We start from the raw sequence: 54,998 nt of genomic DNA, 5'->3' as shown, positions 1-54,998 counted from the left end.
ATGTAACTATATACCACATTTAAAATTCATCTACGACAGCAAGTGTGTCTTAGAGAATGCTGCCTTATAACTAAATGTAATGCTACTTGGATCATTTATACACACACATATACAGCCGCGGAAAAAATTAAGAGACCACTTCAAAATTATCAGTTTCTCTGGTTTTACTATTTATTGGTATGTGTTAAAGTAAAATGTACATTTTAGTTTTATTCTATAACCTACTGGCAACATTCCTACCAAATTTCAAATAAAAATATTGTCATTTAGATCATTTATTTGCAATATTGTCATTTAGATCATTTATTTGCAAAAAAGATGCAGTGTCTTCAGATCTCGAATAATGCAAAGAAAACAAGCTCATATTCATTTTTAAACTACACAATACTAATGCTTTAACTTAGGAAGAGTTCAGAAATCAATATTTGGTGGAATAACCTTGATTTAAAATCACAACTTTCATGTGTCTTGGCATGCTCTCCACCAGTCTTTCACATTGCCGTTGGGTGACTTTATGCTACTCCTGGCGCAAGAATTCAAGCAGCTCGGCTTCTTTTCATGGCTTGTGACCATCCATCTTCCTCTTGATCACATTTCAGAGTTTTTTTTATGGGATTCAGGTCTCAAAATTGGGCTGGCCATGACAGGGTCCTGATCTGGTGATACTCCATCCACACCTTTACTGGCCTGGCTGTGTGGCATGGAGCATTGCCCTGCTGGAAAAAACACTTCTCAGAGTTGGGGAACATTGTCAGAGCAAAAGGAAGCAAGTTTTTCTTCCGGGACAACGTTGTACTTTGCCTGGCTGAGGTTTGTAAAAGACCATAAGGATTGAACCAAAGCGGACTGGAGGGTCTCCTAGTTCGTCTTCTCTGATGAGTCCAATTTTCAGCTTTGCCCAACACATGGTCGTCTGATGGTTAGACGGAGACCTGGAGAGGCCTACAAGCCACAGAGTCTTGCACCTACTGTGAAATTGGACTCATCAGAGAAGACGAACTAGGAGACCCTCCAGTCGGCTTTGGTTCAATCCTTATGGTCTTTTACGACCCTCCTTATGGTCTTTTACAAACCTCAGCCAGGCAAAGACCATAAGGATTGAACCAAAGCCGACTGGAGGCGATGGATGGTCACAAGCCATGAAAAGAAGCCGAGCTGCTTGAATTCTTGCGCCAGGAAAGTCACCCAACGGCAATGTGAAAGACTGGTGGAGAGCATGCCAAGACACATGAAAGTTGTGATTTTAAATCAAGGTTATTCCACCAAATATTGATTTCTGAACTCTTCCTAAGTTAAAGCATTAGTATTGTGTAGTTTAAAAATGAATATGAGCTTGTTTTCTTTGCATTATTCGAGATCTGAAGACACTGCATCTTTTTTGCTATTTTGACCAATTGTCATTTTTCTGCAAATAAATGATCTAAATGACAATATTTTTATTTGAAATTTGGTAGGAATGTTGCCAGTAGGTTATAGAATAAAACTAAAATGTACATTTTACTTTAACACATACCAATAAATAGTAAAACCAGAGAAACTGATAATTTTGAAGTGGTCTCTTAATTTTTTCCGCGGCTGTATATACGTGCATACATACATACGTACATACATACATACATACATACATACATACATACATACATACATACATACATACATACATACATACATACATACATACATACATACATACATACATACATACATACATACATACATACATACATATATATATCCACCATTATATATAAATATATATATATTTATCATGAGGGTTGAAACACCTACAGAGAAATCTGCATGTTCCGCTCGGAGGTGGTCTGCAACGTACTGCACACTATCAATTGCCACCTTCATGGCAGGAGACAAGGTGAGGTCAGGCTCATTTGTAACACTTAGTGACAGAGCTGACTTGGACTTTGGCATCCTCCACTTCCGTGCTGACGGCCTGTTGTTAGTCAGGGATGGGGGTCCCTGGACCAGGGGGGGAGGCTTGGCGCCGTCACCGGATGTGGCCTCCTCATGGATACAGCCGTACTGGATGCTTCTGGAGCGGAGCCGAGTGCTGGCACGTGCCGACTCATGATCCCCTCCCCGCAGCCCGTATTGCACGCTGAGAGAGCGCATTTTGGCTCGGCCGTATGGTTTCCACTCTCCTCCTGGCTGCTGTACCAGGTTAATGGGTGATGAGGCCAGCGAGCCAGCTTGAGACCCAGACTCCTCCAGAAGGGTCAGGTTCTGGCCGGAGGTGGGCCGGAGGGATAGGTGCCTCTGTGGCTGTGGACGCAGAGGGGATGAGCTGCAGCTGGGGACGAGGCTGGCTTTGGGGGAGAGAAATCTAGCCAGATCCAATTCTGCCTCCTCCCGTGTGGAGATGGTACTACTCATCCTTTTTCTCGGTGGGGCGTCAGCAGATATTTTAGTTGGCCGCCGTAGGAAGAGGAAGTGGGGAACCACATCCAGGAAGAGCCATCGCACCCACGGCGGCATCAAGTGGGTGTGCGAGCCGCGGTGGTGCACGTTCAGCACAAAGACCGTGATGCTGATGGAGAGCGTGACGAAGATCATGATGAAGAGCAGGTACTCGCCGATGAGCGGGATGACCAGCGAGGTGGAGGGGATGATCTCTGTGATGAGCAGGAGGAAGACTGTGAGGGACAGCAGCACAGACATGCACAGCTGGACCTTCTCACCACTGGCTGAGGGGAGGTAGAAGACCAGCACGGTCAAGCAGGAGATGAGCAGGCACGGAATGATGAGATTTATGGTGTAAAACAGCGGCAGTCTTTTTATCAGGAAGGAATAGGTGATGTCTGAGTAGATCTCAGAACAGCACTTGTACTTCTTGATGTTGTAGGTGGAAATGGCACTCACTATCACCCACTCCCCGCTCTCCCAGTAGTCCTTCTGGTCCACATAGTCGGACATGCTGACAAGGTCAATCTTGCCGCGGTCGTAGGTCCACGAGCCAAACTTCATGGTGCAGTTCTGCTGGTCAAATGGGAAGAAGGTTACATCGATGCTGCAAGAGCTTTTGTAGATAGCAGGCGGCACCCAGGTGATCCTGCCATCGTAGAACAAATGGGCCTTGGTCAAGTGAGTCACAGTAAAATCTCCATCTGCACTGTAAAAAGAAATGACAGAAAGGTTTCATTTGTTTAGAAGCCATTTTTCTAAAAAGGTGTTAAGGGTTATTATCTGTACAGAATTAATTTTGTTTCCACTAAGAAAATTGTTAGGGAGACTCAGGTAACACTTTACTTAAACCCAGTATCAAAGTAGAAACACATTTATAAATATTCATGTTGTATCATAGCGACTGATATAAGGCTCCATACAGTGCATTTGGTGAATAAACAGTATTTAACACTAGGCAAAAATCTCATCAGTGCCATTATCAAGGGTTAAAAGAAGCATTATTACACATTCTGATACTTCAAACTGCTTATACTGTAACAACGTAATGCTTAATAAGTGCACCTATTACTATGTTGAAATAGTTATGGAGTTATTTAAATCATTATGAGACATGAATACTTTATAACCCTTTATTAATGTGTTTATAATGCTTAATGGATACTGGGTTTAAGTTAAGTGTTACAGAGATACATTTAGGTTGCACTATTTGTCAGTGTTTTGCTTTCACACATGCAAAGAAGAGTAAATAGGCTGTATGTGACCAAATAGCAATAAAATCCTCCATATCAAAACAGCAATACAATACTTCAGTCGCAACAACTACTATTAATACTTATACTGATGACAATGATATAGTTTTAATATTAACATACTTATTGTAGAGAACTATATCTGGCCTCCATATCAACTGAGATGGTATTCTCATGGAAGTAACATTCTCATAATCCGCAGGGTTCCATCGCAGCTTGTAATCATACCATTCCTGGTGAAAAAAATCACAAGTCAAACCAATCTTACTCTTGTCAGATTTAACCCTTCCAGCAATCCAGTTGTGTTTGTTTGTTTTCTATTTCTTTTGATAGACACACACTGTCACACTCACTCGTCTACTCTGTGTGGAAAAGCTCTGGTGGTTAATTGATGACAGTTTGACAATGGACAGTCAATAAGCATGGCCTGACAGCATGACGACCCTTTACCCTCAATTTCCCTTATTTGCTATGCCTCAGATGACAATGTCAAACAGCCAGGGAAACAGAATGAAATGAAGGGTAAAGTCTCTCTGATGGCTGCTCGCAGTATGTCATCAGTTGGATCAGTTAGATCTATTGTGTAAATCAAGTGATCAGGCTGTTCAAAACAGCCACTTTAAGGTCAGGTAACAATGGCAGAGTAGTGGGAGGTTGCCGTGATGAAAATGAAAGAAATTCTACTACAAATGGATGAATCAACATTCAAGAGCCACTCACTTGTTTCAGCCAGACATTAGTAGTCATCATTTGATTTTTCTCATCCTGTTTTTGAAACAAAAAGTAAACGCGTTACTCAACGGTGTTATGACAGCACCATACTATAAAAAGTCATAAAATCCCCCCCCCCCCCCACACACACACACACACACACACACTGTCCATGAAGGAGAAATGCATCATGCAAAAGGAAAGGCAACATGTTGACTTTTACCACATCAATGAGCTGAGCGATAGACAGGCCAAAGCGAACATGCACGGCATCTGAAATGTTGGCCACGGGGCGAGCCAGTTTATTATAGCCAGTGAACAATGTCTCTAGCAGTCTCCCCTCAGCCTGAGCCCTGGATCTGCTCAAGGTAGGAGCTAGAGAGAGACAGAAAGAGACAAGACCGCAGAGAGAGGGAGAGAGAGAGATGGGGAGAGGAGGAGGGGATGAATGATGTGAAGTAAGAAGAAGACACAAGGAGGGGAAATTAAGACAGAAATTAAAGTGTGTGGGCGAACATAAAGTCACACTTTCTTTTTTGGGATAACAATCAAATTGAGTTTGTAAATCGTTGTAAATTGTTACCTGTAATGCTTCTTTCCATTCCTTCTTTGTTTTTTTGTTTTTTAACATTTTGAATGTTTCTGCCATTTGTATATATTATTACATTTGGACAAAATGACGAAGAACAAATGACAGCAGGAGCATGATAATGTTCTAAATGTTATGACACGATGTAGAATATAATACATGCACCAAAAACCAAACCAAACCAAAATGAATGGAACAAGAAACAGCGAAGAAATCCTTGCATATGCTACATTACCTGTAGGTTGAAGGAGACAGATGAGAATGAGTGTAAGACAGAAACATTTGGCATTTGGCGTTTTTCTCCAACACTTCAGGCTTGTAATCATCCTGATTGATCTTGGCTCTTCCACCGTCAATTACGATGATCTTTACCTTGAATTGTGTTGTTGAGATTGTTCAGGTTTTAATCCTTTTAAGCAAACTTCAGTGCCCAAGTCTCTGTCACCAACACTCACTGGCTCACCCGACAGCTTATTGTGTCAGCCCAAGTCAGAAAAGTCTTGACATCTAGACATCCCATAACGTTGCTGTGTATTCCTTCAAATCCCTTGTAGTTTGAAACATCCACCAATGTTTCACATGAATGGCACAGAATGTCTTTCTCGTGCTCTTTGCACTCCCCACTACCACCCACCTCCCATCCTGAAAAGCTAACTGAAGCGCAGTGATAGCCCCCGACCCTTCTGTCTCTCTCTGTCTCCATCTCTTACGCTCTCACTCATTCTCTGAATGAGGATGACTTTCGCCTGGGGGAAAGGGGGCTGCTGTCTTTTCACTCAGACACATAATGAAAAACACTCATCCATTCAATCCATTAGGGGACATTTTGAGCCTTCGGCCCTCCAATACAAATCTCTCTGACATTCGTGCCTTGTTGCAGTTTCCCTCATCAGGGGCAAAGAATCTCTCGGGTTCTGTACTACTGTTATGACTTGTGTGGAGGTGTGTTGTCTTGAGCGGTGTCTTGTTTATGTATCTCCAAAAATGTAATCATGGCCACAGTCATCCATCTTGATGATCACCTGTCAGAAAATCTTGGAATGTGCCCAGATATGTAGCCCGATCAGAGCTTGTATCAAAATAATCATAGACACCTCATGCCTGCATGCGGGATTGGACTCTCAGAAGATGAAGAGGCACACATTCATTGAAGTTTGCTCACACACATACAGACACGCGCACACATATATGTCTTCAAATTCCACCACACATGAGATGAAATCAGGCAACAACTAATTATTGATATAATGATCAATTATCTTTTTGTCCACTCATCAATTCTCATTTAGATGTTTTTGAATCAGTTTTCAGTAAGCGTTTAGTATAGTCGAAATCATTCTCAGTAACGCAATCCAGCTTGGACATGCACATTTAAATCACTCAACTAAGGAACATTTGGCTTCTTTTGGCACTCACCAGTAGATGTGAAATTACGCCATTAAATCAAGATGCTTAACTCTGCCAGGACCGATATGATACACCGCCAGTGCTGCTGCTTTGAAGCCCCGACCGAATGTTACCTGTGGGACCACGGCTCATTCAAGCGGAAAACTGAACATCAATAATACCACTTATGTCTTCCGCAGCATGGACAACGTGTCTGTGTGGCCATGCGAAGACACACTTGAAGTGTCTTGTTCAAGGAGACTAAGGATTAATCTGCTGAATTTATGTATTTGAGAATGCCATTAATACAAAATATGACCCCCAAAGTTTCTATCACTCTGAAACAGGTAATGCCACAGTACATAATGTCTGTCTGAAATGTGTTGCTTTCTGGTAGAAATCATATTATTCCTCCCGCGCTCTCCAGAAACACAGTACCAATAAGAATATGATGGCCATGAGTGAACGCACTATGATGTGCAAATTGTATTCTTCTTTGCTATCCAAGAAACAAACACATTAAAAACAGCACTGAAATAAACTACCATTCATGTCAACTATGCTTCAATGCATCAAAATTAATGGATCAGGAGAAAGCAGGACATCAAGTGCATTGTCATTGTCTCTGTCTGTTTTCGTGTCACGGTTGATGGGCCCTTCAGAGGGAGAGAGAGAGATGAGTTTATAGTAAGCTGACCAGCTGATTGGCACAATTATTAAAAATGAATTTCAAAGTAATCTCAAAAAACCTTCTCCCCCAACTCCCTTGTCTTTCTGCCGTTTTTCTTTTTTTTCTCATGAAAGAGAAGTCTAGGTAAAGAGCCACTAATGACTTGCCGACTAGACAGAATGGCCCATTTACACAGCAGTTGTTCGCCCCCTAGTGAACAAGTTCTGTACTGATTAGAGGTGCACTGAGACGTCATTATCTGAATCTGTTAAAAAAAAAAAAAATAGCCTCTGTATCAGTATTTGGATAGAAAACCGGAAGTGGACATGGGTTCTATAACTATATAAGTCACAATAAATGTGGCAAATGTTTCATTTTCTAACATAATCCATTCATTCATTGCCAATGCCATTTTCGTCATAAAGCAGATCAGATTGATTTAATACTGGCATATAATTAATTTTGAAATATATTTCCACATCCTCAAATCTCTATCTATTTTTGTATGTGTATTTTTAACTAAACTAAGTCTTATGACCTGTCTGGACCCCGCCACCACCCTTTACAATTGGGGGGGGGGGGGGGGGGGGGGGGACTAAACAATCACAAACTGAAATGTTTTATAAATAAATGTAATTTTTTTGAATAGTGCCGTCCCGCCTCTGTACAGTGATAGACATTGAGGACTGATTTGATTAACCACAGCAAGATTTGTATTGAGAGCCCCTGTGCATTGACTCCGTCCTCAGAGTTAAATCAGGCAGATCTGTTCAATCAAGAAATGAAGGTAAAATGAGTGCATGGAAACATGCAGACTACCTAGAGAATGCAGTGAGCGCCACTCTATAATGGGACATCCTGGAAAAGCTCCTTTCCGTGCCCCTTCAGGCTCGTAATCCTGCTTGTTGGTGGAGTGGCAGTAATTAATCACCTAAGGATGTGGCTGCTAATTACCCTCTCCCGTTCTGACGAAAGCGCCAGAGCGACTCGGCCGACAGCAGCAGAGGGCACTGCCGCACCTTCTGGGCTGCGGTTCTGATTTAGCTCCCTTGGCAGATGAGAGCTTTGCAGAGCACCATGCGCTGTTTGATTAACAACTACAAGCATTGGTTTAAGCTGTCGCCTTTTAGAGGAGGCAAGACGTCTGCTGTTAGTCATCATACATTTTAATGGCCGTTTTAATGAGAGCGCGAATCTTGTGTTACGAGAGACTATCAGGAGAATTGTCTGTGGTAATTTGCACTTAACACATATAGACACAAACACCACAACATTCTGATATACAAAGTTTATTATACAGTTCCCATGGTGTCATGGATTTGAGTGTCTTAGTACACAACAGATATGCTACATAATAGGTAAAAGCTATATCATGGCATTCAGCTGTTTAAAACATGCTGGCAAGCAGTGGTTTAAAAAAGTGGTGTTTTGTTTGTTTCAAATAAATCATGGAAAACACAAGATAACGTTAAGGTAAACAATATAATAACATTGCCATGGCAGCATTGGAGCACTCAGAGTTTTAATCTACAGTGGAAGTTCCGTTTTTCCTTTGTTTGTTTGTTTCTTCCTTCTCTTGTTTGCTAATGCAAGCATTGCTGTTGACCAAAACATATTGGCTGTAAACATAAATCACAATTAGTGCCACTCTACATAGGGAAACTTAAGGCTTGGAGTGCTTCCACGTCATGCATGTGAACTGTGTGGTATTGCTCTCTGTCTGACTCGCCTTCTCACTCATTCACTTGTTGGCCATGAAGCCGAGGATGGGGGAGAAAAGCCATGTTCCTGGAGTTCCTTAATCTCTACAGCATCAGTCTGATGTATAGCACACAAAGAAGGCTATTCAATGATGCAGACATGATAAGCCTAAGAGAATGATCCAGTCTTTAGCTTTAGTTGAGCAATTAAAAGTCTGATTTGCACAAAAGCGAGCAAATCAATTTAAAACAAAACCACCGTGAGACACAGTTGGGACTCGAGAAACTCGGCTGCCTGTGGGTGACTGCTCTCCTTCTGGCCATGGTGAAAGTCTACAGTGTACATGCGGTGTGGTGGGTATTGGTAGGGGACATGGAGGCCCACACATGATAACAGAACAGCTAGAGTGAGACAGCATTCAAGAGTATGGTACATTCACAAGCACAAGGTGTATTCAAGAGGAGGGCTTAGTACCATGATGGACAGCAAAGAACAAAACAAACACATGGATGAAGCAGAGCATCCGAGAGACAGCACTAACATCCAAGGCAATTTGTTTTCTTTCTTTTTTTTTTTTTTAGCAAAATACAGTATCATCTTTGGAAAAATGAAGTCAGTCCTTATAAGCAAGCAAAGGCAGCTGTGATGAACAATATACATGAAATTGAAAGACTGAGAAAACAACAACAACAACAGAAACACAAGTTACTCAACCTAACAAGCATTCTTCATTGTGCACTTTTCCAGGATTCATTCAAAAAACATTATGTTCCCTGATCGTACAGGTTGCACCAAAGGTTTCCTTCCCATTCTGAAATGAAAATACTTTGCCAATCCACTGACACAATCGGTGCCACTTTAAAAGTCTGCGAAAGGCATGCCACTGGTATACCGACAGAATCAGTGGTCATTTGAGTGTTACAGACCATATGTTCCTGCCCCAAAGTAAATTTCTCTCATCCACAAGTACACTTGGTGAATGGCACATTTGATTCTGCCATTATTATGCCGGGGCTTGTGTAGCTTACAGAGTGATTTGCTTTCAAAGGTGATACTGATCAGCATTAGAGTGTGTGACTCCACCCTGATCAGTTTGTGGTCCCATTTGGCCTGTTTGGCATTCCCTAAGGGTGGCGGTCCTTCGAGGCGTGGTGTGAAATTAATCCAAAGAAAGGTGGGAAGTCATTTGAAAATCAGAGGGTGTGACGCAACTCTGAAGAGATAGAAGGAAGACTGAAAATAATCTTTGTAGCAAAACGAATCTATGAGTGTCTAAAGTCATGGCATATGTGCGTCTGAACTTCGGCTGGGTGAAGCCCATTTTGTTCCATCGTATAATGTTTAAGACCATGGTTTAAAAAACCATGGGGCAATTTTTCGTAAGATGTAGTGCAAACGGAAGTAGCCAAATAAAGTATTATGTGACAGAGAATCACACAGCTGGACTAAGGAAGCAATGGTGAGTTGAGCACTAGATTTAAATCTTCATTGGTAGCATTCATCTTTGAATCTTAATCAGCTAAAACTGAACATAAACTGTTCTGAAGATAATGGAATATTGCCATTTGTGCTCTCTTTTTTCGTAAGGACCTCAAAGGATTTGTTTATAGCAGGTTTCCAGGAACCTTCTACATTTTGATGATCAAATACAGGTTCATTTGACTAAAGAACAACTAAGAAGTCAGATAAATATGAACTTTGGTGCAATATAACTGAAAAACTGTAAATGTATCAGTGCCAGATATGATCTCAAAGAACAATTTTCACCGTCACGATCCCTGCGGTCCCTAGTTTCCTTCCACTCTTGTATGCTTTAGACCAAGATAACATAATTATTTAATATCACATATAATATGTAAAGCATGCAGTTACATTGTTCTTTTTTATAATTATTATTGTCATGTGAAAGCAAATAGACAATTTTTGCTTTGAACATTGTCAGTGAAGAGTGTCAAATGGTGTAAGACTGTGAGACTGGAGTTTGATGGCATTGTAAAATGCACGTCTATGTGGCTTACAGTGACTTCAGCCGTGAAGCAAATTGATAAATACCAGCACAGTGTTTGAAAAGGCAAACAAATAAAGTAGCTTTAATACAACGGTATTTCACAAATATGGTCAATCAGACAATTAACTTGCCCTAGTGAAGACTTACCATAAAATGACCTATGTTAACTTGCATGTTTGATCTTTGTATTTGCTGCTGCTATGAATGTAGCTATTTTGTGTTCATCCATGGGCTTTAATTTGGCCCCTAATCTCGCTCCCCTGAATGTGGCACTGAACAGATTGTCCCTCTGTTGACTAATGACTGATTTGTACGTGAGGAGTACCTGGGCAAAAAGAGACTTGTTTAAAAACACCATGCCAGCCATTAGCAGCTGAGGAGAGAGGCTTCTAATTAGGCACAATGCTCTGTTCCTCTACCTCCCTGCCAGTGATGATTTTCATTATCTTGGCTGTTGAGTTTTTTATTATGTAATTGTGTTGTTGTCATTGTTTCACATCATGTTTGGTTTCTTGGCACCATAGGTTACCATTGGCCTGGGTGTTCTTAAGGCTAAAAGCGTACTTAGACATTTGGGGCTTATAGTTTGCCCTACAGGACCACTTAAAGGGCAGGGTATGAGAACGTTTCTCACCTGATGAGCCATAAATAAAATACCCCTCCGATTGTATTATAGGGAATTTCAACTGACAGTAACAAATAATGGTAACAAATATCCACCACTTCCTGCTCATGTTTTAGAATTGATTGATTAGTGGCAATGAAACTGGTAAATGCATAATATGCTGTTGATGTTATGGATGATGTATATTCATACAGTTATGTGTATGTGTATGTTATGCGTTTATGTTTATGCACCTGCGTGTATGTGTGTGTGCAAGCATACAGGTGCATGGTGTTGTATGACAAAGGTGTATTCATTCTGAGCAATTACCATATAGTTTGAGTATACACTAAAAAAGAGATAGACCAATTTGCCTTCAAAAGTTAGTCAACAAAATATTATGCTTCTTAACCTTTCCCAATATTCTTAATTGTAAATATACATTCTATTTGAAATATTTGTTCTAATCAACATGCACATTTTAGAAAATTGTGTTAGCTTGAGGATAGTTTGCATTTGAAGTGCATCAAAGTGAATTTCCTGTGTTTTAGAAAATGAGAAGAGCATGGACATCATCAACACCTGGCCAATCAGAGAGGAGATACATTAACTCCTTAGCCACGGGTGGCATTCTCTTAAGCCGTCACATGATGTACCGATACATTCACATGGAGAAGAAGGTGAGGAGTTTGCGTTGGGATGGTTTAAAAAACAATCAATTGTGATTATTTTTTTTAGATGTGTGTGTGTGTGTAAAAGCAGACAGACAAACAAACGTTTTGTGTCAAGTGAATGAAGACATTCCCAGTATGATAAGCAGACAGACTCCTCCTGTCCGTAAAAAAAACAGCCTCTTTATCTCTCCTTGTCCCTCAGAGTCAAGGGCAGAAGCCAGTACATTTTTGTTGGGCACAGAAACTGCATACTGGCATCCGTCGTTTGAACACATCCTGACCCTTGACCCAGTAGTATCACAGAGGAGCCAGAGCAGGCAGTGTCCGTGGCTAGGGCACTGATGTCCGACTAGGACAGTTTACAGGCATTGGTAATGTACAGATCAGTGTACCAACCGCTCACATTTGACCAGGTGGCTCTCTACGTTGTTCTTCCATCAAAGGCATCACTCCTGCTGGCTTACTTGGGCGCGGTCCAGCCTGTGTCCCCGTACGCTCCTTCCCCGGTGGCAGAGTGTGGCGAGGGGGCACAGAGGTCGGAGTCGGTGTCTGACTCCCCCTCTGCGATGTAGGACCGCGCCTTGGAGCAGTGGGCCACGTTGCTGAAGTAGTCGTTGTTGAGGAATTCTCCCAGGTTCTCCTTGGACTGGGAGATGCTGAAGCCACTGAAGGAGCGCTCCAGCTCCTCGTGGTCCACGGAGGGGATGGAGATGGAGGTGTCACTCTCCCCCTCTGCCTGCGCCAAGCCCTGGGCCTCCCTGGCTTTGGCTTCACCCCTCCGTCTGGCACCCCGAGAGTGGCGGCCGTCTTTGTGAACGTTGTGGCCCCCGGATGAGCGCTCGTTGGCAGGGGGAGGTGGAATGCGCACCAGGGAGGGGTCTCCCACAGGCGATGCTCCCCGGCTGTGCTGGGGGCCGTCCGGGTGGGGGTGCGGGTGCCAGGACGTGGAGGGGGGGCACTGGGACTGGTTGAGACTAGTGGTGGGAGGGGGATCAAAATTCTTCTGCCCGGCCGAGCTGCTGGAGCGGATGATTTTGGTGATGGAGCCATTCTTGTCCAGGTGGTCCACTGGACTATGGTACGGAGGGGCAGGATCAGGCTCTTTAGAGCCAAAGTAAGCATCAGTCTCTGACTGCGGTATGTTCATTCTCTGGATGTAGATATTCACCAGGAAGTCGAGCTTTCTTTCCATCGACATGATCTGTCATGAAGAAAACCAACCATACCATCAAGCAATCCCTAAACCATTAAGGCATGAGCTCAGATTCAAGTGAGGCCAAAGGCAAGTGCTTTGTCAATAAAGCATGATCACCATACATTTTCAGCATGTTCTACAGACATTCAGTTCAGTGCACCATACCTGCTTCTCCACTTTCAGCAGTCTTCCCATCATACTGGGATCTTCTGCACTCTCCACCTCAGTGGTCTCAGTGGTCCCTTTTGGACGATCCTTGTCTGTGGCTGGAGGACCTCTACCAACAATCTGGTCAACTCTACCAAGCAGAGCAAAGAGATACAACATCTAGAATAAAGAAAACACTCAAGCAAAAACACCTTTTGTCAGGCCAGTGTTTGTAGGTCACTATTTCTAATGTTTTTGCATCCAACATAGAGTTTTCTTTATTGGAAATGTGTACAGCAAAGGTGACAAAAGCTTGCAGTAATTAATGTGTTCTATTATGGAGTCATTAGGTATGTGTAATGGCTGTGACGCCTAAGTTATTTACTGTCTTCTGTAGAGTGATTACAGAGGTTATATGTGATGAAAGGAATGTGACTGTCATTATGTATAATACATCTTCCATTTAATGTAGTGTTCGAATTAAAAACTTGTGGCGGCCCTGCAGCATACCAACCCCTTCAGGTAATTTACAGGGAGGGATGAGGCCCATCTGTCTCCAAGCTAGTCTGTTATGTGCTGTATGAAAAACACTGATAGGTGTGATCTCAAGATGAGGACAGACCTACAGTTGGCATATACTGGTCACAGGTAGTATTCTCATTCTTGTACTCATCAGCCCATTGTAATGGCAGTGTCCTTGTGTGTGTCCTGTGTCATGATGTTTAGAGTCTAGTGTGACATTATGGAGAAGACAGCTCCTCACACTCAGGCACACTTTTCACCTTTACCAGCACAGTGCAAAAGGTATGGCAGTGGGTATGGGTGCATGCATTGTGTTGACAATGGGATGAGTAAGTTCACTGAGAAAGAGAGAGGAGATCAGGAGACAGAAGAGAGAAAGAGAGATGGATGGATAGAAGTAGAAAAAGAGGTCATGGCCATATAACATATGTTTTTATTTGAACTGCACTGATGTACTGGACACGCGTGTCACTGAAGACACATCATGTTAACATTAGCATACAATGGTGCTTGTTATAACCACTCCCATGACAACTTCTGACAAATGACAGTCCACCAAATTGGCCTTTACCTGCTAGAGTGTTTTCTGCAGCTCCAGCCGATAACATTTAGTCATCAGTCCCTCTCATGCTATGAATGGTTATAAGCAGTTCCATTTTCTGGTTATGAAAACATTATGATCGCTCAGTAACACGTTATTATCGTGGTGTTGGTCTCAATCAAAGCCAGTGATTCTCTCTGATGGAAAATATACCCTTGACAAGACTAATGGATGCACATGTACTATTAATAGCAAGCTAATGAAGTAATGATAGCACAACTTCAAATTCAGATTTACTCCTAATTGATGTGTGCTATAATGGGGTATTGCAATTGACGTATGCTAGATGGAGCATGTATTAACAGACAATATCTTTTAGTTAGATTTTATGAATTTTAAATGAATTGTCTGAAAATGGACTCTTCATAAGGACAATGCCCAGTGCTTTGTAATAAACTGGCCAAAGAAATAACTATTTGAAATGTGCAGACAGCATTTAGGTAAGGATATAAAACATGGCTGGAATCTAAAAAAGAAGAGACAATGATTGCAGAAAGGCCTCAAGATCTAATGGGCATAGTGCACCAGGTGGCATGCATCTCTTTCATGCCAGCGTGCAGAAGAGACGTGGTGAAATGCGACAGTTATATTTCCGTCATAGGAACCTCCTTTGCTCTACAACTGCAGATGCATTTTGGCACCTTGTTGATAGATAATATTTTTTTCTGAGGTTGTCTTTTGGAAGCATTGCAAGCAGTCGAGCACAACCTTTTTTTGTTCAGCTATATGACTGGCTACCTGCCTGTTGCTTGTATGCACCTTGCAAACATAATTCACCCAATGTATTAGTTTATTATCTTACGGGTTACATTGTTTGCTCACAGCTCACAAAGGTTTACATGGAGACAGATTGGCAGCTAGACCAAATATCAAATATCATATATTTACTACATTAGCTGTAGTATCGAAAAATGTACACAGTGGCACAGATTTCATTTCATGTGCATTTCATGTGAAGTTCTTCATCCAATATTAAACGATGATCTAATCTGGGTGATCAATGCATATCCAGTTATTGAATCCAGAGCTACATCTCTCCATTTCTGAGGCCCTATAAAAACAGATTTAGAGCTCCTGCAGGCTTGGCTGCATTCGACCCAATTCAGGGAGTAAATTAAAGGCCTATTAGACAGATTTGGCTTTGTTACTTTGGACCCTAAGATGAAGCTATCCGCATTGATGAAATAATGGTTGTTTTGTTATGGAGGGTATATGTCTCCAACTCCCGATTTAGGGATACGGTATGCCCCCTAATGAGAAGTGGAAAAGGGCTTGTCTGCTCCGCTATAGATAAGAAGAGATGTCTGCTCCGCTATAGATAATTTGATTTACCGATGAGGTAGGTTCTGATTTGTTCAATTCACAACCATTAGACAAGCTCTGTTGTTTTGCAGCTGAGCTGCAGATTGAGTCAAAACGACAGCTGTCCCACTCATCAGTCACATAGCTTGAATCAAAAAAAGGTTGCAGGCAAATTTTCTTTTAGCCTCCCCATTAGCAGTAGAGGGAGAGAGAGAGATGCTCCAATGCGAGGGCGAGGGATGCAGTCTAGGGGGTCCTAACCTAGGAGAGAACTGAGGTGACTCTTTGGTTCCTTTGGTTGTAACCTTCTTATGGCGGGGGGTGGAGGGTCCAGGGGGACCCAATATCATATCTATCCTGGCAAAGCAAATAGAGAAGACACCGGCACAGGGCAGGGTGACCCAACACAGACCAGACTAGTCGTCAGGGTCAGATGCACATTGAATAATGACGGAGAACATAAGGAGTAGGTATACAAGGGAAAGGGTTCCATAAAGGGAAGAGAGACACAGGACAAGTAGGTTTAAATATATTCCAGACACGTCAATTTGAACAGCAGAATCACTGTTTTCCTGTTACATTTCTTTTATCTACATTATCATCAATCAATTATTAAAAGTTTGACATTATTTCATGCGGTACTGTAATTGGTTGTTCCATGAAGAGAATCTGTCTCATTTCTGCATATGACTTGGAAAAGTAGGAATATATTTGCATATATATGGAACCATCTACAGTATATGCAAAAGGGATGGGTTTTACCAGTAACATTACTGATTATTCAATTATGATGGTAAAACATCTAAATGCCTACGTGTCTTCATAAGATGCCGTCATAAGATTATCTCTGCTAAACACACTACCCTTTTCTAGTATTAATGGGCTTATGTCATTCCCAAGGTCTTTAATATCTTTCTGTCTGTGAAAACAGGCGGGATCTAGTGTCAATAAACATCTGAATGAGTTCTGCACAGTATGTGTCAAGAATGAACTTTGGCACAAGATGTTTAGGACAATAAAACCACCACAAAATGACAGTGACCACAGTACTTCACAATATGAGCTTTGTGGGAGATGTAGTTTGTGCCACCAGTGGTTAAGGAGGACGACACATGGGTGGAAAATGTAGGGCATCACTGCTGAGAACAAACATCATGGATACTAGACAAGAGTGTGGGAGCGGTACGTGGCACATGCCATGTGTCAGTATCCTGGTGTCAGACTGAGTGTGATAACCAGTGATTCACAGAGTGAGGGTGAGAATAGAGGAGAAATAGAACAGCAGAAATAGAAATGGGGATAAACAGGAAGTAGGATAAACAGGAAGTAGGCACTGGTAATACAGGGAAGGAGTTGGCCTGTCACGGCTCAGTGTCTTGCCTGGACTGCAGGTTTTTAATCCTGGCCAGCATGTCCAGGTGGCCGGCCGAGTACTGCTCTATGACGTCCATCACGTCGTACGGCCTCAGACTCTCCTTGAACTTTCGCTTTGAGACCATAAACCTCATTATGCTGGAGGGAAAGAGGTTTTACATTCATTAACTCAGTCGCAGACTGGCAATCCTGAATTAAACGTAGCATAATAGAGCATAATGTTACACCGCAATGTGACGTGCAGAGGCAATTACTGGAGGATGCAGAAAATACATTCATGGACGGAAAAAAAATGTGAGCTTGAACATTGGTCGATTTTGCTTACCACACAGCCCTGATGGTGATTTTGAGTCCGGGCGTTAAATCCTGAGACACAAACTCACAATGGCAACTTTTATTGTCATCCACAATATCTTCCCCGGGAAGGCTTGCTTCTAGAAAACACGACACGAACACAACAGGCCTCCAGGGTTAGTGCACACAAGAGCGCCTCTCCCAATTTCTCTCACCCTTACCAACTCAGTCGGGATCAGAAGGGGTGGGGTGTCTGGCATGAAACCAAGCAGAGGCCAGCCACAGCCATTAACTTGCAGAGCCCAGTCCAGTAAAAGAGTGTGCCATTGGACACCGTGTTAGATCAGGGCAGGTTAATGGACAGTGCCGTTTCATCTCATTGGCTAGGTGATGCAACTAGGGTCTGATGCAGGAAGGAAGGGGGGGGGGGGGGTTAAGGGTCAACTGTGTGGTCACTGTGGCCCAAAAGTAGAGTGTCATTCACTTGCGCTGCCCATGTGACCATGGGTGTAGGTGGCCCTAGCTGTCACATCTATTGAAGTCACAGAGACTGTTAAAACTACCAGACAGTAGAACTGATCTCAAGGATTCCACTGTCAGGTTATGGAGGTATAAACGGTAAGAATAATGCTGTTTGATCTATGATACTGCAGAGCAAGGTGTCAGACTATTTCTGCTAGACTATACAAAGTATTTCTATGAATCCAAGCAGAGATCTAAGACCCCAATTTTTTAGTGAATGGGCAGACTCCTGTTTGACATAAATGGTTATTGTTCTCTTTGACCTAAGCTCACTCACTGCAAGTCTTCTCCGAAAAGGGGGAAAATGTATGCCTGTTTCACAATGATGTTTTATAATCAGTTGGATAATGGAATTTGCTGTCTATTCACAGATCTGGAGGGGAGTGGAGAATTCCCCTTGGTACTGTGAGGCTACAGATGTGATTTACCAAATGGGTAGACAGACCCAAATTCATTTAAGAAGTGCTGATATTTCTCAGCAGATGATGTTCCTCTTTCAGTCCTTTGAAATAATTATGGTACAGAAATAAAATAAGTTTGTTATTGAATAAAGGTTTTCAGTCCTGTGCTGTGAAATTCTTTGTGTGACAGACATGTGTGTGTGTTTAGGGGGGATGGCAGATGTTAGTACTGTTTCATGTGAGCCATGCAAACACCTATTGTTAAGGGGGTGTTACCTGGCATGTGTTGACCAGTTTTGGGCCACAGTGTCAACCTGCTGTGCCCAATTTTGTCTCCGGCTGCCAGACCATGTGGCACTGGAGAGTGGCTTTTATCGATCGTGCTCTCAATGACACGAAGAACCGCAGGCCCCTGAAACTGCCAATCAAACTGTACCCACAGGTGTATGGAGTTAGCCCAGACAAATATTTATCCTGTGACGAATGCACAGTTTCAGAGGTCAGCGGTTCCGGCTTAAGGGTTCTACTTTGGATTCAGAGGTTCTTCAGAGAAGAATTAATAGCTTTTCCTAACATGCAAGTTTGAGTGCAAGTCCAGCAGCCATGTTGGTTACAGTGCACAGCTCTTGATTTCAGCCTACTTGCTGAGGTCTTAGATCCAGATTCGTGGAATGATGGTCCCTGCCATGTGCTTATGGAATGGTTTCAGAACTGAAACATGCATTTTTTTATCAGATCTGCGGCTTCTATGGGTTCACATATAGGCTTGCTTAGGTGGCCATAACCCCAGCAGATATGCGATATTCTCTTACTGATCAACCCTTCAATTGCTGCAAAGAGTTGAGGGGAGAGGAGAGATGAAAGTAAAGGCTGGTTAACATAAGCTGGTAGAAATGATAACAATGAATAAAACAGGATCTTTGGGTCACCCAACAGAAGATAAGAACAAAAACAAACAAACAAAAAAAGTGCAGCCTTCCAGCTCATAAGGATATTTCTTTGGAATATTTAAAGCAGTTAAACTCTCTGAAGGCACAGGAGAGCTTTGCCTATGTCTCTGCACCGACTGACGCACAAGCAGATGAGTGCTGGTCCATTAGCAATTATGGGCTTTTTGATGAAATGCATCTCTTTCCAAAGACAGCCATTTGACTTAGTGGAAAGGGCCTTCTGGGGCAGTTAAAAGCTTGGTTGGTAAAAGACGAGAACCTGGTTTGCAAAACGTAGTTTGCATTAGGGTTACACTAATTCATCCTTACAGCATGCAATGCTGCCTTGAAACGGATACGAGATGTACTCCAGCTTATAAGGGTGGATGGGCACAGTTGTACTCTACTTGTTTGTAATGTTTCATTATAAAGCCTGGCTGTACCTTCAGGAGAGGAATATACCATATATTGACATCTGCAAGTAAAACAAACAAACAAACAAAAAACTAAAGACATAAACTATATAAGATAAAGACAACCAGGCATTAAAGTTAATATGCATTTGATGGAGAGAACATTTCCACTATACAGTATCAGGTAATTGCTCAAACGTTTGGTTTTCAAAATCATGATAATTGACCTACCACAGAGAAACACACTAATAAATCCATTAGCCCACACACTAGAAATCAAATTAAATGAATGTCCCGTGGTCTTAAATGCAAGCCAATCACAAGTGTTAACTTCTCTATGCTAAATCATAACATTTGATTGAAAAAAAGCAGCAATTCATGATTTTGAAAACCGCTATGTATGTATGCTATGTATGTAACAGTAATCGTTTTATCACTAAATGTATACAATTAATACAAAATGGCTGACATCAATGAGAGACTGAATGAAACAAGTAAGCATGCCCTATGCATACATCAATAGTGTTAAATAAACCACAACACATAACCACATCTTACTGACTAATCAGTGAGTGAGTATATGAATAACATAATGAATGGCAAAATGTGAGATTTCATGCTTCATGCCTTAAAAGGATACACACAACTCTATTCTAAACATAAGCAACACCTGCTCTGACACAAGACTGCAGTGAACTCTTGTAGTAAACATTTGAAAGACTATGGTGTTGTTTGTCAATAAAGTATAAAGGCAAGACACGGGAGCTGAGGTACATGTGCTTTTCATGATATAATCTATAGTACAGTCCCCCATTCAACTACAGCAAAATAAAATGTTGTCTATCAGTAAAATCATCTGCCTGGGTCAGACATGATTTCCCTGTCTCTAGTCATTCATATCATTCACAAACCCAGAAAACATAGAGGAACCAGATTATTTAGCTGGCAAACGCAGTTTAAAAGTTTCAAAAGTACCAACACTGTTTATTTTAATTTTCCTGTCTTGTGTTGTCAGCACCAAGGTTCGTGGACAGCAGCACATTTCCAAATACTACACACTTACTACTTTGTTCTTAACTGCATGTTTGCTGCAAAAAGGGTTCAGATGACAGCAATATGGGGGTAAAAGCTGTGTTAAGGAGACTGTGATAGACATGCAGCTTATGAGTAAATGTCTTTACAGATGCTGTAAAGAATGTCTGCACAGATGCTGCACAAGTCTCCAGCAGGAGGCCTCTAATTATTCCTGTTCTATAGGACAAGATGGCAAGCAGAGGACTCGGGTCAAAACCCGCAAGCGATCCAGATCAGACCAGGGCCAGAATCTGTGAATGAGGCGACTGCATTCGGACTCAGCAAGATGTCTTAGGCTACCGACAAAAAGACTAGTGCACTAGTGAGTACACACATGAATACATAAATGCATATGAGTGATAATGAGTAGTGAAATAATTACGTTAAAAAATGGTGTTCAGGCATTTCAGAAAAGACAAACAGATGAAAGAAAGCATGCAGAGGTTGGTAATGCTGTGACTACATTTTTATTAGTAAAATAAATATTTTAAAACATAGTAAAAATACAAAAGAATACAAAAACTTGTTAAACATAACATGTAAAGTAACAATACAGAAACAAAACAACTGAATATTACAAATTGTTGTAGGTTTTGTTACTTCAAATAAATAAAGAGTATTTCTGTTTTTTTACAAAATGATGATGTTAACAATAAATCATAAACACACTTAACAAACTCAAGATGATAGCATATCTGTATGTTGTTAGTTATGCTATACTGTTGACATGTTTGGTGGATGCCATTTCTACAGGTTGAGGTTGCATGGGCCAGGCCCGTTGATTTTGCCTGACCTGGTGAGCTCTTCTGCCTTAAATCTTCCGTTTGCAGCTCAATCAGGACTTTAGTCAAACAGAGAAATGAAGAGGAAAATGTCAGAATCCAGTATCACCGTCCTTCCATCATCATATATCAATGTGATACAAATGCACATGACTATATGTTAAACTACTGGACAAGCCTCTACAAATCGGTTGAATTAATAAAGAAAGAAGCAATGACAATTGCCACCACAACACACAATGAGCACACACAATAAGCACAAAGGCAAAGTTCAGAACACAACAAAAAAGCTGAACGCATAGCCGAACATATAGCCTACACCAGCAACCAGATAACTCTGCAGACACCGAAGCTATGTATTTTCATTCCATGGGTTTTCATCAATACACCCTACAATCCTATCTACTCACACAGTCTTCAAATTGTAAAATCGGGCTGGATACAGGATCTATATTTGGAAGTCAGAATTGTGACTACATGAGACACTCAATTCCCTCCACAGCCCGGAGCTGGCAAACCTGAATATTTGACAGCAACAGTTTGTGTTCCAAAATAGCAAGAGATAACAGATATACTAAAGTGATGATTTCCTGAAAAGGTAACTGAAAGGAACACAGGGAAATTATTTAGGATTATACCTTCTCTGAACCTCTAAAACACATCCCAAATCCTCTTAATAATTACTGCCTGAACTCGATTCCAGAGAATCATCCGGAGAATCGATTACACAGAGTCAACATCCAGTAGCTAGTAACTGGTAGCTAGGCAACACTGAGAATACTCAAAATCACAGGTCAAAAGCTGACCCTGCTACATCTACAGTACATCATTCTTAAGGACAATCACAGATACAAACACAAGGGGAACCACTCTTGCTTTTGACCAGACAAGTATCAAAGCAAACGCTACACAGCTAGCGATTAACATTGTGCTGGAGATAGGCCTACCTTCTGAGTTCTGTCGGGAAGCAGCCCCTCTGATACGGAAGGCCTGCCTGGCTCGACTGCGTTCACCGAAGCTCCAGCTCTTGGGCACTTTGGAAGGGCTGTCCTCGATGCTGTTTTGATCCGCACTCGGGGAGCGGCGGAGGGGCTGCTGGCCCTGCGGTGACCCCTTCCCTTTGGTTCCAGAACTCCGGGGGCTGGAGAACACCCTCTCCTTCAGGCTCACCTTATGGCTGTGAGTGGGAGGAAGGACAAGGAGGAGAATTAACAGGTTGCCCTTCGGAGAAGCTCATTAATCTAAAAAAATTGGACCCCAGGTTGATTCTCAGGCTTAACCTACATGCCTATATAATGTGTAGTTGGTGAACGCTTTAGAAACAATGTGTTCTTATGTAGTTGTGGAGCAAGGGGCTAGCAGTGCAAAGGCAAAGGGTTCAGTTCCCAGGCAGCAGACATATCAATACATTGTGTGCTTTCTCTGTGCGCTAGAGCACTTTGAAAGAAAAAGGGTCTGCAGTTGAATTGTAAACTCACTAATGGCCTCCCTTGCCTCAGAATGCAGGCTAATTAGGACAAGCTAATGCAAGCTTTGGGTACTTCTTAAGGAAGTAAATGGTCTTAATAATTCTGTTTCTTGCACAGCAAACATTCTGTTGTGACATAAAAAATACATTTGCCTTTTTCGTTTCAGGTAATTTAAAGCTCCATATGGAATTGAGTTGCTTCAGTTTTGCCCAAGAATGCTTTTTCTAGAGATGCTAAGATTCAATGCAAATGGAAGGTGCATTTACTTTCCAAGTTTTTCATTACCAATGAGATCGGCATCAAATCTCTTTTGAACTCGCTGAAGGCGAAGCCAGAGCCAATCTCAAAGCAGCTCTTGACCCTACATGGTAAGGTGATTGGCTCTTGTTTTTTTTACTGAGATTGGAATCACTCCTGGCATAGTCTTATTCTTCAGATATTTTTCATTGAAGAAAATTAGGTGTACAGTGAGTGGTTCCTTGATGAGATCTAGCAAAACATTGTTTGGGGGGAATTTCACTGAGCATGTCAAGAGCAAATTACTTTGTTATTATTCCATGGTATACTAATAACATCATTATTATTATTCAGTAACAAAAAAATGTCCAACGTCGAGTTGGTGATTTTGTACTCATTAGAACTCAGTAGCCAATTCAGTGTGTGACAGTTTACATAAACACCTCATCTCAATATACTTAATATATGAATAAATTATATATATTTGGTTTAGATGATATTATTAAACAAAACCGAAAAGAGAAAAAGGGTCAGGAAAAAACTCAGGAAAGGAAAATTGTACACACAAATCATCTTTGACAAATGAACCAGAGCGTCTCCGCAGTATAACACATGTTCCTGCCAAGAGTGATGTGGACAGTTGCAGAGTGCCATACGCCAACCAACACATCCATCCACACGCCAGCAAGGTCAGTGCATAGGGCCTGGCGTCACACACATAAATATCTCTTTCACTGACGTCAGGCCATCACACATCGTTAGGTCAAAATTGCACAGGTAAAACGTTTGCAAACGCCACAAGGACTACCCCTTGGCATATCATGTCCTTGTGGACAAGGCTGGAGGGGGAGGGGTTGGGGTATGAACTTAGCTGACAGAAAACTGTAATCATAAAGTTCATGTATACTGTATGTAGACAGTATATGTGCTGTTAAATGGTAAGGCTATTAGGGAGTCTACATGCATATTATAATGTAATTCCATGTAGACAGGGCTGTGAGGAAGCAGCATAGACAAACAAATTACAAATGTGTTCATTCTGACCTGGGAGACGTTTCTGTTTGTTGCTCCTTTCTGCAGAGAAGAAATGTGAGATCAGTTCATCACCGTGACTTACAGTGCAGGGAAAGCATTCACCAAGCTTAACTCCCCCACAGCATGAAACATGGCGTGATAAAGCACCACTCTTCATATTAGACACTACAGCGAGAGGACAAGCATAGCTATCTGTATCCATATTCCAGAGAATATGATTATGTGTTATTGTACCTGAAGGAGAGTCCAGATTTGCTTTTTAGGTTGCGAAGCAAATCCAACTGATTTAGTGGAGGGATGAGCCTACAAAAAAAGAGAAATGATTAAAAAATGAAAAGTAGGTGAAATTAAGGCCACACAGCAGGAACTGCCTTCATCACGTTTACTCTGAAATTGTTAGTTCTGTAGGCTTACATGTTGATTATAAATGCAAAAATGTACTAAATTATCAGACAGAACACTTTTTCAATTTTTGAATTGCACAAATTCAACACAGCAGTGGCATCTGTTTAGATTCGCCACTTGAAACAGCTTCTTGAGGGAGGATTTAATTTTTTTTCTTTTGCAGTGGCACGGATCTGTTCCATCAAAAAAACACCAAGCTACAGTTAGTGCATCCTGCTCGCTCAAGCAAACTGACACTGCTGAAGCTGGCAGGAGCTCGCTGACAGTGCAGGCACATTAAGGCAAGCTCCGGTGGGGATCTTGCATGAGGCTGCCAACCCCTGGTGCTGCACTGGTGCAATGGGGGAACACAACTCACTGCCGCAAACCCGAGAAGGCTGTACGTTCTGTCGTAAACAGCAGAGCCCGAGACACATGACATGCTTTAGGTCTAGGACAAACATTTTTAAATTCCTTGGGTAATTAATCCTTTTGCAAGGCCTGTGGTTTTAAAGTTAGAAAACACTGCCCTAATAAACAACATGCCTAGCATTTGCCTCTGCTGTTACTGGACACCTGATGTAATGCTCCCCCATATTCAATTCTGAGTGGGTTGTTCAGCAGGCTAACAGTTCTCCCTTCATCCCATCTTTTCCCATATTAAATGGATGTGTTTATGCATAATGTTCTCTTCCTATATGTATGTACTTGATTTAAGAATTCATGATTTAAAAAAAAGTCACTAATGGTCCTCTAATACAGTGCATATAAAATATGGATATATGCTATGACCTTTCCTTTACATTGTGTATTTGCACAAGAGAGCATCTTCATTTCAATTCCTGAATCAGTTCTATTCATGATAACCGTCAGGAGATTGATATGTACATGATGATGAGTACGACTGTCTCTCTAAAATACAGATTGCATTGATGTTTTAAAATGAAAAGAGCTAAATATACAAACAAGCTCATTAGCAAGAAGAGAGAGGTTGTGTAGCATTACATTTACAACCTGAAAATGTCTGACACCACATATAAGGTTAGGCTACAGAACACCGGCGTTATAGTCAGCAGCTTTGGTGTAGTTAAGCTTGTCCTATAAACTTTAAAGGTCCTTTCCTGCATAGCCCCAAAAGCAGCAAAGGCCAAACATCAGTCAGCCTCTATCAACGGAGATGAAATGAGCTGTGCTCTCAAAGCTTAAATGATGACAGTCAGAGAGAGTGAGAAAGAGAGAGAGAGAGAGAGAGAGAGAGAGAGAGAGAGAGAGAGAAAAGAAGGACAGACAGAGAGAGATGAGAGGGATAATGGAGTGAGAGAGGAAGAGAGCAAGAGAGAAAGAACTGATACTGTGTCTTTTTCAAAATTAGCTTTCACTAACCGCCAGCAATCTTTCATTCAAAAAAGGAAGTCTGTGCACTTTAAAGCCTTGTACATTAGACAGTGTGTTTGGCAGGGGTACAGAATGTGCACTCCAATTTAGAGGCTCTGTTTAGAAGCTTCATGCACCGGTCCAACCAGGGCATCAACCTTCACAAGCCCCCAAAAAACATTAAAGGTCAATCGATCTGGTGATGTCCTAATTTGCTTCCATCGCCACTTGGGAGAAACAGAGAGATAGTGATGGGATGTGTGAAAGAGATCAAGACAGAGATAGAGAGACAGACAGAGAATGAGAGAGAGAGAGAGGGAGAGAGAGAGAGAGAGAGAGAGAGAGAAAATGAGAGAAAAACAGAGAATGTAAATCTATTATCTGATTTATTCTGGATCAATACCTGTACATTGGGACAGATATATTTCCTTCATAATAGTCCCAGGTTGACTGCATGTCTGTGCGGCTGAGATTGGTGGCGTAAAACCGCCAGGCAGCCTGCGGAAAGAAGAAAAATAAATAAATAAATAAGCCATGAATAATGCATCCACTGCAATGCATACTACTCTGAGCGTGTGTAATTAAGACACAGCAGGTCTGTCGGCGTGTCCAACAGCTTCAAAGCAGCAAACTCAAGAAAACAGCAGCCAATCTGCTCATTTGGCTTTGTTTACTATGCATTACATGACAATACAAGGATAGAGAATGGAGATTTATCCAACTTTTTTCCAGTGCTATCATATATTTTGTTGTCTGCCTACAAACAACACACACGCTTGACCTATATGTTCAGTTTGTTATGGTTTATTTCAATCAATGCAGGTGCTTCTTCAGTTTTTTTTTTGTGGTACATTTAGTAAAAGGACATGTGTGTCAGCATCAACCTGATTCATACAGTATATGACCAGTCAAATGTTTTCTGCAAGCTTCCTAGACAGGACTTTTAAGGGCTTCATTGTGAAGACAAATTAACTATATTTGTGAATCCTACTAACAGATATGAAAGCTAATCGTCAGTGAGGAAGCTTGAATCTTTTTGTTTGCTAATGTACTTTATCTGTTTGGTCATCAGTATGCGTACAGATGTCTAGTAATGTCCTCACCTGGATAAGCCCGGCTGCAGGATTGCGCCGTTTTTCAAAGTGCTTTTGTCGATGTTGCTCCTGGACTTTCAAGGCAAAACCAGAGCCCAAGATTCCCTTTCAGGGAGAAAGATTATTAGATTGCATTCTCTGCTACAACGAGCACAACTGGTGACCCCATTCATCTCCATTGTATACAATCTGCTATTTATTTTTGGACCACATTGCTGAATTTTACTTGGTCTTCCACATATGTATGTGCATTGACCCAAAAAGCAGTCGTTAAGAGAACCTTATCCCTTCAGGAAGGGTAGACTTACTGCTGGAAGTGCAAAGAATGACACACCGATGAGTGTAAATGTTGCAGCCAAAAGACGTCCATTCCATGTTGTCGGGTACTTATCCCCATAACCAATGGTGGTCAGGGTGATCTGAAAATTAAGATTGACATGTCAGTTACACAAAACACTTTAGTTACAAGTTAGAAAAAGGATTCTTCCCTCACCCTTACCAGGGTTCATACTCCTAAGGGGGTAACCTCTACCCCCCAACCCTCCCATCCCTTACCCTGGATAGCCGTTGACATAGTATAGTATAATGAGATTTATAAAACAATTGGGTTCTAGCGCGTAATTTAGCTGTTTCTGATTGGACGAGAGACGTTCTATGCTATAGGTTATTCGTCAACATACCTACAGTTACTGGACTTTTCACAGCTAAAAATAAATCACTCCGCGATGAAACATTCGCATTGATGATAACCGTTAAGTCAAAGTTTTTAAAATTCCAAACCAAGACGTTGACAATGGAACTATTTTTTGTTGCGGAGAAACAATGGCGAAATAAACCATTTTGAATCAATAACTTCGTGTTGAAATGTTAATTTGTTGACAGTAGAATTGTTTTATAAAAGCAATATAGCACTCGTGGGAGTGGGGTAGGTAAGGGATAATCCCACGGGTGTTGTTGCCTACGCCACTCAGCCTTCGGCCTCGATGGCTACGGCCGAACACCACCCGTGGGATTATCCCTTACCTACCCCACTCCCACTCGTGCTATATTGCTTAATTATCTTTAGATAATTAGAATGTTCTGACACTGAGATGTGCATGTGAAATCTTTCAAGGCGTATCTGTTGTTGTCTCTGGTATTCATTATGTGTCCTAAGTTAGGACTCCTAACCCATCATGAGTATGGAGGGCAGGTGGGTCTGTGAGGCCAGACACCACTGTTGAGCCTTCTGGAGGTGTCGTGGGCCTAATTCAACGTAACACTGGTGAAGGAAGGTGCACACTTGACAACCCCAGTGAAATGCTCATTAAGGCATCTTTATTTGTATTGTTGTTGTTGTTGTTAAGTAGATGTATGATGATTGTAGTGCACCCTGTTGTGTTATAATACAGCCGACAGACTGTAAATCATTAGAGCATCATCACCCAGGTGACTGATGAACGAAAGGGAATATTTATTTTAAAGACAATTTAATTAAGGGATCCACATGAGGTGGAGGAGCAAGACTCTCTTTTTGTGTGGATATTCAATATATACTGTCTATAAGACAGTGAGTAATCAAAGATATTATTTGAAGCACCATTATTTACACATCTAATCAACATACACCTGTATCTAATGTACATGTACAGCATTAGTGTAAGTGGATATAACGTTACAGTATTCCATAGCTTCTTTCCAAGCACTCTGCATTGTCTTTTTATCTAATCAGACCCAACAGCTGGGCTGAGAGCCAGATAGCTCTGGCTTATTGGAATAAAAGGTTTACTTCATCCACCATCTGAGGCTATTGCATCCTCCATTCACAGTATAGAGGACACAAGAACAAAAGTACTTTTGAAAAAGGAAGTAAAAAAGGAGGAAAAATGAGAGGATGATACATCAAGGCTTGTTTGTGAGTGTGTGTGTGTGTGTGTGTGTGTGTGTGTGTGTGGTGTGTGTTTGTGTGTGTGTGTGTGTGTGTGTTGGGACTCACCAGGCCCCACCAGAGGGCATCAGCATAGGTCTCGAACATCTCGTTGTCCTCTTTCTCTGCCAGATAGACCAGGAAGGAGGCCAGGATCAGGCACAGGAAGCCAATGTACCAGGCCGTGATTAGTTCCTGTCAAGGTTACAGATTTAGTGCCACATTTTGGTGTTGAGGGTGGAGGAGGGGGGTGACTAAGGGCTGAATGTTCGGGGTGGGGGTTAGGGTGACAGCAGATCCACAGCACATACGCTAAAGATGACAGGCTGCATTCACAGGACACATGACAAACATCTCGCACAGTAAACAAATCAATCCCTGCCAAGGTCTGGCAACTCTATGCATACAGTCTTTTAACCATACAAGGTTTGCATGAGGCATACCATACAACACACAGTGTTAGCACCTGTTGTTTAGCACCTTTCTGTGTTAGTCAGACAAAACCATGAGCTGGTTATTAAAAACACTGAGCACCAGAGACATAACATGTTATTTAAATGGCATGTAGCCACTCCCCACAAACACTGTTAATAAAGTTTCAATGAATCACTCTTGTACTTAAGTAAAGCTGCAATAAGCGAGCCTACATTCTCCAAGTCAATTATTCACAAAGGCATGAACCAACCCTTTAATGTATTCATTCAGTTTGGCTTCTGTTTGTATAAGATTTAGTTTTTCACAGTCTCTGTAGGCCATTTGCTGGCTCTGAGCTGGGAGGCAGCCTGGAGCAGCAGCAGCAACCAGAGCCTCCCTTGAGAGTGGCAGCCGGAGACCTGCAGACCCCACTGACTGACTCACTCCCGTACACAGATCCAGGCAAGAAAAAAAAAACACCCACAAAAATGAGAGGCCTACGGTAAGAGTCTGGCAGGAATCCATTTTGAATCAAGTATTAGTGTCTAATTAGAGGTATCAGACATTTGTACAACCGACAGCTATTAGTGCGAACTGATGGAGCGTTTCGGTCCATATTCCCGCTCCAGAAGACTGCGCTTGGCTGTTCTGTTTATCGAGCCTTTCCTTCAGATAGACTGCTGCCATGTGTCCAGTTTGAGATGAAGCTGTGGAGACTTGGACAGTGAGAGTGAATTTAATCTCTTATTGAGTGATATCACCGCTGAATAAGCAGTATTTCACATGGTAATGTAACTTGATAGAACTGTTTCAATTCACATCCTCTCACCCCCCTGTGCACTGATAACCTCGCCAGCATGCTAATGCAGGGTGTGACAATTGGTTATCCTCCATTCCTAGACACACCGTTTGAGGAGAGAGGACCTGAAGTCTTTATTTTAATCACTTGTGAGAAGGTAGTTTGTGTGACACGCAGATAAAAGTCAATTAAAATGTACATGACTGTTCAGTGGATATGACTATTACCTAAGCAATGCCATTAGATGTGTTATTAGATAATACTCTTTTTTGATTTTGAAGACTGCCAGCTAAATGGACCTGTCATCTTAAAAAAAAAATAAGTATAATTATGAGTCACGCCTTTGTTTCTCTTCATCTAGTTTTTATAAGAGTTCTGCACGATTAATAATTGCTTTCAAATTTTCACCCACCACTAAAAAGTATTTGCATGGATCTACTTGATATTATGGCTAAATTGGTTATCCGGAACGACAGCTTTAACACCTCTAATAACAAAATGAGTAATGAAAACTCTCGCCGAAGCATGACGCATTACTTCGCAACAATAGCTCAGTACATGGCATGGAAACGGTGAAAAATGACTTGATATTGTGCGCTGTCAGCAGGCTGCCTCTATATGCATTTTCTGTAAAACGAGACCTCCCCCCTCTCTTTGAAATGGAACACCCTTGGACTGATGTCGAGTCGACACAAGACAGAACTGGGTCTCTCAAGAACGTTGTGTTGAAGGGGGAAACTAATTCAAAGTCAAAACTGCATTGTCAGATCATTTCCTTCCAGGCCTTTGCCCCAACTTTGTCCTTGAGAGAAGAGGGGGGAGTCTTTTCTGTGGGGCAAATGCTTCTGCCAGAACTTGGGGGGGGGGGGGGGTGGGGGGGGGGGACTCAGCAGGGTGAGGGACGAGCTCTAGATGATGGGAACATACACAAGATCTGCCTTCGCCGCAGACAAACGAACGGATGGACGTGGAGGCTTTTGGCCGAGCCTGGCACAGGCGCGTGGGCATGCCCTGGGTTCTACTGAGCTGGCTAATTTCGGTGCCACGGCTACAGTAGGCACCTGGCACAGGTGAGGGAGACCCACCTTCAGAGGTCAGTGCCTGAGAAGTTGGGAATGCCCGAGACACACCTGCACTTGTGGTCCCGGGGCAATAGAATGCCACGGCGGGCAGACACCTGTGCCCAATAGCAGATGAGAGACAGACAGACAGCAGCGGCAGCATCTCTCTAGCTAAATCAAAGGTGACCTACATCCTGCACTGGCCTATCCCAATCTCCTTCAACCATGCCATGGAGAACGATGTAGGTTTACATTGTGGAAAAATGAGTTTCTGAACTAACTAACGCCTTCAATATTGCTCACCAGTTGCAAATGTTTGAGCACTGAACTTCTTTAATAATATTTGGTCTAATGTATGTATAACACTTCATGTGCAAGACACACTCAGAAGTCCTTTTCAGTGGTATTCTCTGTTAAAGCTATTAGGAGAGATTCTTTGTATGCTTAAATGTATGCAATATTAAGTGCTTTAATTTACATTAAGACATAACTGTCAGTTGACCACTACACTAGACATATGTGTTTAGCTTTAACTCCAACTACTTCCAATTCCTATTCCAGCATATCAGTGCAACCATCATTGAAACTGTGCTGATTTATACTGTGCTCTTTTAGAAGTCATTCAACTTTAACCATGTTTACAGAAGAGTGGTATCCCCTTTTTAATAAGGGATGGTAGTTTGGTATACAGTACATAGTAACAAACAGCATTTTATAACCTAGACAACAGTTTCTTCTATTCCCCCAGCGGCGAGCTCTGGTTCTGAGCGAGGAGGAAAACTGCTGAGACGACGAACAAGAAGCTGAAACCGAAAATGAGTTTAGCTAAAAATAGCTGATAGTTTCTGTGCTGGGGTAAAAGGGGGAAGGTATTTTGCAAGCGCTGTTCCAGCAAAAAAAATTGGAGATGCATGTGAGTAGAAGGTGTATATAATAAGGAATATAAATATAAATATACAGTATATATATATATATATATATATATATATATATAGTGTGCTTTCTATCTATCTATCTATCTATCTATCTATCTATCTATCTACCTATTTGTCTGTCTATCTGTCTGAGTCTAATCCTCAACATAAAATATATATTATTATCATCATAATATAATATATCATTAGCATCATGTAAGCTTTATACACATTGAATTGAATTTGTAAAGTAATTTAATTTAATTAAATGAAATTGAATTACATGTTTCTACCTTTATTAAGTAGCACAAACACAACCAATTCAGTTCATTCAGATCAGACGAAGCAAAGACCATTCAGACCGAGACTGTACAGAGTCATTATAGTGCTGGATGTGACTCTGTCCAGACACATTTTTGAGTAACGCCCCAACTATTACGGGAAACAGATAATGGTTTCTCAGCAAGCTGACATCTCTCGCTTCAGGGAGAACGGAAGAACTTTTTTGACTTATTGCCGTTGCCAGTGACGTTCCTGCTTTATCTCCAGTGCTTTGGATGACATATTAGCGAAGGCACACAAAAGCAACGATTTTCCACCAATCGAATTGCCCTTGGGGCTGGAACGATTGGACAAATTCAATCAGAGGAAATTAATCATGGCCCTGGCAGTCTCTGTCTTGACCTGGATCCACTCCATCTGATGCTTAAGCAGAATATCTTATTACACCTGCTCTCTGGCTTGCCCTCCTCCTGCTCTCCGAGGCACCCTGCCTGCCCACCCATCCCTCCCTCTGACACTGGCCCATCTATCAGGCCTACTTTGGTGGGGCTGGGTAGTGAGGGTGGCTGGGGATTTGAGTTAGATTTGACCGATGAGATTCAACAGAATGCCTCCTATCGTGAGTGCAGTCTGACTGCTGTGTTTAATCAAAGCCCAACACATTATGCAGGGCAAGGATGCATGAATGCAAGAGAAAATAGATCTATAAACGTCTGCTGTGTTTGGTGAACATTGTTGAGGATATTGACTAGATGCCTGACAACAGCAAGAGCAGAAATGAGAGTCATGTTTTTCTTCTGACTGTGATATTGGAAGGGCACACTGTGGGGGGCATAGCACTAGTGTCTGACATCTCTGCTGAGAGAGAAGATGAAACCTGCTGCAACATGAACACTCTGAAGGTACTGTATTCTGTGAAAACAGTTGATGTGTAAAGATTGCTTCAGAGTGCCTCAAACATGCAGACAGTGAAACAAATATACAACATGACAAACTGGACATTCACGTAGTTCATATACAACATGAATGTGGTACGTACTGTATATTATGTGGTGGAAATAAACATATATGGTTTTGAATACAAAATTCCATCCATCTTATGTGTTGGTTAGACTAACACTTGACATCTCATAAGGACGTTCCTGTGAGTTTTTTTCAATCAAACTAAGGGCAGCTTTGTATGAAAGCGATAAACAGATAAAAAAAAATACTGAAATCATGATTATCACCATCCAGCCTTTACCTTGCTGTGGGCATAGACGACCGAGCCGAGGAGTTTCCAGGTGCCTCCGCGACGGTCCATCCGGATCATCCGCAGGATCTGCAGGAACCGGAGACTCCGGATGGCCGAGGTGGCGAACACGTTCCCCTGTGTGCCGGCGGCCAGCACCGAGATGGAGGCTATCAGCACCATAACGTCTGGAACAGAGACGGCCAGGTCAATCATTTCTAGTCACGGTCTCAGCGCAGGCATTGCTAATGAATAGCCGTAGAAATTGTAATGGCTCGTTAGGGATGCTGAAACCATGGAGCACCAGGGTATGAGGCCCAGATGAATTTCCAGTGCATAATAAACTGAAACGACTGGACACCAGGGTAAAATGATATTATGAATTGATGGGCCTGGTAGTTTAATCACTGGAGACAAGATGGCTATAACTACACTGGATAGGTGTGTGTGTGCCAGAGAAATGTAATTATAGAGTAATTTCACATACAGGAAATACAGTCGAAGGTGATACTTCATCCTAATTGCCATTCCTTTATAATGTTATTGGTGATGTACTGTGAGCTGGTATGACTGCAGGGATATGAAGGCTAAATGGGAACTCAGGATGGAGTTTTGTAATGCACAACGGCAATGACATTTTAGTGCACCATTTTCCACTCACTCACCGATGACGCAGAAAGGCTTGCGGGCAAATTTCAACCGGCCTCTCCATCCCCTGTACCTGCAACAACATCCTGCTGACCAGATTCTGACGATGTACTCCACACCAAAAACCACGATGGTCACAATTTCCTGGAAAGATACAGGCAAACAAATTATAAAACACACAGGCAGGTAACGAACTGTGAAGGCAGCCAATCAAAATATTATAGCTGCTGCAGTGGGATGCCTAAGACTGCAGAGCAAAGATGTCAGAAATCATCAAACCGAAAAGCTTCTGTCAGTGCGTTCAAAGCAGGTGGACCTTTCCTTGACAGTGCTAAACGCATTCACACACGTACCAGTATGTACAAAGCGTCCTCAGAACTCTTCTCATACTCTTTTATGGTGGAGAACACGGAGAGCACCAGACAGGATAACACCAGCAGGAAACTGAAAGGGAATCAGCAGGAAAGAACTTGGTCAAAATTTCACAACCCGAAATTAATGCAATATACATTCAGTGCAACACCATACTCGAAATGAAATCGAAACCGAGTGGGACACTATTTAGGATGTGATTAATGGACATTGCATTACCATGCATTACCATAAAGATGTGTGGTTGGAAACATTATCTCCCTCTAACAGATGTCCCTTCTGGAAGGGTATTCACCGCTTAAGTATATAATGAGCTGTACGGCCATTGTGAAGGACACGCTTTAGTGCCTCCGTCAATATTACGACGATATAAAAGTCTCAACATTTCAAGGTCTCGTCATTATTGAGACGTTGAGATTTGAGTTTGGTTCTCTATAAAGCAAGAGGTCTGTATGGATTTAAATTGGTTTCCTCACAGATTCAATAAGATCCATCCAGAAGTGCTGAGGTGGCCTGAAACCTGGCCGAGGCCAAGCCATATGATCCACAGCAGGATATCAGTCCTCGACTAATGGAGATGGAGCCCTGGGCATGGGAGCCATAGATCAGACACCGAGAGGTGATCAGGACGTATTGACAGAGATATCATCATTTTCGAACCAGCTTCAGGGGGAAACTACAGGATGGGTGTGATACAATGTATAGACAAATGTGTCACTCTGCTGGAAATGCCACACTAGAAATATGATACTGGTACAATAATTGACATTCATTCATACAGTTTGGGTCTTGGGTCATCTATTTCTTCTCTATTTTTAGATTTCTTTTCTTTTTCATGAATCCTTTTGTGATTATGCACATGGTCATAGTGTGTTATCTATATCCGTCTATGGTGCCGAGTACAAAAGTACACAGACGACTGTGACAAGGATGTGGCCAGACATGTCTCAGGGTGAGCTGTTTATTTGGTAGTGCACAGTGGATTTAAAGAAGAGTCTTAAAAAAAAAAAAAAGATTTAAAACAAGTTATTGCTAGAGGATTTACATTTACGGCCAAATGAAACTTCCCTGTCCGAACTGACAGCTACAGCAGACTGAATTAACGTCCTGCAGTGTTGCTCCGCTAATGCGAGGCTTCTGACAGCCTGTGTAGTCAGCAAAAAACACAGCAGCATGCTGACGCAAGTGTGCAATTTCACTTGACACATGCAGGAGAGGCCTTGCGGGGTCCACAAACAAACATCCGCAACACGTGGCTCCCCGGATCCTATTGGCTCTAATCCTATTGTCAGTCCAACAGAGCAGACAGGTGGTGGCCAAACACTCCGGAAGTTTCACAAAGCTTGTGGAACTGATAGATTGACAAAGCCATGTAGAGTCCTCCCCGTTTTTCTGGGATGTGAGTGAGGTAAGAGCCTGTGAGATTGCCATAACAAAGACCACAGTTGACAATGCCTCACTGAGCCCCGCACAAGAAAGCTTACAGCACATTACAAGTAACCAGATACTATGGGAGCATCATAGCCCTTGCAGTGACTCACGCTGATGGCTGGACCATTGGAATGTAACAGTGATATTGTTAATGCGCCGTGGAGAACAAAAATTGGAACTCAAGACCATCACATTTGTTGCAACAGAAGCTTTGATTCTAAATACCTCCAACATCACGGATAGCAGTTTTGTACGGGCAGCCATTGCAATTGTTTGTGGGTGGGTGACATTCGAGAATGCAGTGTAGCAATTATACAATCATGGAACAGAATTGCCAGCTTTTAAAACATTTACAGTTTGTGAAGGCTTACACTAAAACTCCTTATCCAGAAGAAGTACACATCATAGGTGGTCTTTAATGTGCAGATCAGACTTAATCACAACCAATGTCGGGGTTTAAGTACATGGTGAATGTCTGAACTTCAGCTGAACTGAGCAACCAATGAGAAGACCTATTAGACAGCCTTTATCCGACGGCCCTTTTGTAGCCCGTTTGCCTTGTAAAGTCCTTCAGTCAAAGGGAGCGTCACAAAGCCACTTAACTAAACAGCAGAGGTTGAGCTGTCACGCTCCTCTAGGCTGATGAGCTGCTGCATTGTGTAAGGCATCAAATAGACCTCCGAGCCTGAGGTCGCACACGCTGAGACCACTCTATGTGACAGCCCAATCAGACTCATCTCTGCATGTTATTAGATCTAAAATGGTTCCTCTTATAAAATCACCCCCTCTGTCAAGAACCAGTTTACACAAAACCTCTCTGTGTGACAGCCCAATCAGACTAACCTCTGCATTTTATTAGACCTAAAATGGTTCCTCTTATAACATCACCCCTCTGTCAAGAACCAGCTTACACATAACCCCTCTTAAATGGTCTAAACCCTGCACATCACACAGCCAGTTTCTGTCCAAAATGATGGTTATAAACAGACATCCTGTGTGTGTGTTTTTTTTGGCTGGACAGTGTGTTCTGCTCCATGGTACTCTCAGAACAAGCTGCAGGCCTCCACTCCATCCTTGGCTGGACACTGTATTGGGTGACAGCGCATCCCCATCTCTAATTTTAGCCGATTGATTCCGAACACAAGACATCGGTCAATATGTCGACCTAAGGGCCTGGGCGAATACCCCTCCGGACGCTGGCCTTTCTCTCCACCCAAGGGCTCACAACAGGGGGACAGGACCTCCAGGTTGGCTTCCATATTGGCTGGCGTCAGTTCCCCACAGACCTCTGGTTTGGGATTCTGCTTGTGGTGGTGTTTACAATGAGTGGTCCTGAAGTGCATTTGAGGCTACGTGTGGTGTAATGATGATAACTATAATTTAAAACCACTGAGACAGTGCGCTTGCTACAAGCCAGCTCTTAAGCTACACAAATGCATGATCTATAAGGCTGTTTATTACTTTGCCTCTCAGTCAAATCAATGCATTAACTCTTGACAGTAATGTGCTTCCAATCCTATATCTTCACCCTGTTCGCTATCAACCATATTTAATTACAGGCCAAACCTAAAATGTAAGACCAAAACTGTCAACCACTGCCTGAAGTCAGGTTGAGATACCACCCACAATCTCACTGGAGAGGCATCATCAGTACATAGGTTATCACTCTTTCAGAACAGTTTTATGTGTTAAAATGTTGCTGAGAGAAACATTTAATACATATGTGATTGTATGGGATACCTCCTGAAACTATTTACTTTCATTTTGTGCTTGACACTTCCATAAAAAAGTATATACATTTCTCTTAAATAAGTAAATAAATAAAAATGTATTTATCTGCATCCCAGGTTTGTGTATGACTGCAAGACCAAAGCAAGACAGATTCAAAGGTGCCGTACAGCAGCATTACCCTGAACTACAAGCAGCCGGTTATGGTTGGACCACAGCTTCAGTGTCTCCATGGGATTGTTTGGGCGGAGGTCATTGACCTTCAGCTTATAAAACAAAATGGTTGCTTTCGCTATGTTGACAGGGAGATTATGTCAATGCAGGGGTTGATTAAGTTTCGCCCTATTGATTATGACCATCTCACAACATCTGGTGTCTCACTCCAGCCATGTCTTCAGACTAAAGAGACTGCCGTATTGGGAGGTATTCTAACGCTAGCAGAAGTGGTACTATTTCACAAGCACTCTGGCTATCTGCTGGCTGTGTGGCAACTCTCTTTTTTCATCCCTTCACCCCCTTTCATCCAACTACGTAGTTACTCTGCAGTTTGCCAGCTTTCACCCCTTAACCATTTCATCAACCATAGGCCCTAATTTCACAGGGCAACGAGCACCGCAAACAGGCTTCATGCATCAGCAAGCGTGCAGTGAGAATAGGCGGGGATGACCATATTTGCAGGGTGCAGTCAAGCATAAATGGGTTGAGCAATTAGTGTATGTGGCAATGAAGTCATGCTTTATCAGCCAATCTCATTGTTTCAACCATCTCAAATTAACGTTCACGTGGAGCTCAGTAATTGCTCTACAGTAGAGCAAACAACAACATTTCCGTTCACAAACAGACCGATTTTCACCATTTATAAATTTCACGGAAACAAGAAGGAACTCATTTATACACGGAACTCCCACATCTGCCCAGGACACACCCCAGCATTGCGCCGACCCACCCATGTCTGTGTTTACAATCTTGCCCCTGTTTATGAAATTAGCAAAATGATTTTGCCAAGTTATTAAATTAGCTTAAGGTCATGTGTGACAGAGTTTGTGTGTTGCCAGCCACGTTGTCAGCCAATGAAATTAAGGCCCTGTGTCTTCTTCAGTCTCTCCATCAATCATGTCCCTCTGTTTTCTTCTCCTCTGTCCTCTCGCCTTCATCCCCCTTTCCTGTCTGTGTTGTTTTCCTCATCTCTTCCTCTCCTGAAACCATGGTACCTCCTCTCCTTTCATCTACCTCTCGCTGCTCCACCCTTTGCCTTGGGCTCAGACTAATGCTGCCTGACAGGCTGGAAAGAACCCAAAACACAAAGCTGCAATCGAGAGAGAAAGAGGGGGGAAGAGAGAGGGAGAGCAAGAGAGAGAAGGAGAGAGAGAAAGGGGAGGGGTGAGGATAGAGAGAGAGAGAGAGAGAGAAAGAAAATAGGTTGGGTGGAGTAAGGTTGGGAGAGGGAGTGAGAGAGAGGGGGGCTATAAGAATGTAAGAGAAACAGGGGGTGCATGCAGGAGAGGCTGCTGGTAAGACAGATAGACAGCGGGGGGGAGGCCATGGTCGTGGCCATCAGCATAAGAGGGCAATCACCAGTCACCAGTGTTGGGACTAAGAGGACACTGTTCTTAATCAAGGCTGCCAGGCCCAATGTTCTTTTTGCCTACGAAGCATAATGGCCCCGAGCTGTGGACATACTGTGCGAGAGTGACACACAGTAAACCCTGACACACCCCAGCAACCACTGCTCTTCCTCTCTCTCTCTCTCTCTCTCTCTCCCTCCCTTCCTCTCTCTCTCCCTCCCCTCCCTCCCTTTCTTTCTCTCTCTCTCCCTTTCTCCTTTCCTCTCTAGCTCAACCTCCCTCTCATGCTTGCTTTCTTTCTCTCCCACCTCCCTCTTTCTCTCTCTCTATTTTCTCTCCCGCTCTGTCTCTCTTCCAATCTATCTATCTCTTTCTCTCCCTCTCCACTGCAGGGTCACAGTCTGCCTCAGCGTGTTCACTGAACTTGCTCGCAGGTGATGTAACCCCTCTGCTTGCGAGTCACGCCATGGCTCTTTGTCATATGTTTTATTGATTTCAGTCCTCTTGTGCTGTGACATGTGAAGATGAGCGAGGACTGGCCATATGGGGACCACATGATTTAAATGTTCAGGTTTTCAATCATTCAATCAACTTATCCCATTCTCTCACTCTCTCTCTCTCTCTCTCTCTCTCTCTCTCTCTCTCACTCAAACGAGCACACACACTCTCTCTCTCTCTCTAGGGCGAGGGAGCTTTTAATAAGAGTGCCCCCAGCAACCCTGGCTCCCCAGAGTTTGCCAAGGTTCTCTGCTCTGTGTGTGTGTGTCCTTATGAGGAAGGGCAAAGAGAGAGAGTGAGAAACAATGCCCCATCTCTATGTTTTGTAAAGCAAAAAAACTCTCAGCTTCTCCCTCGTAAATCCAACACTAGAGTGCGCACACACACACACACACACTCTCTCTCACACACACACACACACACACACACACACACACATTTGCATGCAGGTGTGATTATTCTTGTACTGTTTTCCAAGACCGAATTAGTATCGGCACTGTTTGGAAAGCAGCAGCGTCTGCATCCATTTTAATTTAATGAGCCTTGTGCACACATTCATTTGATGAGGGGACATGCTAATTCATACGGCTTCAGGGATTCTGTGTGATGTCGGCTGCAGGAAGCATGTACAAGATCAAAATGGCAGCACTCTCTCACCTCTCCTCAGATGAGCTGCTAGAGCAGGATGCGCCATGTTACATTTAAATCCAGGCAAGAGGTTCATCCAAGGTCCCAAGCACCTGATTTGTACTAATTACAACCTGAATTAAAGCAATTAAGCCAGCCTTCCAAACACTCAGTCAGTGCAGTGGCCGGGCACCTCAGTGTCTCCTTAGAGAAGTTCTATTTACTCTCCTTGGTCTGATGCTGAGTCGCCTCTGTGACTGGCAGAGAGAGAGAGAGAGAGAGAGAGCGAGAGAGAGAGAGAGAGAGAGAGAGAGAGAGAGAGAGAGAGAGAGAGAGAGAGAGAGAGAGAGAGAGAGAAACTACAGCACCTCCTTCAAAGCTATTAAAAAAGAGTAACTGGTGGTTGTTTATGATGGATTAAATGAAAAATAGATTTTATTTTTTACTACCACATGATAGATGGTGCTGTAGCTGCAGGGGCCAAAAGAGACCTTCTTCTCCCAGGCCTGAGAATAGAGACTAAGGTGTGTATGGATGTGTGTGTGTGTGTGTGTGTGTTTGTATGTGTGTGTGCGAGAGAGAGAGGGAGAAAGTTTGTGTGTGTGAGGGTGTGTGTTGTTACTGGCATGGCCTCTCCTTGACACCGTGGTAGCCTCATCCATCACAGACCTGAGACAAGGCTGCTATCAATATTGCTCAAACCTCCTCTCTGGGTAGAGACACCACGCACAGAACACAGCAGCATAGAGAACAGCTGAACTGAAAGGCTCAGATGAAGCCCTTGAAAAAAGCCCATGCATACTCATTTATGTCAGCCATTGTCTTTCTACTCTCTACTTTTTTACTTGTTTGTTTGGTTGCTTGGTTGCTTTTTTCTCCTATCTTTCTATCTTTACACGTGTCGATTGATTCACTGCAGAGCTGTAATGGCACGTTATGGCTGCTCATACTGAGAGGAAAAGCCCTGCCATGACTCACAACCATGAACACACTCTTCCTACCTCTTCGTGACACACCGTTTAGAAGCCTACCACTCTGCGGAGGAGGGCAAGAGGAACACTCACTGAAAGCCTCAGAGGCGTGGGGATGCCATGTCACACCATGTCACGCCACGCCACACCTCGGCACGCTACACTGCCCCTCTTCTCACCTGTTTTCCCACGGGTCTCCCCCCCTCTTCATGAAATCGAATTTTACACGACACGAGCCGAACAAGTGTTTCTCCACTTCCCTTGGCCATACGGGTATAACAGGCAGTTATTTGTGGAAAGCTGGGAAAGGATTCTCGTCATTGCGAGTTACACTGGGCTGACAGCTGATTTTCTGCCATTCAGAATTACACAAACACACCCACACCTATCCACCCACACACACACTTTGATACCTCTGAGGCAGCTGCCATCAAGAGTGTGTGGTGAGAGCATATCAAAATAAGTGCTAGAAAGACTCAGCCCAGAAAGAAACCCTAGGGAGCTTTATGGTTGGACGGGCTGTCTAAGCTTTGCCCCGTGGCACTGCGCAAGAGACAGGAACCTGGGAGCATATTCAAGACTGTAGCCGTCGGATGCCTCAGTGTCCTGAACACACATTCATCAAGCTCACATTCACAAACATTACACAAATGTGCATGTATGCACAACCCTCAGTATCTATCTATCTATCTATCTATCTATCTACACACACACACACACTCACTCACACACACGCACACACACGCACGCACACACACACATATACAGTATATAGATATATAGATAAAGATAGATGTAAAATTAATTGTAAGTCAAATGTGATGCAAAATTGTGGGGGTTATATAATATAATTTGATCTGTAAATGTAAACATTTGAATTATATCCCCCACAAATTTTCATTAATTTTTCTTACAATTATTTGTATGTAAGCAAACCACAACAGAGGCATGAACACTAGCTTTCCATTTAAAATACAGATTGTTGACACAAATGTGAGAGCACACTGAAATTAATTTGCATACTCACTCAACCACCCACCACAAAACATAAACATACTGCAACCACCACCGCCACCACCACCACCACCAACTACAAGCAGCCAACAGCGTCGCAGCCGTTATAACGGAAAGATCTGGCAGTGCCTGGTGCTTCCACTCTCACACATCAGAGTGCCACACACACACCTCGCTCTTGTATCCCGGCGCTCTGGGTTGCACCTCACGTTTAATTAAGCACTGCTAGGCCAAACACGCTTGTGTCGGAAAGCAGGTCGCTACAACTTGCCACTTTCTCCCAGCTTCTCCCTGTTCCACCCGCACCTAATCAAGGCTTTCTGTCGGAGCTGTCTCAGAACTAGGAGCAGAATGCAGCTGGCTTTCAATGGCCTGTGATTAAATGTTGAGTCAACACAATTAACTTTTTGTCTTTAGATTGGTGGTAGATTTCATTTTCCAGGATCCAAATAAGGAACCAAAAGTCCCGACACATCATGTAATACAGTATAATTAAAACAATGGATATCAACATAATAATAATAATAATGATAATGATAATGATAATTATTATTATAGATTTAAAATGGAGAAGTTTTCAAAGGAGCGGTGATCTAGCAAATCTACTCTTGAATGGTAGGCTGTTCCAGGGTCTAGGTCCAATGCTTTGGTGTTAGGCTGGAGTCTGAGGCTGGAGTCTGAGGCAAAGATCAGACCAGAGCCAGGATAGCATAAGGCCACAGGAGGTGAGTAAAAGATGCAGAGCTCACCGAATGACATAACAGGACAAGCCACGTATTACAAATGAATGCAATTTTAACACAACCTATAAAGACAACAACTACAATGATTGTATTCAGACATTTGGACCAGTTGAGGTTGGGCAACTGATCGTCAAGGAAAGAACAGAATACCATGTCAAAATAACTGAATGTGGAGGTTGTTTTTTCTGCATCTTCAAAATAAAAGGCTGGATGAATCTTTGAGACTTTCCAGTGTCTTGAAAGCTCTCAATATTGCTCTTAATCAAAACATAAATATTGACCACTAAATTCTGTGAAGAGAACACCTTCATTAAATAACTAAAACAAACATGTTTTTGCTTGTTCCAAAAGAAAGTGCCATGTTCATGTTTGTGCAATTACAGTGCTCTTGCAGACCACCACCACAGTGTCCCAGACCTGGTAGCATTGGTTCATAAATGTGAACACTGGAAGCCTCTTGTTGAAGTGTCTAAAAGCCTCCAATAGGAGCATTACATTAACAGCTAAAAGGACACACCTTAACATATTGTTCCAAAGAGTGTTTTATTTATCAGTTTTGTACCTCGTCCAGATATCTACGCAATAATTATACTTCCACATTTCCCCAGTCTGTTAGAGAGCACACTGACCCTTCTGAGGTACTCTGACTTCTCCTCACCCTCTTTTCAAAAACTAGATCACCACAAAAATATACCTCCCAGCGGCACTTCACCATAGTCAGGTGGCCAAGGTACCAGGTCATTCCTCTTGCGACTTAAAGGCTTCTCCACAGTCTTGGCCAGACACTGAGTTGTCATGAGTCAACTGATTTAACCATGAGGTGTTGGACAGAGTGCTGAGAAATCAGAGAGAGTGGATCTTTGGTGGGCCTTTGGAGGCCCTGGTGTGCGTGTGCGTGTGTGCATGTGTGTGTGTGTGTGTGTGTGTGTGTGTGTCACAACAGTGATAGCATCTACAGCGTGTATTACAGAAAACCTTGGTGCAGTAACTCCATTTCAGTCATTAGACCTCCTGCCTGTCACATCTGCTCTGGCCATTTCATATGGAAGTGAGCCATGGCCAGCCTGTTAATGAATGCACTCACACACACACACACACACACACACACACACACACACACACACACACACACACACACACACACACACACACACACACACACATACACACACACACACACACACACACACACACACACACACACACACACAAACACACACACACACACACACTCACACACACACACATACACACACACACACACACACACACTCTCTCTCTCTCTCTCTCTCTCTCTCTCTGCTAACTATCAGCACACAGCAGGCCCCATCTCACTATGTTGGGCACATTTTATGATGCTCTAATGTGCCGCTTATCAGAAAAGTTCACTGACCTAATACGGTAGTGAGAATTAATTCAAAGCACAATAAACCCATACAGACACAATGTTGTCCGACAAATTACATACAAAAATTAAGACATCCAGAAAACTCTCAATACGAATCTTTCCTGCACCTCAGCATCAATTTGCTAGGGATATTTAACTTCTCAGAGATAAGCTCATCAAATCAACGGGCCCATGACCTACAGCAACAAGGATGGAGGATCACGTCCCTGGATAGACAGAGGGACACACTAGCCGTGTTCAATCACAAACCACACTCCAGTCACCACAGCAATGTGAAAACACCAGGACAGCCGAATCCACTTGAGCAAATGTCATCAGGCCCCAGAGCAGTTAGATGAGATTAAAGTTTATATGTTTATAGGAGCCATCTGAGACGTGGCTAAAGGGAGAGATAGTGTCTCTCTCTCTCCATCCATGCCTCATTAGCCATTTGGCCCATAGCCTTCAGACAGATGAATGTTGGTGTCAACATCGCTACATGCTACTGGTACTCCAGTGCTTAGCACCCACTGCCACTACAGGCCAATCCCACGCAGAGAGCACACAGAGCTCATAATGCAGGGATCATTACAGAAATGTTTGAGCACTTCTCAACTGTACCATTACAATTCTGATATCAACCTAAAACTGAATACATAAAAAGTCTGGTCAAAGCTGAGAGTGTTTTTTTATGAGTTTTTAATAGCTTGCCAACAACTCAGCACCCTCAACCTGTTCAGCTTGCAGCTTGCTGTAAGCAATGGACACCATTTGGTATCATGTATTTTGTACATTTGGAGCAATTGGTTGAAGATAGCTTTGTATAGTTTATATTGACAAGTGTCACTGGCACCGTGTGTGCTTTAAAAGGTCTTATAGAGGAACGAATTAATGTTTTGGTAGGGGCAGGTAACAGACTGTGTGCTGTGGGAGATGCCAGATCATCTTGGTCGGTCCAAATAACTGAAACTTTCCAAGCACAAAATGGTGTCGTTTTCCACCGACACATTCATTTTGTAACCCCGTTCTACATCAGTGTTTCCTCATTTGTAACAGGTTTATTCTGCCAGTTAACAATGGAGGCTGGGAGAAAAATGTAATCTCAAAAAGGTCACACATTATCTAAAACAGCCCGTGAACGGTGGTCCGACACCAGGGTCTTGAAGCACTTCACCTTTTTAAAGGGTGGCACAGATGGCTGGGACAGGTCTGTGGGGACCAGCCTTCATGCAGGTTTTTCACAGCTATCTCACAAAGCGGCACCTGGTTCACACCTGCCACAGGCGGGTGAGGTCACCGCGTTCTGTGATAATGAAGGCCATTAATCAGAGAAGCGCTGACGCAGCGTGGGGACCCAGCAGGGCCTCCGAACCCACGATCCTGCCTGCCGTGGCCCATCGTTTCACACACACACACACACACACACACACACACACACACACACACACACACACACACACACACACACACACACACACACACGCCCATGGCATGCACACTCTGACGCACAGACACACACACGCACACAACTGAACAACTACACGGAGGACACGTGTACCACAGCACAAAGTCATGCTGTAATATGAGCCCTGTACACAAACATATTTGTGACATCTGTCATTCTACTGAGATCTTAGGTAAAGCCACAGTAAATGTACTTTAGAGCCAAAGGAAATGAAAGCACATATATGCGTACATACACACTTATGTACACGCATGCTTGAGCCCACAGACACACACACATACAGAGAAGAACAAACAAATCAACACACTATACTTGTCTGTATGCTGTCAGCATGAAAAGGGCTTGAGGGGATCAGAATGCCTCTCACATCCACATAGCTTGACACTCACAGCAGCAAAGGGAACAGGACCACAGGGCTTAGAGCAAAATGTGGCTACCTCTGCTAAGCCTAGATTTGCATGGGGGGGTAGGATTTCGTGGCCGAGAGGCGGCACATACAGCAGACAGACCCAGACTCATGTTAGCAGATCTGTTTTCTCCAGTGATAAGACTGCTGGCAGTCTGGTATTCCATCAGCTTTCGGCCCTCCTCCAATCACCTCTGGCTTTGGCCCACACTTCAAATCATAGGCTGCTCTATAGATACAGGAGTGACTCAATAGTGGTTTTTATGCAAAGCATTCCATCAGTAGGACACAATCATGTGGCAAAAAGGGTTACTACAGAAGATAAGTAAAAGTGTTTTTGACCATGAAACCAAAATACCCATCTATTCGTACGTATCAGCTGCAGAATTCTTAGCCGATACTTTTTTAACCACAGAGCAAAGGTCCAGATGTAGGCATATGTTATCATAACACCACAAGGGATCGAATGAGGAACAAGACATTTCATATTCAGCAGAGTAATCAAACCTTGGAGCTATTTCCAGACCTCACGCAACAATATTTGGGGGGGAAATGAAACCGAGTGCAATAAATGTATTCTCAGCATGGCACAGAACAGAAGAACACTGTAAGGATTTCCTTCCATCCGCTCAGCTGCTGGAAATTTGCCCTGCTCTACATTACGGAATGCGAGTTTGTTATCTTATGGTAATTCGGTCAGCATCTTTTCTGGAGGAGGAACAGTCTCGGTCAGACAATACCGTTTCCAGGCATGGTGAAGCGAGAGTAGCAGCGGAGCTGTCCTGCAGCATGTGGTACTGAAACGGCATGAAAAGCCTAGAAGCGTCAGCGTATTACGCTCAATTAAGTCGATCTTCCTCTTGTTTAATGGAGGGAGATAAAGCAAGGGTTAGGGCATAACAAACTCGCAGCATCCAGCACTTGTTTAACGTCTGTTTCTTTATCAAAACTCAAAACTGAAACCTGCCATGGACGCCTGCAACATTACTTATATGGTTTATGGACATCGTAAGTGATGAAACAGAATACGGAGATAATTAAATCGTAAAAGTAGGGACGATTACGCTACTTCAGTTTAAGTCACTTACAGGCTCCTGTGAGAATAAACATTGTATGTGGTGCTTGACTTCGTTGCTTACAAGTTACCACAACCCCTGGGTTTCAATTTATAAACGTTAATCATACAGTCGTCTCATGTCAGTAGCGGCACAACACTGGCAAAGGTGCTGCAGATGACTAATTTAGAAATATTGAAATAGAGCAGCACATTCCAACTGCAAAAATGGATAAGTCTGCGGTACATGCACAGCTCACATGGTGGATGGAGACTTTGCGGAATAATTCAAAAACAAAGCTCGGTCCTGAGTAGGCTAACGCATATAACACAACAGGCGAAGGCATGTATAAATGTCTTAAGTTCTGAGAAAATAAAAACATGTTAATGCAGGAGGTTGTGTGAGGTATGGGTGCACTGGGGACTTATTAATTAATAATGCCGAATTTCCCACCCAATACACCACACAGAATCATCTCGACATTGCTTAAACAAAAGAACAATGAACCAACAAGCTTGCAACCAGGTTGGCTAATGTATTATGGTCTAGTGTCCGCTCTAGACCGTTGCATTTTTTTTTTTTTAACAAATAAGAAAATATTAGGCTGTGAACCCAATGTCGTTACTCACACATATGCATGGTAAATAAACGCCCATCCCCTTGGTCTCTCCAATACATTGTAAAGGAAATTCTGCAGCCGTCTATAGAAGGCATTTCTCTTCGGTGGTCTCTTAGCAGAGATGCTGGAGCGCTGTTTGCTCAAGATGCTGCCTCGTTTGGTCGCCTCGGAGCCGGTTATGAGTAGAGCCCCATCTCGGTTTGAGTCTGTCGCTCCTGCTTCAAGCCCAACAAAGCCCACTTTGAGCTTCTTCTCAGCGGCAGGGCCGGGGTAGACCCCGCCGTTGCCGGATTTTTGCACCATATTCGTGGTAGTACCGTCATGGGGAGCCGCTGCTGGTGGGGTTATGTCTCTCTTTGCCAGGTAGAAGCATCTCAGGAGGCAAACTGAGAAGGGCGTGAGAGGTCCGCCTAGTGCGCCAGTGTGGACGTGTAGCTTGGTTTGAGAGGAGTGAATTTCGCTAATGGTAAGGCAAGAAAATCAGCAATCTCTCTCTCTCTCTCTCTCTCTCTCTCCCTCTCTGCACCTTCCGGCCACCTGACTTCAAGGAAAGAGAAAAAAAACCGTCTTCAATTATTTAGACTTAAGAAAGGGGTAGACATCAGTCAAGAAATCAGTTTAGAAAAGTAATTTCTTGTAAGAAACAATTCACATCCTCCCACCCGGAGGAACAAAATACACAAACTGATACTTTTAGTCGTTTATGGCTAATGACAAATGTCATTGTAAACAATACCACCAATCCAAACATTTATGACTGGCATTTCACACTTAAGTATGCCAAATCAGGACATTTGACCATTAATTTCCGTATAGCAAACAAATATTTTCATAAAAGGGGATAAGGGTTTCTGTCAGTCTGTCGATAGTATGTCTATAAAGTATTGACTAATGGTATTCAGGTGCCTGTCACAAAAATATATTGCAAACCCAGCTTATCTAATAAGATCCAAGCTGCCATACATTTAGCAGAAGACATAAATCTACCAAAAGTGTCACTGTCATTGAGATAAGGAATAGCAGAAGCAGAGGGGAGGAAGATGGAAAGAGACGGGGGAGGGAGAGAAATAACAAAAGAACGAATCAGAGCCATAGTAAAAATAAATAAGATGGGAGCAAAACAAGAGTGAAAGAAACTCAATTTGAATTGGAGGTATATACATATATATACCTCTAATTCAAATATATATATCAAATGTAGTTGCTTCCACTCTTGTATACAGTCCCTCTCCATCTCTTGCTCATTGTGTGTGTGTGTGTGGTGTGTGTGTGTGTGTGTGTGTGTGTGTGTGTGTGTGTGTGTGTGTGTGTGTGTGTGTGTGTGTGTGCGTGTGTGTGTGTGTGTGTGTTTGTGTGTGTGTGTGTGTGTGTGTCTGTCAGATAGAGAGAGAAAGAGAGAGTGAGTGAGAGAGAGACACGAAGGAAGAGAAATTCAACACAATTGACCGAAAACAAGTCTATTGGGAAAGCATTGCAAGGAACAAGCAGAATGACTGGGGCAGAGAGTCCTGTCAAATCATTCGGCATTTTGGTTCTCTGAACACGAACCTGTAGAACAGAATCAATGGCTCAGGGACCAGACCAAAGAACAGGCAACCTCATTTCCCCCTACAGTCAGGGGGATCCTCTTCCCGACAGGCAATGTCAGCCAATAGACAGCTTCTGGTCCCTACATTCTATTGCGCTTCATGTGGTTCTCCCTACATGGATGTGGGACATCCACTGTAATCACCCATCAAGCTTTCCATGGCCTTTATGCGACGAGAAGGGGGAGATGTGTGGTTAGTACAGCTGTTTCAATTATCAGGAGCAATACATAGAACATTAAGTGTGTCAGTTACATCACTGTCTCCGTCAAACCCATTTCTGTGATTTGCCAACACAAATGCATTGTTTACCATGGACAAACATCAAATCATCATAAATAAACCCAGTGCCTTAATGTATTTTATGGTTTTAATACAACTTTCAGGTTATGGATTTTTTTTAAATAAAACAACAGCTCAATACCATTGAACTGCACAACATAAAACAGTTCATCTTATTGTGTAAGTGTTGTTAAGTGTTTTTTCAGTGTTTTTGTTCTTATGCGGTACATGGTATGTTTAACAGAAGCGAATTTTTGTGTTACAGGTGTGTGAACAGGTTGAGGTTAAGGGCTGTCTACCTGATGGCTACTCTGCCATTTGAAGAGCAGGCCATCAGCCGAGGGAAAAGGCATTGATCCCTCCATTGATTTGTGCCAAACCTCAGTCAGCCCGGCAGGTGATCCCCACAGACAGGTCCTCCAGTCGTCTATATCCAAAACACCAATATATGAAAATCAACCATAAGCGAAACACACTCTGTGAAATAAATATAGCCTATATTTTCAGCATGCACAGACATTCGAGATTATGATACTGATAGTATGAGTACGAGGACACATGCCAATGCTGAAGACATCAGAAAATAAACGGTAGTAAATTATGCATAAAACAATGGATATCCCCACAGCACACATTCACACAGCATCAGAAAAACATAAGCTCTGGTGGCGGATTGGTTTTCATCTCTTCGGGATGCGTTTCCATGGCAACAACCCACTGAACAATGAGCCTGCTCTGTTTTCTGTCCCTGAAGCCCGGAGTGGCGAGACAAGACTGCTGCTCTCTCAAAGATGACAAGGGGGGGGAAAAGGCTTGAAAAAAAACAAAAAACAAAAACACATCCCACCTTCACTTTTTAAGATCCGTGCAGGGGTGTCAGACATGAAGTTGGATACTAGATTCATACATAACAGAAAACAACACTCAAAAAAAACTATTTGTTTTTTTCAAAAAAAACAATTTGTTTTTTTTGTAGGCTCATTCACTATCCCGGACATGGTTTGGTCTATCTTGAAAATAAATTTGGTCTTTAAATCAGTTCACTCATTCTGATTGGACCCCAATGATTATTGCTTGCGGCTATTTTTCACCTTATTGTTATGGTAGTGTATACCCCGGTCCTGTTATAAATGTTGATACTCTACATTTTGCAGGCTTAATGTAACATTTTCTTGCCTTCAGCTAATAACATTTTAAATAGCCTATCCATAAATATTTTTCAAAACTTTGTGAAGACATGCTAAGTAGAGTTATACAATGAAGCTCATATTGTTGCTTATGTATACATGTAAATTAATATATATACTCATATTTCCAAAAGAATTTAGCTGTCACACTCACATTCACTTGGCAGGATGCATAATTGTACTGAACCGAACGTAACTTACAGGTAACGATTCACACCAGTGTACAGCTGCCACACCCACATACTATAGTTCCTTTTACCCAGAATACGTTTTAAGAATTTTTTCTTTTGTTGATGGAAACTTAACCGTTTATCATAATAGACTTTTCTTAAAAATATGTTCTTTATTATCTTCATTCTTGCTCACTCTCTGCCTGACCCACGGGACGTCTCACCTCTGGTCAGTAGAAGACTGACATTTGTAATAGGATTTTACTGCTAATGGCAGTAGGTGAAATGTATTGTCAAATCGAACATTCAATGAGAAGCAATTAGGATAGCAGAGTACTAATGAGGAATGACTGGGACTAGACACGTTCTGGGAAAGCAGAGGACATAACATTTAGCGTAAAGTGATTGTTCCCAAAGGATCCAAATTATTTCTTCTAGTGATAGGCCTAAAGCACTTTACTGTTGTAGCATATTGCCCAATTCTGTCATGTTACATGTCATAATACTTACGATAATCAATGTAAGTGTTCATCCTTAAACTTTTGCAAAGCTGGACAATAACACATTTGTGGAACGGTGTGATATTGTAGGCTTATATAGGACATTGTTAGATAATATGCAGAAACGTAGAACTAAAGACACTAAGCTACTGAAGTGAACAGAAACGTGATTTTTTTTTCACAAGCAATTGGACACAGTCTAGCCACAGCTTGCTTTTCTTGGTTCTCTCTGCAACTTCAGGCATGCGTATACATATCCTCACTTTCTGTGCAAACTTAAAAGGGGATTACTCTTCCTGCTTCTTTGAATGTCAAATTCCTCAGAAAACCCCTTACTGCGACACTGTTTGTATGTGTGTGTGTGTGTGTGTGTGTGTGTGTGTGTGTGTGTGTGTGTGTGTGTTTGTGTGCGTCTATGACAAAAGCAACAGACAAACAGAGAAAAAAAAGATGGAGAGAAAGAGAGAAGAAAGAAGAGAGGAAAGAGATGTGGCGGCTCCGGAGGTGGTCGTGATGAAGAAGAGTGGCAGAAACACCAACAGATGGGTGGTGAGACAAAACAAGGCAAAGATAATTACACACCAACAGAAAGACAGATGAAGACAGAGAGAGAGAGAGGAGAGAAAGAGAGAGGGAGAGAGAAAAAGAGAACAGGAAAGGGTGATTCAGCAGAAGGCCAAGTCACCATGTAGGGCAGAAAGCTCTCTTTGCTTGGGTGGAGCAGGAGTGCCAAGGCTGGGGAAATCAAAGCGCCTTGGCTAAAGCCAGGGATCACCAGCTGTGGGGCCAGCAGCAGCAGCAGCTTTGGGGGGCTCTTAGGATTCTGCTGCCGCCTGTCCGCCCTGTAGACCTTCAAGAGAGCTGACATTGATACAGGGCCCTCGCACAGCCATAGAGGTCAGCCAGAGCACTGTGGGCCAGCTCCACAGCTCCCGCAGGGCTGAATGTATGTGTATGTGTGTGTGTGTGTGTGTATGTGTGTATATGTGTGTGTATGTGTGTGTATGTGTGTATGTGTGTGTAATAGTGTGCATGTGTACGTGTGTATGTGTGTATGTGTGTGTATGTGTGTATGTGTGTATGTGTGTGTGTGTATGTGGGGTTGTGTGTGTGTGTGGAGGGGGATGGTGGGTCATTGGTGCACTATCAGCAAGAGTTCACAAGGGGAAAGGTGCCCAACAAATTACAATAAAATGCTTCCCTGGTGGTAAAGAATGGGTCAGCATTCCCTACTCTGTCCCAAAGGACCCCAGCCTCCGTATGTGTGAGTGAGAGTGTGAGCCTGTGTGTGTGTGTGTGTGCGTGTGTGTGTGTTAGTCAGAGGGTTCAGGAACTGATGGGAGGGGGGGATTGATCTACAGTGTGGCCTTAAACAGGGTTGCGCGCCTTCTGTTTTCCACCCCCCCCCCGTCCCGTCCCCCGTCTCCGCTTAATGAGGCGTTTGCTCAGGGAATTATTCTACCCATCAGCTGTTCGCAGCCCTCATAACATGCTCCAGTCCCCCAGCAGGGCCAAGGAACGCATGTGAGCTGGCAGACTGTGTGTGGAAGCGATGGAAATCGCTATATCACTCCACTGGTCTGGCGACGACTTCTTTAATTGGTTTTCACCCTCCTTCTCCATCGCTCGCCACCTTGGTGAGATGCATGATACCATTAGGACGGCAGACTCTGGAAGTGCACTGCCTGAATCTCGCAACGGAAGATTAACAGTGTGATGTGAGCTGAAACAATTTTCTGAAGAAGAGCATCGTCACTGGGGACTAACATCTTATTTGAAGAGCACGTGTGTCTAAGGAAGAGGACTGATGCAGTGGGGTATGAGGCTCCTCATGTTACCAAGAGGAGAGGAGCGACTGCATCACTCTAAACTGGAGGGGTCCCCAGAAAGCCATAAGAAGCTTGAGATTCTGAATTCGTTGGACAGCAATTCAAGTGCCACAGAAATGGCCTCAGTTACACAAGCCAGCCCTGCAAGGATACACTCTAGAATATAAATCGTCTGTAATCCGGACTCTTGCACAATACATTGGCAAATGCTACGCACCACGGGTGGGCCTTGTTACAACAGGCCGAAGAGGAGAGTGGCCTGCCTTTAAAAAGGTGAAAGAGGCAGATCGACAAGAGACAGAAAAACAAGCTACTTGACAAACATTTCAGATGCCCTCTTGAAACCCCTGCCTATAGCCCCTACACTGCAGCTGGTCTTCACAAAGGGGAATGCACACTTCAGCTATACAAGTGTGCTCCAGGAGGGCACTTAACACCCCACAACAATGAATAGGGGAAAAAAATACCATCCCCCGTACCAGGTGCAGAAAGCACTGTGGATCTCGGTTAGAAATTACTCATAATTCACGTGCTTTCATCCACGTCCAAATCTTTATTTCTCACTCTCACATCAACGCGCCGTGAGGGGGTGACCGTTTAATTTGCAATCCTGAATTATTCCTTTCTATTTTAAGGAGCCAGTCTCCATTTCGAGATTAAATTGAGTCATTTTCTACGACGACATCTGCCTCATTTTCCAGTTCGCTGACAGCGGTGGTAGAAATGACTAATTTTCCTTTAAAGTGCCCCCTTCTGCAGCTCCATAATATCCCTTAGCTGTGAGGAAACACTACACTCAGAACATCCTGGGTGTTTGAGGACAGGGTTGTCTTATTATAAAGGTGATGTAAATGCGGAGTCTCTGAACAATTTGTTTTATACCAGCCTCATGGTTCTTAATAGTAGTTCAATAGCCGCCAACATATGGTGACAAACGTGATGATACTTAGGCATGCTGCTGGTATGCCAGATAATACAACCCTGGGTAAAAGCTTTGCCAGTCCAATGCCTCTCTGTCTACAGTCTGTTTATAGATGCTCTACTGCCACCATGTGGTGTGACTGTGTTAGTGTCAGAAGACTGCCCTGAGGGCTGAAAAAAAGTCACAGAAAAAAACTATGCATTCATTTTGGCCCTTGCAACAAAAA

The 54,998-nt window shown here is 42.8% G+C and overlaps 2 protein-coding genes across 2 annotated transcripts in view; both read right to left on the bottom strand.

Moving 5' to 3' along the window:
• Positions 1–4,737, bottom strand: part of LOC308371197 (neuronal acetylcholine receptor subunit alpha-4) — a gene marked incomplete at its 3' end in the record, with an annotated part of 5,044 nt that extends 307 nt beyond the window's left edge. The window contains exons 1-4 of the mRNA XM_080846043.1: positions 4,603–4,737; positions 4,389–4,433; positions 3,792–3,901; positions 1,789–3,124 (exon numbers count right to left, since the gene is read on the bottom strand). Of these exons, the coding sequence (XP_080702169.1) occupies positions 1,789–3,124; positions 3,792–3,901; positions 4,389–4,418 (1,476 nt within the window). The 5' untranslated portion in view covers positions 4,419–4,433; positions 4,603–4,737. The remainder of the gene's footprint in view (positions 1–1,788; positions 3,125–3,791; positions 3,902–4,388; positions 4,434–4,602) is intronic.
• A 7,734-nt stretch (positions 4,738–12,471) lies between these two features.
• On the bottom strand, positions 12,472–48,599 carry kcnq2b (potassium voltage-gated channel, KQT-like subfamily, member 2b; the record flags this gene model as incomplete). Its single annotated transcript, XM_080845472.1, has 15 exons — positions 12,472–13,212; positions 13,372–13,504; positions 17,159–17,290; positions 17,478–17,586; positions 22,515–22,744; positions 24,318–24,347; positions 24,543–24,611; positions 26,470–26,564; positions 27,170–27,265; positions 27,469–27,579; positions 29,136–29,261; positions 33,780–33,955; positions 34,433–34,559; positions 34,769–34,859; positions 48,307–48,599. The coding sequence occupies 15 exons, from the start codon at positions 48,597–48,599 to the stop codon at positions 12,472–12,474; spliced, it is 2,559 nt and encodes an 852-aa protein (XP_080701598.1).
• Positions 48,600–54,998: the final 6,399 nt, after the last annotated feature.

This window comes from Sprattus sprattus (genome assembly GCF_963457725.1).
Source record: "Sprattus sprattus genome assembly, chromosome: 10".
Lineage (NCBI taxonomy): Eukaryota > Metazoa > Chordata > Actinopteri > Clupeiformes > Clupeidae > Sprattus > Sprattus sprattus.
This window is presented reverse-complemented; position numbering and strand designations above follow the sequence as displayed.